This window comes from Panthera onca, chromosome B1 (assembly GCF_046562875.1).
Source record: "Panthera onca isolate mPanOnc1 chromosome B1, mPanOnc1 haplotype 2, whole genome shotgun sequence".
In the NCBI taxonomy this organism is placed as follows: Eukaryota; Metazoa; Chordata; class Mammalia; order Carnivora; family Felidae; genus Panthera; species Panthera onca.
This window is the reverse complement of record NC_138342.1, coordinates 129,585,803-129,657,891: the sequence shown is the minus strand read 5'-3', so window position 1 is coordinate 129,657,891 and position 72,089 is coordinate 129,585,803. Positions and strand designations below refer to the sequence as shown.

Below are 72,089 nucleotides of genomic sequence, written 5' to 3'. Positions count from 1 at the left end.
AACAGTAACAAATTTTCACGTCAACATGGATTCTTACAGTTATCATTTACCTCCCCCTTTCCGGATAACGTAACCGATACAAAGTTACCGCTCTCTGTTCCTGGGGTTTTATTTGGGAAGGTAAGTTATGTAAACAACAGCAAGACACTCTACTTTGGGTCCTTTGATTAGCTGTGGTGGCAGCTATTTTCAGAGCTTGGCACTGTTTATGCGTCTGTCACTTAGGCTTACGGCTGGCCTTGAGGTTTCACGTTGTCAATAGAGGGAATATGGCCAAAAAAGGCTACTTGTTTTTCTTCTTGCCTAAGAGGGGATGAATTTAGAAACCAATGAAGAATACCAACTATTCTGCACGTCTTGATCGTTAAATGGTTTCCCATGTACCTGGAAGGCCAGAGGCCCTGGGCAAAGTTAAAGCGACAGTACAATTTCTTCGAAAAAAATCACTTCATTCTTTAGAGTAGTTTGATTCTCACAACTCCTTGTGAGGAAGTGAAGAACGGAGGCTCAGAGAGACACCAGGGCACGGCCGGGTCCTATAGCTGGGGACGGCTGCTCCTGCTTCTCCAGGGTTATTGCCATCCTCATGGAGCCATGTGACATGTACTCCCACGCTCCCTAGCCTACTAAGACCCCAAACCCAGAGATGCTTCTATTCTTTAGAGTTGAGAGGAGGAGATTCGGGATTAAAGTTTGCGAATCTTCCAAAGCTGCGTTATCCAAATATGGTAATCACTAGCCTTGTGTGCCCCCTTTAAATTTACATTTCAGGTCATTAAAAGGAAATGAGGTTAAAAACCCAGTTCCTCAGTCTCCTGAGCCGCATTTCAGAAGCTCAGTGGCCACACGTGGCTAGGGCTACCCATCCTGGGCGGCTCAGGTGTAGATCATTTCCATCGTCACAGACAGAGCTATTCAACGGTGCTGTTCCATTTTCTACCTACAGGGGGCTGGTGCAAAAGAGAGGCATAGTTGCACATGAACCATTTCTTACAGTTCTGAAGTAAGTGTTCTTTTCAGAGGAGGGGCTTTGCGACAGGGGTTCTCAGTGGTGACCCAACCCCGGTCTCCCTTTATTGATGCCCGCATGTTTTGCACCCCGAGACTCTCTTGGCAATTACGGAGAGCCACCCAGGCAACAACGAGTCTGGGCAGCACGTGAGTGTACATTCAGGGGTGTGACCCAGTCAGTGACCAAGGGGCAGTCTCAAGAACCTCAAAAACATGTTGCCCTGAAAGCATTCTCTGTCTCAGGCAGGGTTCCCCTTCCAGCATGGCCAGTGGCAAGAAGTCCTGGTATCTACCCCAAAGAGAAAGGGCGAGGGATCATTTGGCTTCTGAAAGGCCAAACTTGCTTTACATTTGCTCCTTTTATATTGATTTTAGAGAAATAAAGTGTCAAAGTATGGTATTAGATGCTAATGCAGTTTCCAATTTCCCGGTGAAGTTTCTATTTAATATATTTCAGCACATAAAAATATACACACTGAATGCTATCACTATTGTCTCTCTGTGTCCCTGAATCCAGCTGACCTTGACTTTTCTTAATTCTCTGCTTCTCTGGAGGCTTTGGCATGGGGACAGATCCCTCACTGTAGTACCCGCATGGTGCCTTTGAAGCTTAGAACAATCTTTTTTCCTGGTCCCAAAATAGTGCTTCTGTGATTACCCCTGATGCCCCGGCTGTCATTATCCCAGGTTTCTGGCTCTGCCTTCTCCTTATCCAGATAACGTCTGGCACATGGAACGTTGTGTCTTTTTTGCCCCTAATTTCACACTTTTCCTCACACACTTTGTTAGTAATAAAAACCACATGGCCATCTACTGAGCTCTTACTGTGTGCCAGAAACAGTGGTGGGTGCTTTACAGGTATCATCTAAATTTAATCTCACCCCCTCAGCAGCTACCACCTTGTTCCGAGCCACCATTCTCACTCACTTGGACCATTACAAATGCTCCCTAACACGTGTCCTTTCCTCTGTCCTTGTCCCCTTTGGTCTATGCTCAATAGAGCAGTCAGAAAGAGCCTGTTAAAATGTGAGTTAGATCACATTATTCCCCACTGCTCCGGCATCATCCTTTCTGACTCAGGGCCAAAGTCAAGTGGCCTATAATACCCTAAGTGATCTGTGCTCTGCACCCTGTCACTGCCTTGACTGCATCTCCTACCACTTGCCCCTCTTTATTCTGATCCAGCCACACTGGCCTCAGGGCCTTTGCACCTGGTTTTCTCTCTACCAGATGCCATGTGGCTTGCTCCCTTGCCTTGGTCAAGTCTTTCTTTATTCAAGTACTGCTTTCCCAGTGAGGGCTGCCCTGACCACCCTGTTTAAAATCATACACACACATATACACACACACTTCATCTCTATAGCACTTACCACCATTAACAGGTCATATGTTGAACTTAGTTGTTTATTGTCAGTCTCCCTGAACAATGAATCCAAGCTCCATGAGAATAGGGGCTTTTGTCTGTTTCATTTCCTGGCATATTCTCAGCACCTGGCACATTATAAGGTACTCAGTTTTTTGAATAAGTGAATGAATTTTCATTTATCCTGAGATTGTAGTCAATTCAGATTTTGTAGGTGGGAAAACCGAAGCTTACGGTTAAGGTCTGGTCCCTCAGACCCCAGAGCTCACGTGCTTCAGCCCAGTACATGCTTTCACCCATGACAATGACTGACATTCCAGTAGCCTCTGGAGGGACCCCTCCAGCCAGCACCTTGCCCCTGCTGCCCTGCCCACTCGTGTGTTCAGGCAGAGGACTTCTGCAGTGCACCAGCCTCCACAAAAGCAAATTCAGCAAATTCCTCAGATGCCCACAGCTATCGTCAGGCAGGACTTCCAGAAATGGCAGCATCTCCTTCCCATCTGAGCCAGAAAAGCTCAAAAATTGCAAATTCTCCACAAAGACTCAGGGGCGAGCTCGCTGTCCTCTCGGGTAGCCAGATAGTAGGCAAGCCACCTGTCGGCCAGACAAAGCCGGGAATAATGAGGGACACCTTTTATTTTGACCTGGAACAGAAGGTGAAGGGTTCAGCAAATAAAGCTTGGACTGTTAGCAGATTTCTCATTGTTATGGTGAAGAGGTTAGGTTTTAAATTTAATTTTGATAAGCCATGGAGAAGAGAAAGTGTTTTACCTATTAGCTAGTGAACAGATATAAAAAAACAAACTTGTTTTCAAAGAATGGGTTTGAACTACTGGTGCACTTTTTTTTTTTTTAGTTCTGTTTTTTAATTGTGGTAAAATACAGATAACATAAAATTGACCACGTTAGTCATGTTTAAGTGTATAGTTCTGTAGTATTAAATATATACACACTGTTGTGCAACCAATTTCCAGAACTTTCTCATCTTGTGGAGCCACTGAACAGCTCTCCATTCTCCCTTCCCCCAGCCCCTGGTAACCATCATTCCACTCTTAGTTTCTATGAACTGTACTACTCTAGACACCTCATACTGTGGAATAATGCAGTCTGAGTCTTTTTGTGCCTTGCTGATTTCACTTAACGTAATGTCCTCAAGGTTCACCCATGTTGTATCATGGGTGCACTTTTTTAAACCAATTTTTGTGCCTGCCTCCTTTGACTGGGCTGGATGTAAAGTCCAGAGACTATTTTTAGAGATGCTTATTTTGTCATGAGCATTTTGTCTGCATTTATGATGTGTAAAAAATAACGCCTTGTTTACAACCACCCTGTTCAAACAGTTGAGGCTTGCCACAGAGCAGTACATTTCCATTTAATTTTACTTTTTCCAATAAAATGAAATCATTTATTAAAACAATCATCAATAAATAGAGAACACTATTTAAATAAGATATACAGTTTAATGCATCATTTAGAGCAGAGGTGGTCAGACTGTCCCCAAGAACCCTGGGTCCTCTGACATGTGTCAGGGCCACTGAGGAGGGGTCTGGGAGGACTGAACTCTGACCTCAGCCCTCTAGTTTTGTTCAGAGCAGCTCTAATTGCATATCTCATGTTGTGGGGTTCTGCATAATATTTTGTTTGAAAAAAAAAGGTTTGTGTGGTAACATTATTATTGTCCACCAAATATTTTGGTTCTCCCCCCACCCCCGCCTTCTAGGCATTTGGTAGAGTTGTAGTTCTTGACTTTCTGATGACTGGGTAAGGTCATAGGACTAGTTTTGGCCAATGAGGGTATCATTCTGGTCTGGAGCATTTAATTCCCCATGGGAGACCCTCCAGACCACCCCCACTTCTGCCTTTTGCCTCTCCCATGGTGTTATGGATTGCATGTTTGTGTCCTCCCAAAATTCAGATATTGAATCCCCAATCGTCAAGATGATGCTGTTTGGTGATGGGGCCTATGGACAATAACTGGATCATAAGGGTGGAGCCTTCTGGGTGGATCGATGCTCTTATAAAAGGAGACAAGAGAGAGCTTGCTTCTCTCTGCTCTAGACCATGTGAGGGTGCAGCAAGAAGACATCATCTATGAACCAGGGAGAGAGCTCTCATTAGACATTGCATCTTCTAGCACCATGATCTTGAACTCCTTGTCTTCCAGAACTGTGAGAAATAAAAATCTGTTGTTTAAGCCACTCAGTTTATGATACAGCAGCCTGGGCAGCAGCCTGGGCAGACTGAGACAAATGGCTACTGACAATGTGGTGGCTACTCTATCAGCATGGGTTCAAGGGTGAGGATGACAAGGATAACATAGAGAAGAGCATTCAGCCAACTCAAAATATTCAGCGTGAGCTAGAAATAATTATTTGTTGACTTAAGCCACTAATATTTCAGGGTTGATTTGTTACTGCAGCATAACCCAGTCTATCCTGACTGATACACATAGTTTTTGGAAATGTAATACCACCATGTTGGAGATATCTAAATGCTGATGTCGATTTGGATACCTCTTCAACTAACATAAATTTTTTAAAACATTGCTTAATCCAGTCACATTTGTGGTTTTAGGTTGGACTAAGGTTTATTTATGTTTTCTACCTCTTAGATGTTCACCCTCTACATCTGACTGGGACTCTAGGAACTTTAGGAGTTTCACCAAATAGTTAAATTTTGTAACTTTTCTGCTGCTGCAGATTTTAGCTTTTTCCAAGAAAGGAATTTTTTGATTACCCCAGGTTTTCTCATTCAGCAGTGCTGCTAATACTTCTTCCTAATGCTCTACTCCCACCTCAGCTGTTTACATGAGGGAAGCAATTACATATCCATTTCTTCTCCTGCCTCATGACTGAGTCATATTGAGAGAGAGACAGAGACAGACAGAAAGAGGAGGAAGATGGAGAGAAGAAAGGAGGTAAATGAGAAGAAGGAGGCAAGAAATGTTTTTTGGCATTTGGTTTATGTTGCTGATCTCTTTTTCTAATCATGAACTTCTGAGCTAGTGTTTATCAAAGTGGTTCTCCCACCTCAGAATCACGTGGTGACCTTGTCAAAAATGCAAGTTGCCGTTCAGCACCCACTGGGAATATCAGGGTAATTCCCATGTACACTAAACTTTGACAAACATTGTTAAAAATCATTCTGATATCCCCTGTTGGCCATATATATAGCATCCAAAGCAGTCTTTTCTTTGTAATAATAGATGATCTACCTTTTTTTCAGCCCAGGCTTGGTATCGAAATTAGTTTCTGTTACAAGAGAGATGTTGTAGTCATAAGTTCTTAGCCCACTCCAGAACTCGCCTTTTCAAATATATAGTTAAACAGAGTACGGCAATATTTTAAAATGGAGAAATAAAGTGATATGTTCATATTTTGTGTACTTATCTTTTATATACTTTAAACCACTGCATTATTAATTTAAGGGCAATGCACACACACACACACACACACACGCACGCACACACACACAAGACAACCTCAACAATTGATTATGATGAAGCCAAGTGAGCTTGAGGTAACCAGGTCCTAGACCCAGAATTACCATAGAAGCAAGACATTGGTACTTGACATTGATCATCAATTTCATATCCAAAACTTGACATGTATTATTTCATGTAATCCTTACAGCCACCCTTTGAAGGAGGAATTATTTTGTTTAACTTACATGGAGGAGAGCTAGACTCAGAGAGGTAAAGTAAGTTGCCCAAGGTCACACAGCTGGTATATGGCAGAGCCTGACTAATATAACTCATAGCCCAAAGCCACTGGCCTTCAAAAATTCATATCGTCTGCACCAAGCCATTCTCCCTCGTAAGGAATGGAGGCAGCTAAGGAAGAGCACTGAACAGTGGAGGGAGACTTCAGGCAGAATGGGGAAGAATGTCCCACAAGGTATGTCCATCGAAACCAAATCATCTTTAATTTACAAGAATGACCACAGGCTATAGCAGTAAAATATGGAAGGACTATGGTGCAGATTAGCATCATCTGTGAAGAGAATTTGCCTGGTCAGGGGAAATAAAAAACACTTCAAATATGGATGCTATTTCATTTGGTCAAAGTAGGTCAGAGAGTTGGGCAGAATGATAGGTGGTTCTTTATCAGCAGCTGTGTTTGAAGGAATTAAAGTAAGATGGAAAGAATGCAACGATGCCACAGTGTTTCTGTTCACCTGGGTAATATCCAGAGTCTCTACCGAAACGGGGGCCTTTGCAGTTTCTATATGAAATGTCACCAAGACAGGTTGGCCGACAGAGACCATCCTAGAAATAACTGCCTATGTGGAAAAAAATTCTATATGCAGTTGCATTTCTAATTCTATTTCTGCAGGACTAGGATGTGAAGAAAATAAGCTAGGAGGGTAATGTCCTCTTGTCACTGTCATTATGAACCCAAGGTACACATTCTAGTTCATTCTCCCTTTACCCACCAGAAAGCCCACTGCATTTTCATAACCAGAGCTTGCTCTGTATACCCATACAACCAGCCTCGTGCATAATTTTTGTTAATATTCCTTTATTTAGATTTTAATTTAGTTGGGTGTAGAGTCCCTCACTATGTCTATATCCTCTTCGGCAAGTCGCATGCTGTGGGGATGTAATAAATGCTCATTAATAATAATGATATTTCTCTGTTGTGAGTTTTCTATCCATATAATGAATTGTCACTGGAGGAGAAGCGCTCTGCAATAATATGTGTCAACTTTTTAATGAAAACTACTATATTGAGTGCCTGCAAAGAGCTATTCCAATGTAAGTTATTAGAATACCATAGCGTTAATTTTTAGGAATTGATATATACTTGTGTGGAGTGGCTTGAAAGTACCTGAGCTCTTGGCACAGGTGGAATTGCAACTTAGATATTTTGCTACTTGACATGCAGGGGGGCTTCTCCATTAGCTTCAAAAGCTTCTCATGGTGTGGTTGCTTTGCTGATTGAGTCATGTAGATCGCTCAAATTCGTTGTGATGGTTTACACTTTAATCATTCTCTCACGGTAATATAATGGTAATTGGTGTCGTTTAATCTACTGTGCTGTTTAATGCCCTGAGACTTCTGGGGATTCCACACGACCCGTCAAACATTAACCTACACTATTTATTTACCACGCGCAAGAAAAAGCTCCCTTCTCCTCAGGCACCTCAGCTTTTAAAGAAGCTGCCTGAGGAAAACTGGGTGTGTCCCCAAACTGGAGAGAGGTTTTCCCTGTCTAAATCCTTCTGAGCTGGGTGGCTTATGCACTTTTCCCCCAGAAATTCTGCACGTCACTGACCTGATTCACTTATGGGCCTTCCTGTGTGAATTTTCTCTCATTTCAGACGCTAATGTTGAAGGGCTAGGTGAACCAAGCACAGAAGTGAGGCAAGTTCCTCTCTAAATTAGGCACTCCTGGGAGGCGGGGGCGGTGCTGAGTGACTCAATCAGTTGAGCATCCATCCAACTCTTGATTTTGGCTCAGGTCATGATCTCACAGTTCCTGGGATCAAGCTCCCTGTCGGGCTCTGCACTGACAGCATGGAGCCGACTTTGGATTCTCTCTCCCTCTCTCTCTGCCCCTCCCCTGCCCACACATGCATGCTCTCTCTCTCTCTTGCAAAATAAATAAATGAAAAATAAATAGATAAATAAATTAATAAATAAATAAGGCACTCCTGGGACCCCAGTCCGGAAACGAACAATTAAAAAAACAAAATAACAGGCACCTGGGTGGCTGGATGGCTCAGTCAGTAAGCACCCGGCTTCAACTCACATCATGATCTCATGGTTCCAGAGTTTGAGCCCCTCATCAGTCGGTCTGCTGTAAGCACAGAGCCCACTCTGGATCCTCTGTCCCCCTCTTTCTGCCCCTCCCCTGCTCATGCGTGGTCTCCTCTATCTCTCTCTCTCAAATATAAACAAAACATTTTAAAAAATGATGAAAACAATGCTTAGAATTTTCCAGAATGACCACGGCAACAACAACAAAAACACACCAACTTGAGGAGAGGGCGTGGCTGAAAGGAAGAGAAGAAAGTTCAGACTGCTCAGCTCTGATGCATTTCTAAGCTGGATACCCTTGAACTTGGCCTCCCCAAGCCCCCATCGCTCCTGCAGTGCAAACATGTCAGTGCAGCACTTCGTGGAAGCCAATATTGTACTATCACCCTCCCGTGGAAATAAACGACCCCAGGAGAATGGGGGACATAAACTCACCAAGCACATAAATAACCATTATGGGCAGCCCTGCATGACTGCAAGGTATTGGATCCAGAACCTGACAAAACATTAGAAAGATTTGTAAATGGTTGTGGCTGTAGAAGTGGGAACCAACACACCACATATCTCCAGCATTTTCAAATTTATTTTATGTTTGTCAAAATGGGGTACTTAACCTTGATCTTTGCTTTTTGAATGGAAAAGAAATAAGATTTTAGTGGGCATCCGTACCATCGTAGCTACAGATAGGATCCTCGCATGGATCCGGGTCCTGGTAGGATTGTTGACTTTGAAGGTGCTCCCTTTGGATGGGGACATGGAAGGAAAGGGGGTGGGAGAGCAAATACTTCAGTCAGACCTGCTTCTCGGCTTTCAGTGTATGGGGAAAGCAACTTGGAAGAACAGCAGCATTGGGGTGGGGGTGGGAACAGGACAAAGGCTGGCTCTCTCTTAGGCAAAGGTGGATTATTTCTCACCCAGGTTAAGCAGATTTTTTGCTGTTTTTCTTTTGCTCCTTCCCTGTTTGTTCTTTTGTTTTGCTTTTTGTTTTGGTTTTGTTTTGTTTTGTTTTGTTTCCATGATCTGAACACCAACTGGGAGCAGTCAATCTTCAGTGCATTTGCTGCCATTTTTCCTACCTACAGCCATAGCAGATCCTAATAGTTGATCATGGCACTCTTTCTCCTGAGCACATACGTAGTCGCAGAACGTTTCTTCCACATGTTCTGCAGTAACCTTTGACCAGCAGAGGAAGCTGGTTTTCAGGATGGAACTTATTATCTACCCTGAGGACACCCCAGAAAGACTGCGTGTTTCCTAGCCACAGTTTCTCTCTAGTTCACCCCACATAGTAAATACTCGAACAATATTTGTTGCGAGAATGAGGGCCATGACTAGTAATGGAAGCATGGTAAATTTGACCGGAAACTTACAAATAATCTTGGAGGATGGGGGGCAGGATTTTACAAAATTTCTGATTTCTTAATGTGCCTTATTTTACCTGTTTCATTATTTTCCCCATTTATTAGCAAAACCCAAATCAGCTATAGTTAGAGAATAAACTGACGATCCATATCTACGTTATTATAAGAAACCAACACATAAGGTTTTTAGAAATTGTATAAGAGATTAGTTAATGTCAACTAAAATAGCATTTTTAGTAACATTAAAGAAATACTTGTTCATTATAGAAAATCTGAAAAGTACAGTAAAAGAAATTAAAAATCACAAACAAATCTGCCCTCAAAAAATACTATAGTGACTGTTACTGTTTAAAATGTCTAGTTCTTTTTGGAAACGGATAAATATATCTTTAAAATTTTTTCTTCCTCTTCCTTCCATCCTCCCTTCCCTCCCTCCCTCCCTTCCTCCCTCTTTTCTTCTTTCTTTCTTTCTTTCTTTCTTTCTTTCTTTCTTTCTTCTATTTAGGCAAAATTAATATCATCCTATGCACAATTTTGTAACCCACATTTTTCACTTAAAAATACATGCTGAGCATCTTTCCAGATAAATGTCTACAATATAGTGCTCGGAAATGAATTTCTAGTTTTCCATCAGGATGCAATTTTCTCTTGGGGTCTGATGCTGGGTAGTAACAAACGAACATATTTCAGAAAATGCTTTTATGTAAAGCATTTAAAAAAGAACCATCAAATTTTCTACTCATCTTTTCCCACCCCCTGCCTTCAAATAACTAAGAAGTTAAAAATTTCTGCTACCATTGAGATGACATTTAAATCTTGATAGATCCATTGGAAGTTTGTGGTTGTGTAAAAAAGGGGGGCTTTCAGCTGTTCCACAAAGGAAACGAATGCTTATTTTTCTCAGAGGCCTTTTCTAAATTGGAGAGGAAAAGAGCAAAGAACAGTGTCCTTTCCTCACAGGAGCAGCAGACTTGGGATCCACCAGCCTCTCACAATGCGGATTGGCACTGAATTTTAGAAAGTCCATCCCTAGTTAAACTAGTGCTACCCGGAGCATCAAAACAGACCCAGAGCCCTCAGAGTCTGTGTGTACTGTAGCAGAGCTGACAAAGCTTTACCCAGGCTCAATCTCCCCTGCAAGTGACAAGAGTCAGACCTCAAAATCTTATGCAACTTCTTCAATAAGGCAGAAAAGAGGAATCCTGCAATTGGAGGATTTTGTGGAGAAGATGTTTCCAAAAAACCAGAACTAATAAATGCCAATGGGCCGACTCCATTCTACGTCGTTAAGCAGAGCACTGAATGAAGCCCGTGGACGTAGAATACTAACAGAAGGACCACACCCAGTGCTCCCTTCAGCTTGATGATTTCTCCTTTGAAGCCTCACCAGAGTGCAGAGAGCCAAGAGATGTCTTTAACTCGTTGCTTGACCCAGCTGTTTGATTTCACAAAGGCACTGCATCTCACACATGAAAGGTCAGGGCTTTGATGCCCTTGCCTACAGGGAGGGCCATACCTAACTAACCCAGCCCCTAAAGGCAGCTGCCTTATCTTGCTCAAATGATTTCCAAGAAAGGAGGTTGTTCAAAGACCCCTGGCAACCTTTCCAGTGGCTCATGACCTAAGCCGTTCATAGTCTTAAACTCTTGAGCTCCTGAAAAATGGTCTCTGGCCTTGTCATCAGTGAAAGAGAACACTGTCTTTGCAAATTTTTCCCTTTGTATCCTTAGTTCAAGCATCCTTGTCTTGGCAAGGGGTTGCTTAATTTCTGGCAGCAGAAATTTATACCAGCTAGGTGAAGACAAATTTAAAAATTTAAGATACACGGGTATCTCACAGAATCCAAGGGCAGAAACGTAGCTGGGTCTCATGAGGGCCAGGTATCACGCAGTAACCTAGTCCAAGCATCTTTCCATGGGGATTGACTTCCAAGGGGATTGAAATAGAAACCGCAAGGCCTCTGAGGGCTTGTTCTGGAAGTCATATAGCATCGCTCTCAACACACGCTACTTGTCAAAGCAAGTCAGAAGGCCAGCTAGACTTCGAGGGGAGAACAGAAAGACCCCCACCTCCTGACGGGGAAAGCAGCGTGTACACACAAGATGGGAGGAATTGTTGACACCACCGTTGCTGAGAATCTTCCTAGCTGGCCACAGCCACTGAGGCTACCCTCTCTTCTTCCCTGTCCATCTGGCACTTGACTCTGGTTTTCTCTGTAGATATGCTCATTCTTCCTCAGCACCCAGTTCAAGGACAGTTGCCCTAGAATGACATCATCAGCCTGGGAGCCCCCTTACCTCTATGAGTTCTGACTCTATAGCCAAGTAAGTGGAGTTGCTAAATCCCTGTTCCTCTACAAACTAGAAAACACTGGGCAGCCCTTTTCTCTAGACCAGATATTCCAGCACCTTTAGGTATTTCATGAATGTTTTTCTATAGCTCACTTGGGAACTAAACTTCAAGAAAAAGGCACAAACCTTTGGAGGTATTTGACAGTGTGGGTGGATGTGGATGATGCTGACTAATGGTATAAAACCTTCTGAGGAGCTTTGAAGAAGGAGTTTGTGAAAATACAGTTTATATTTTTATTTTTAAAGCCCACATCAAAAGAAAAACCAATTTCCATCGGATTTCATTGTTATCTGGCAGGTGAGAGGAGTGGGTTTTTTTATCCCAATGTCTCCCTACACACACACATATTCTATGATCTGGATCCATTCACTTATAGGTGAGGCTTCTATTACCAGTAAAAGCACTGTTTCCACAAAGAGCAAAGAGACGAGCATCAAAGAGGTCATTCACCCTGCCCAAGCCGAGAGTGTTGAGTGTGTAGGTAATCACTGCCTTTACCAAAATGCTGCACAATATCCTCCTGGTCCAAGGACAAGTGACAGAGATATAGGTACCTCCCTAAGTTTGAAAATAACTCAAGTTAGAGTTCTTAATCTGAAGTTCAAGAATGCGTGAATCCCCTGAAATTATATACAAATTTTAGCCTGTGTGTTCATTTTTCTGAAGCTGGAATCTTTAGCTTTCATCAGATTCCCAGAAGGGTCTATGAACAATGCCCCTGCCCAACAGATGCCCCACCACCAAAAGCCAAGACCTACTGAGTGAGCTGTGATGACTGAACAATGACATGGGATTTCCTGGGGACCCCTTTTTCCATAAAGGTCTGCTTGGGCTGGGGTGTTAATTTCTGGTGTGCAAGGGACCCAGGTAAAACTGGCCACCATCAAAAGGGTAGTTGTGAAGGGATCTAGAGTCCAGTGAGATCATGAGGCCAGGACTGATGGCTCAACATTCTTTTGCTGCTGAAACAGAGGATAGTACAGCCTTTTAAGCCTGGGAATCGCAGAGAAGCATGTCTGCTTCACTGCTTCCCTGAGGAGAAACTGAGGGGTCTCAACCAGGAGCCCTCAAGCCCTGCCTTATCCTAGACGTGTGTGGACTCAGCCAGTCAGTCTCCAAGAGGGACCCCATAGTCTTGCTGAGTTGTTGGGTCCTCCTATAACGAGGATGGGGCTGTGAGAAGCAGGGGGTTGCTGGACCATTCCAAGGGCTTTCCTCCAACCCTAGTGATTTCACTTCCTTCTCTGCCAAGTGTGGCTGGGAAAATGCCCTGATATAAGCAGCGGGGATCTGTCCTGCCAACAGTCATCACTAAGCTCTTCTGCTCAAGGTACATTCATGCTGTTCTCAGATTTCAGTTTCTCAGGAGATATCTGGGTCTCTGCTGGGTGTCCCTTGCCCTCCTTTGTTAATTCTTCTGTTATTTTAGGCTCTGCATTGGTGGTTAGAGCAGCTTTACTAAGGTAACCAGCACAGACCCAGGAAGCCAACTCTCGGAAGGGATGTACCAGGGGGGATACAAATGACAAAGGGGAAAACTCCTTCAGTGGACCTCATTTTCTCCCTTCACCCACCTGCCCCTCCACCCCTTTGGCTAAGGCTGATCTTCAAGAACTAATTTCTGCTAGGTAAACAGCAATGGGGACATCAATTTCCTGTCAGCCACAGCAGCTTCGACAGCTACTGTCCTTCATTCAAACACGTGAATGCTTTGCCTAAATTGCACATTTCTCATTTAGCGCACCTTGAAAGCCTGCTCTGTCACTTGCTCCTAATCTCGGAGCTGACTGCACAAACCGTGGATGGCATCAAAGCAGCGAACGGGGGACTTTGGAGCATGCCCAGCTTGCTTCAGACAGAGGAGTCAGCTTCAGAAATTAGGCTTTTAAAATCTGAGGAAGAAAGTTAGACACTTAACCTGAATATATGTTAAAAAGTTATTGTTTTAAGATACACAAAAGGAGTTTGTGCCATTTTCTAAAGGAAAGGACCAAAAGATGGCCACATCCTATATGGTGAGCGCTTCGGCTCTGGGCCGCTCTGAAGTTTTCCCCTGACTTCTGGCGTTACTTCTTTTTTTTTTTCAACTTTTTTTTTTTTTTTTTTTTTTGGGACAGAGAGAGACAGAGCATGAACGGGGGAGGGGCAGAGAGAGAGGGAGACACAGAATCAGAAACAGGCTCCAGGCTCCGAGCCATCAGCCCAGAGCCTGACGCGGGGCTCGAACTCACGGACTGCGAGATCGTGACCTGGCTGAAGTCAGACGCTTAACCGACTGCGCCACCCAGGCGCCCCTGACTTCTGGCGTTACTTCTTAACTGTACCCAGGGACCCTGAAGGAAGCCTCAGCAAGTCCCTGGCCTCTTTGGGGCCCATGTGACTCAACAGGTACAAAGATTTCTACAGCACTTTCACATAACTTCCTACAGATAATTCTTCCAGCAACTCTATACAAAAGGTATTAAAAGCTCCATTCTTTAGATGTAGACACTGAGGCACAAAGAATTTAGGATACTTGCCCAAAGTCACACAGCTCTGAAGAGGCAGAACCTGGCTTGTTTTCAGGCCTTCTGAATTGAGTCCGGGATACAGCCCGCTCCACGCAAGGCAGCCCTGCTCTCAGATGCCTACAAAATCTGGACTCCAGTCTTTTCTGAGAAGACTGGAGGTGCTGAGTCCTAGGGCTGGAGGAGTTTCTTTCCCCACTGTCTTGTCCTTTGGCCTTGGCTGGATGTACCTATTCTTTGGTCTCTTGGCCTGGAGAGGAAATAGACAGTGATGAGAGTGTTCAGAGACTTAATTAACTAATCTCTTTAACATTTGGCTGCCTTGGGCAAAAGGGTCTACGCTACAATATTCTCAGAAAATTCTATGGACAGAGAATCTGGCGTGTCAATTGCAAAGATCCTTTAGTAAAAAGGAGGATGGGGGAGGGGTCTTCCCCTAGGCAGCCCGGCAGGAGGAAAGATGGGCATCAGGGAGCAGAAAGCCTGGCCCCATGCGAGGGAAGCAAGCTCGCTGGGATGTGGGCCCCCGGAGCCTGGAAGGAGTGACCCGAGGAAGGAGGAAGCCTTCCGCAGCCCCCAGAAGCCGGCTGTGGTGGTGCCACGTGACTGAAGGGTGACCTTGGTCAGGACGGCTTGTTTCCTCATTGTGCACAACACGGCGGTGGGGGGAGTACCGCCCCCCGAGATTCGACGTCTCAGCCTCTGTGATAAACAAGGCTAAACGAATTAGCCAGGGGAAAAAAATTAATTGAATTTTATAGAGGGAATGTTTTGCTTATCTTGTCTTTGCTAACAAAACCGAGATAATCCTGGGGTTGTCGTGGCTCTTCCTTCTCTTTTACAAGTGGCCCTCGGTGCGCGTGACGGGCGATGTGGGCGGGCAGGAGCGTGTCCTCAGGGTCACATCCGGAGCCTCGCCGCTGCACGGCCTCCTCATGGACCAATTTTTATTTGCCATCGAAGCCTGGGGACTACTTGGACACGTTGGCCAAGCGGCTTCACAGCGTTTCTCACTGGAATCATAATTCGGTTTCCTGATGAAGAAGAGGGGGATGGTGAGGGGGGGCAGGGATCTGGGGGTCACCAAGGTCAGGTCCAGTATGAGTGTTCAGGTGAGAGGGCTACCCCTTGAGCACCCAAAGTGCCACCTGTAATCTCAGGCCTAGAACAAGCACCACTTTCAAAGTGGGGGAGAACAGGAGGCAGCAGCCTCAGGAGTTTGGGGCTGTTTCTGTGAGGCTGAAATTTCCTATGAGGAAGGTGAAGTGAGCCAAGGTTGAAGACAGCAAGGTGTGTGTTTCCAGTGGGACAGGGGCCCTGACATGTGCTGGCTGCTGTTACCATCAGTGTCTGTGATGACTGACCACACTGACCACACAGGCCACGGATGCCTCTGCTAGACACTGAGAAGTGTGGTCCAGAGCTCTGTCTCCTCAGCCTGTGGATCGGCGCCCACTGAGGTGGGACTGCAGGCCTTGGGGGGAGGATAAGACCATTCTCAGCTAGCCACAGAAAGAAGCAGCCTAGATCCCATTGCAGGAGCTGAAGCTGAGAGAGGTGGGGAGTTGAGGGAGGGACCTGGAACAGCAGAATTGCTTGAAATTAGGCGGCTCTGGTGATGAGGTCTGTGGCTTCCCCTTTAGAAAAACCCAGCTCAGTGGCCACTTGAGACCTCTTTTATGATTTGGGCAAGTAGGCTAAGCCCACCCAACCTGCCTTGGCAAGTATCGAGTTCAGGTCCCAGGAGAAGCTAACTGACCCAGCTTACCTCTAATGCCTTTCCTCTTCTCATTATCGAATAAGGTTTAAGAGCGTTTGTGGAAACGTTTTTCCCTTTCCTCCATATACCCTTTTCCCCCCTTGTTCTTTGCAGTGAGGGAGGATTCTGGGCTGATAGGGAGTTCTGTGGACTCCACTGCAGTTTTTTGACTGAAGTATATTTTATCTGTGACAAGTCAAAACAAGGTGAGGTCCTGGGGAGTCCAGCTTGGAATTCTAGATCCAAGCTCATCACGATGTGCAGGGTTGAAAGTGTGAGGGGAGACCTGTGTGTGTGGAGTGGGGCTCACAGAAACAGCTCCTAGGTCCCACGCAGGGCCCGGGGCTATTTTTGTCACTCAGCACACAAGGGGAAAGACCCAGGGTTCACTCTCTTTGGGTCTCCATTTTATTGTCCATCAGAAATGCCTGCTACTCCTGGCCTGTCATCCTCATGAAGTCGTTTTAGATTGATTTCATAAAGCTGGCCGGCAGGATTAGGTTGTGCCACTCAGCGGAGTTGCTAGGGAAAGGTTGCTAGAAATGCTAAAGATTGTTTGGGTTATGGGTCAGACACGGCCCATGCAACATAACATGTTAGCAGAGCTGTAGTCTAGGAAGTGCTGAGTTTCTCATGTTCTGAATGTGAAGGCAGACTTAGCCTGTCTGTCACGTGCTTGGGTTGCTAAGCACACTTTACACTTACTGGGGGCTTTCTATGTACCAGAGACTGTTCCAGGCCATCCTCTTCAAAACTGCGTGAGGTGCAGGCTATCGTTCTCCCCACTTTGCAGACAAGGACACGTTGGGGCATGTTGAGGCTAAGGATCCTTCCTGTGACTATACCGTTACTAATAGGCAAAGACAGTATTTGAATCCAGGAAGTTCACTTTCAGAACCGGAGGGTTGTAGGGAAAGCCCTATGGAAGGGCTGGGCGGCAGGAAGAATATTGGAGTAGAAGCCTCAGTTCCATGGCTGACCTCATCAAATCACTGAGGCACCCCCTTTCACCTCTCTGGGCCACAGGTCCCTCACTTGTACAGTGAGGGGGTTCACAAAGGTCCTTCTAACTTTAAACATCTAGAAAGTTGTATTTCAGCTATAGTTGAGGACAAGGTCTTCCTGTAGAGCAGCTGGACAGCCACCAAAAACAGAAGCAGAGAAAATCCAGATGTTATCATCACAAGCATGATTACCACCACAACTAACATTTATTGACGCTTGCTGGGTGCCAGGCGCTAAGCCCTTTCCAGTCCTTGTCTCTTTTAATCCTTACAACAGACTTACCAGCTAAATACTAATGCCATCCCTATTTTTCAGATATAACAACTAAGGCCCAGAGAGATTAATTAACACACTCAAGGTCACAGAGCTCACAAGTGATAGCCGTCTGGGGCATTTCTCCCTGCCCTCTCTGCCCACCAAGAACATTCCCTTCCACCTTATGCCTGATGCTGCAGCCTACCTGAGACCTCCAGTGAAGGTACTGTTTGGGGTTAACACACAAGAATAACCTTCCCAAGTGCAATTTCTGCCACCAGTTGGGCCTAGATATTTGGCCCGTAGAGACTGGGGACTAACGATGGGTTCAGGGAAGGACAGGACAACCCTGGGACGCTGTTATAAACAGGTCAGCTTCAATGGGCAGACTTTCATCTGGCTTCTTCCTTTAGACACCTGGGGGAACCAGATCTTGAAAACTCATGTTGGAGGGATTTGTCCCCACTTTCTTCCCTTTTGATTAAATACTGAGTTTAAATGTCAGTGGAGAGGTGAAAAATAAATAGGCTTTGCACTGATGGTTAATTGCGGTCAACATTTTCCAGGCAAAATTTAACTGCAGACTATAAAACTAGGGAGGGGCAGGGGAAGGACCTGGTTTCTAAGTGCTGAGAGGGATGGCGCAGAGAGTGAGCAGAAAACAGTACATATGTATTCTTTAGGTCACGAGACTGCCCCCGGGAAGCTGGGAAGAGGGAGGAGGATGAAACCCTGGAGGGTCTATCCATGCTGGTCAGGGCGGCAGTCTGCTGTGACAAACACCGGAAGCTCGGTGGTGACTTAGCCCCACATTTTTTTTCTCTAACATCACTGACCTCACAGCCCAATGTGAGTTGGAGGCTGGGGGTTGAGAGGAAGGTGGTAGGATCTGCCCCCGGTAGTCATTAGGGACCCAGACTCTTTCACTTTGTGTCTCTGGTGTTCTCCTCCAGCCTGGGGGCTCTTCACTGGGTCCTCTGCCTCCAGCATGAAGAAAGAGAGATCTCGTGAATAAGACAGCCTTGCTCTCACCACTTGGACAGTTTACCACATGCCCTCTCGTATTTCAGAGTGGGAACTAGTCCCATGGACCCATCTACATGCAAGGAGACTGGGAGTCAGCCTACTGGTGCTGCCAGGGAGAGGAGAAATGGGCTTGGCGAGCCTGTGGCATTGTTCTGCCACATTAAACTTCTGGGTTCCCCAAAAGCCGATCCCCGAGACCTTCCTCAAATGCAAATAAAACCTACAAGGCAAAGGGCTTAAGAAAGTCCTAGGGGATTTCATCCTTTTTTTTCCCCTTGGCCTGTATCCAAGGGCAGACAGAAATCTACTTATTGGTTTTGTGGTGGCAAACAGTCCCGTAATAAAAGCCCTTTTGGTCCTTCTGATTACCAGACTCTTGTAGACAAAGACCCAGATTCAATCTGTGCATTCCAAATGCAATGGTACATTTAATATGATCTATAGCTGATGGCTGCACGTTGCATTCTGAGTCTGGCTACTGTGTTATCAAAGCTGATCACGGTCATGTGTGCTCATCTGAAGACAGGCTGGTTCAACCAGTGGGTCTCGAACGTTGGTATCCTTTAGGATTAGCTGAAAACCCTGTTAAAATGCAGATGTTTTCCCCTCCCGCCACCTCCAAAGATTCAGATTTGACCCGTCTGTGGGGAGACCCAGAACCTGCATTTTTAAAAAGCCTCCGAGATAAATCTGATGAATACCAAAGAATGAAACCATTGAATAAGGCCATAGTTCAGTTCATCTGCAAGGAGACCATTTTGGAATATACTTGAATTCAGAGAACTTGATACAGCTGATGTCACCTTAAAAAATAAACAAGTGACATGTAACTTGACATAGTCCACTCCGGTGGAGAGCACAGTTGGTTTTGGCCACAAGTCTGACAACATGCAGCCAAATCCTAACTGCCACTAAGTCTGTAAACTCAGTCCAGCAAAACACTTTCAAAACATACTTCCTGTTTCTTCTTCTGAGAGTGACAGTAAAACCAGCCCCGCACTTATCCTACAGTCTTTTGGGTGATCAAGTATATTTAAGTGTGGTAGTGCTTTGAAAAACATAAGTTTCTATAATAGCAGCAGGTAATATCAATATTAGATAAACTGAGGGAGTTATTTACACTACAAAGGAGTCATTTGCTTTACAAAGAGATTCCATAACATTCTTTAACATTTAAATGCTTGCTTACAGAAATTTAATTGGGGAATAAGGCCAGAGGAATGCAGTACCAATGCATTGTTAAAATATTAGGGTAATAAATTAGAACTCAAGTTTTCTGAAATGATCATCCAAGCCAATAGGTTGATTTTAAAAATTCAGCTCACATCTATTCATTGCTAAAAGCAAGGTACAACTTTAAATACATTGTCTTCAAAATTGTTACAAACGAAAACAGACGTTTCCCTGTTATTTTTGTATATAGTTATCTTATTCTTCCTTTCTCCCCAAATCTGTTCAATGCCTGCTTCTCAAGAACAATTATTCAGAAAATAGCAGATGGGCTCATCCCCCGACACTTGCCTTTGTTCCCACTAATCCTCATCCTGGGTCCTAAATCCAAATCTCTGAGAAGCAAGCCTGTTCCCTGGGGAAGAAGTTGGAGAAACAACATTAAAGGTTTCCAGTCTTTCCACTCTGCCTTCTTACACCAAGGCCAGTGATGCAAAGAGTAGAATTGTGCGTTTCTAGCTCTGTTATTGCAGGTAAAGAGGGTGTGAGAAACAGGCATTTTTAGGGGAAATGGTAAAATAGGTATAAATTAATAGAACGGAGTACAGATACAAATGACTGCTGAGTTCCATCCAGTCTGTTGATATGGCTATTTGAACAGTTGTGCTAAGAATTCTGAAACTTTGCCTGGGCACATCAGGAAAGAATGCCTTCATTGACTAGTGACTTCTGCCGCGGGCAAGGAGTGAGAAGGAAGAACATAGTGCCATCCTTGACTAAAAGGATGGCCAAAGAGTAGGAAGGGCTGGAAGAAACGATGGATAAATAGATTTCTAGGAGTTCCTGGGAGAAATATAACTGGCAGAATATGCTATTTTTATACTGATATTTCCCAGACTTTCATCCTCCAAACCCCACTTCCCATATTCCTCGTCAAAACAACAACACATCATACATGTTTATAACTTGTTTCCGTGTCCTTCTCCGTGAGCTCCTATCTCCCTCCCACTATTACTTTTATCTTATGAACCCTTGAAAAATTCCCTCTGGCCCTTGGAAGTATCTTCTTTTCTTTTCTTTTCTTTTTTCAAATCTCACAGTATGTGATAGTATGTAAGATATTTGTTAACTGGCTTAATTTTTATTTCATTTGTATGCATGGACTACTGGTGATTTTCCACTTTTCCCAGGCCAGATTTTGTTGTCCTTGGGTAGTGAGGCCCAAGAGGGAAGGAATCTTGATGAGTGGTGTTCTTTGGGCAGCCCTTCACTATGGCTCTCTGTCCAGCTCCTGGTTCAGTACTGAGGCACTCATTTTCCCAGATGTTTCCCAGTGTTGGCAGCTGACAGGTCTTAGCTCCCTGACGAAGGGTGCCAGCTTCTCAACACACCCACTGGCTAAGATGGCGGCTTGGATAGAGAGACTGACATGGATTCCAGCCCATCCTCTTGGGCTCCAGCTCAGCCTCGTAGGTTCCAGTTTGTCCCACTTCCCCCACCTCACTTCCATCTTTTTTCTGACCACCTGTCCTGCAGACTTCAGGCTCCAGCACCGGACACAGAAAGAACAGTCTCACGGAAACATCATAACCAGCTCCCATGATAGCATAAAGCCAGACCCCTTTAATAAATGAAGAAACACCGTATCATATTTTATCTCTGTTTTTATCATAATTAAATCAGCTACAAATGCTATCTATCATCTATCCGTCCATCCTGCCATCCACCTATTTCTCCTGGTGGTAGTTCTCCTTCTTGATCAAACTCCAGTTGATGTAGTTATCTTCCAGGAATTGCCCTCAGCTGAAGGGAGTTGCTGGGCCCAGGGTAGCCCCTCACCCAGGTCCAATGACTAGTTAATATGGGGATATAAAGGCCCAGCCCTCTTGCTTCAAGGTGAGACAACTCTAAAGGGTCTTTTCAGTTCTTGCACTCACTGTGGGGTTGGCTGAGGTCTATTATGACTGTGACAGTTCAACGCCTCCCTCTACCCAACCTTGCTTTCTTCACTCCCCCCAGTCACCCCCTTGCTCCCTTGCACAGACTGATCCCCAAGGCACTTCTAATAAACTGCCTGCATGCAAACACTGCCTCAGAGTCTGATTCCTGGAGAATCCAACTAAAGACATGCTTAGTTCAGCCCCATTCCTTTCAGTTTAACAAATTTTTATTTAGCATGTATTTAGGGCCAGGTACTGTGCTAGGCACTGAAAATACAAAAGTGAATTTGTTGCTGCTCCAAGAGAACACGTATCTAATGGCATAGGTGGAAATATGAGCATATAATTTCAAGATCTAGGCATGCCTGGGAAAGCTGCAATGGTAGCGATAGCCCCTAAGGCTCAAGAAGGGCTTCCGGGTACACCCGAACTGAGTCTAGAAGGACGAGTAGAAGTTAGCCAGGCGAGGAGGAAAGTGCATACTGGACAGAGGGCACGGTGGGGACAAAGGCATGGTGTCCTACAAGAGCACAGAGAATGCACTCTGGTACTCTTAGAGAGTCAGTGTGAATGGCTGATGGGTATGATGGAAGAGAAGTCAGGTCAAGGAATTTGGACTTTATGAGCAGTGAAGAACCATTGAAAGGATTTCAGCAGAAGGGCGATGTGGTCAGATTTTTGTTTCAGATATATCACTCTGGTGGGCCATAGGGGCAATATGGTAGATGTAGTGGGCTTGCACCTTTATTCTAATCTTCTCCTGGAGGGCCTTCCTACACTGCAGCTGTACAGTGGCTAGAAAGCTCGAAGCACACTTGTAGGACTCCATTGCAGCTAGGATTCTGGGTATGACTTAGGTTTTATCAAGTATTTGCCCAAGTTCTGGACGGTGGAAATGAGGCAGAGGCTGAGCCTCCGCTGATTGTACTGGCCAGCTCACTCATGGAGGTGTTGGGGTTTTCGGCAGTGGTTTCCTGATCATGGTTGCTTCTAATCATGGCTGTTTCCTAATTGTCATGGCTTCCTGATTATGCTGGAATCCTGATTCTGGCAGGGGAGACCCTGGTTTTAGAGCTGGCAGCGGAAGCACGGGCTTCTGTGTTTGGCGAACCACTTTCTGATTGTAAAAGAGCGGCAGTAGTTCCCTTGGTATCCGGGTTTTACGATGTGGCAGTCAAAGCCTTTTTAAAAGCTCAACCTGTTTCTTCAGCTTTCCAACAGTTCTGCAAGGTATTTAATGCCCTCTAACCAACCATCCTCCGACCAGACTGGATGGAGTGGATGCTCTCCTCTGTACCTGGATTCTGATCAATATCGGGGCCAGACTAAACTTGTCGCAGCATTGTTAGAAGTGTCCAGGCTGATGAGAAGGAGGGTTGTGAGGACAGAGAGGAAGGGACACATTAGAAAAACATTTGGGGGGGTAAAAGTAACAGTAGTTGGTGATTAATTGGGTGTCAGGGGTGGGAAGTGAGAAAGAAGCAATTGCTAAGATGACTATTTCCTGACTTGGGGAACTGGTTGGATAGAAATCCAGATAATAAGATGAGGACTTCTGGGGAGAAGCCAAGCTTGGGCGTAGGAGGCAAAGATTGATGAGTTCAGGTGCCCATGGGGTATTCACATAATTCCTGTCTTTTTTCATAATTAAATCAGCTATAAATGCATACATAATTGCATAATTATTTATTAATACCCATTTCTTCCCTGAATCCGTGAACTTTGTGACAATAGGAACTACATCTTCTTGTTCACATCTGGCACCGTCTGGTACAGAGTAGGTTCTTGATAGACATTTGTTGAATGTTGAATAAGTGCTCTGGATAATAAAAATTGTAATGATCGTACCCAGCACTATCAAGATAAGCAGTCTCAGGCACTACTGCTATGAATAGTAATCAGACATGAAGCAAAGTTGTTGATGATGATGAGGACGATATGCTTGACCAGGAACATCTCTATGGTTAGAAAATCAAGCCAGCGGTGGAGACTCTCATCAATGTTCCTCCCAAACCCAGAAAAATAGGCCAGAATCTCCTACTTCAATCAAATTGTACTTCTGTTACATATTCATCAAGTGCCAATCGTGTCGTAGGCCTATTAGGAGGTTTTCCCAGGTGCTTTGCAAATGGAAAGACTTCTGTTGATCTGTCATATACTTAGTGCGATTGCCAGCTCTTGTGAATCAAAGCCAAGTTGACTCCAGCAACCCAGGGTAAAGCATGCCTTCAGCCAGACTGATTTCCTGCAGCTGCTCACAGGGTATGGCAGCAACCTGATCATTATCTGCAACGTGGTAATTAAGCCGGGCTGTGATTGGGGCAGGCTTTGTCCCTGTTTAGCTCCTTCACTACAGTGCCGTGGGTTCGCTGTGCATGCCCCGCCTCCTTCCACGTGGGTGCTTGAGAGGCGATTCTCTGATCCATCAGTCCTGATGATGCTTTTTAAAACAACCACTTATTATGCCCCTTATCTTCCTGAAGTGAAATCCATAGATAATAGAGCCTATGTGCATGCATAATTTCAAATAAATCAGTATCCTGTGTAATGGTAATATCCAGGCACTCAGAAAAATTGATGATGATGATGATGATGATGATGATGATGATGTGTTCAACCAGGAATATCTTTGTGGTTGGAAAGTCAAGTCAGAACATCCCCAAAGGCAAGGGAATTAAAAGCAAAAGTGAATTACTGGGACCTTATGAAGATAAAAAGCTTCTGCACAGCAAAGGAAACAACCAACAAAACTAAAAGGCAACCAACGGAATGGGAAAAGATATTTGCAAATGACACATCGGACAAAGGGCTAGTATCCAAAATCTATAAAGAGCTCATCAAACTCCACACCCGAAAAACAAATAACCCAGTGAAGAAATGGGCAGAAAACATGAATAGACACTTCTCTAAAGAAGACATCCGGATGGCCAACAGGCACATGAAAAGATGTTCAACGTCGCTCCTTATCAGGGAAATACAAATCAAAACCACACTCAGATACCACCTCACGCCAGTCAGAGTGGCCAAAATGAAGAAATCAGGAGACTATAGATGCTGGAGAGGATGTGGAGAAACAGGAACCCTCTTGCACTGTTGGTGGGAATGCAAATTGGTGCAGCCGCTCTGGAAAGCAGTGTGGAGGTTCCTCAGAAAATTAAAAATAGACCTACCCTATGACCCAGCAATAGCACTGCTAGGAATTTATCCAAGGGATACAGGAGTACTGATGCATAGGGGCACCTGTACCCCAATGTTTATAGCGGCACTCTCAACAATAGCCAAATTATGGAAAGAGCCTAAATGTCCATCAACTGATGAATGGATAAAGAAATTGTGGTTTATATACACAATGGAATACTACGTGGCAATGAGAAAAAATGAAATATGGCCTTTTGTAGCAACATGGATGGAACTGGAGAGTGTGATGCTAAGTGAAATAAGCCATACAGAGAAAGACAGATACCATATGGTTTCACTCTTATGTGGATCCTGAGAAACATAACAGAAACCCATGGGGGAGGGGAAGGAAAAAAAAAAAAAAAAAAAAAAAAAAGAGGTTAGAGTGGGAGACAGCCAAAGCATTAGAGACTGTTAAAAACTGAGAACAAACTGAGGGTTGATGGGGGGTGGGAGGGAGGGCAGGGTGGGAGGGAGGGCAGGGTGGGTGATGGGTATTGAGGAGGGCACCTTTTGGGATGAGCACTGGGTGTTGTATGGAAACCAATTTGACAGTAAATTTCATATATTAAAAAATAAAAAAATAATAAATAAATAAATAAAAAAAAAAAAAAAAAAAAAGAAAGTCAAGCCAGAGATGTAGAATTTCATCAACATTCTCCCAAAACCCACAAAATGGGCCAGACTACCTAAGGAAGGTAACTGACAATAAAATGATGTGTATCTCAACATGCAAATGATCTACTACTAGTTCTGAGGAAGGGCTCTATGCCTGTACCATGTGAAATCCTCACGAATGTGCTTGCATTTGTCTCCAAATACGGACTGGGGATACATTACATTGATGACCGGAAACTATGGTATCCCAGTCAGTGATGTGTTTGCGGGAATATTCAATAGTTTTCTGGTAAAGTTCCAAATGAAATGAAGGACAGCCTTTCCTTGATTGGCTTAGTGGTTGCATTCTTTGGAAATTAAGTGTACATTATACTATAAACAAAATAAAACCTCCCTAAACCTCAAAACTTCAAAACTTTGTGGTAAGTTTCTAGGTTCAGATGATTAAAAAACAGGTTTTTCACCTATATAATTGTCCAGGAGGACAAAGTTATGTGGGACGCAGACAATTCTTCACTGTGACAGCAGTCGCAGGCTGTGGTCCGCTAAGTGCCAGTAGAGTCACCCAATCATCGTGACCACCCAGAAAACTGCCACCCCATTGGAAACCATAATATTCCAGTCAGATCTCTCCGCTCAGTAAGCTGCCCACTTGCGAGCTCATGACCTGAGCCAAAATCAAGACTCAATACTTAACCGACTAAACCACCCAGATGCCCCTAACCCCCATTTTTTAAAAAAGTTTATTTATTTGGGGGGGGGGGGTGCAGAGAGAGAGAATCCCAAACAGGTTCTGCACTGTCAGCATGGAGCCTGATGTGGGGCTTAAATTCATGAACCATGAGATTATGACCTGAGCAGGAGTCAAGAGTCAGATGCTTCACTGACTGAGCCACCCAGTGCTCCCCTAACATCCATTTTCTTAAACTTAGCTTTTATTTAGAGTTGGGCAGGACAAATTTTGGTCCTTTTAAAGTAATGAAGTGGTAGAAATTTCAGGACACTAAGAGATTTAGATCAGTGAAGAGTTATTCTTTTTCCTTTTATTCTCTATTCACAAGCAATATTTTTTAAAAATTCAGATGTTACCTACACAGTTTGGGGCTTCTACTGGTGAGATTTGTTCTTCTCTATTGGCAGGAGTTTGAGTAATTCTAGATGTCCCACTTTTTGAGGGAGTCATTCACAGAGAGTTTTGCCCACAGAGAGGAGGCTGTATGGACTCCTTTGCTATAACTTCTCTAGTGGCAGAAATAAGGGGCCATGGCAAAAAGTCAATTCCATGTTCTTTACCAGCAACATTCGGTTGTCACTTTACATAATTTGGAGGCAGAGTTTCTCATCTCTCATACTCCCTTATAAGTCCCTTAAAGTCAGAACACACATGTATGCATACGCACACACACTTATGAATGCATTCATCTCTCATGTCAGTGAGGGTCCATGAATGAGGACCTCCCAAGTACCCAGAGTGCAGGATGCACTTGAGGCCAGGGGACAGGTTTCTGCTCTGCCTCGGTCTCTAGGCCTCTTCTGACCACTTCCCCTCTCCTTCCCAAGCCCTGGGTGGCCCAGGCTGGTCCCCCCGAGGAGCTCAGTGGGACCCGTCTCTCCTCCAGATGGCTACTGCACTCATCAAAATGGCTTGTGACACCTCCATTGCTGTGCCAATTACTGTATCATTGATCTGTCACCCTTTTTATTATTTGTATTACCTCAGTGATTCAAAAATTTTTTGTAAGAATGGGACATTTTCATCGTCTTTGAAAACATACGTACCATTGACCCTTGAACTGTACACAGGGGTTAAGGGGCCTGACCCCCCACCAAGCAATAGAAAATCTATGTATAACTTTTGACCCCCCAAAACCTAACTACTAATAGCCTACTGTTGACTGGAAGCCTTACTGATAATATACAATAATGACACCAAGAACAGTTCATTAATACATATTTTGTATGTTATATATGTATTATACACTGTATTCTTACAGTACAGTAAGCTGGAGAAAAGAAAACATTACTTAGAAAATCACACAAAAGAGAAACTACATTGATGATACTGTACTGTAGTTCAAAAACTTCATGTATAAGTGGACCTACAAAATTCAACCTGTGTTGTCAAAGGGTCAGCTGTACTTAGCTATTTTCCATGCACATATGTAGTACTATGTATACCAGGAACTATTCTATGCACTCTACAAACATGAACTCACGGAGTTCTCATAACAGCCCTATGTGTATTCAAAAAAACATAACAAGAGCACTATTGCTATCACTGAGGCACAGAGACATTGCCTAACTCATCCTTTACATATTCTAGGGTGCACAGAGGAGTGGGAAGAACGCGTGGCTGGCAGTCAGCCAACTGTAGAAAAATCTGGCTCTGCTGTAATAATTGTGTGACCTCGGTCAAGTCACTAAACCTTTCTGGGATTCATTTCATTTATCTGCAAAATGAGAGGATTGGAACAAGCAGACCCCTAGGTCCTGAACAATTTGAATAGTCTGCGATTCTGTAAGCGTGAAACGTACAATCAAGTTAGTTCAATAAATGTGTTTGCATGTCTACAAATTCTACTGGGGCCTATAGTCCTTTAGACATTGGCTATATTTTATGAAATTATAATTTTTTTTAAACCTTCACACTGGTTTATTTTTAATTATATTTTCCTTTTTCCCCCCAGTGAACATTTCAGTTGCATGAATCAAAAACAAAACCAAGAAGCCTCACTTATCATGATGAGCACTGAGTAATGTGTAGAGGTACTGAATCACTATATTGTACACTTGAAACTAATATTAACAGTATATGTTAATTCTACTGGAATTTTAAAAAGTCTCGCTTCTATCCCTGTTTCTCTCCATTCAATTAGGTAACTATTTTTATTGGTGTCTTATCCATCCTTACAATTGTTCTTTATGCTACCAATTAATATCTTGAATTCTCTCTTTTTCTTACATAAAAGATAACATTATATATATGTGTCCATTCCTTGTTTGCTTTTCTCACCTCAGAAAACATGCTGGGAATCTTCCCATATTAAAACACAGAGGGCTTCCTCATTTTTTATTGCTGCATATTATTCCATTGTATTATGGACTATAATTTATTTAAACAACTCCCCAACAATAAATATTTGGAGTGTTTCCAATATTTTATATTTATATTTCATTTCTGTAATATATATATGTATATATACGTATATATATGCATAAAGCATGTAGAAGAGATTTCTAGAAGTAGGATTGCTGGGTGGATGCATAAATGCTGCTATGTTGCAGTAGCTATGGACAGATCCCCTGTCATAGAGTATCTCCATGCTGCATTCGCACCAAATGTAGGACACGTCTGCTCCCCCACGGCCTCACCAACAGAGGATGGGCCCATACTTGGACTTTTGCTAATCTGATGGGTGAGAAATGGTATTTTTTGAGTAGTTTTTCATGTATATTATCTTGTCAGTGAAGTTGAGCACCTTTTCGTATATTTCAGGGCACTTTGCAATTTGTCTTTAGTGTCGTATCCTAGGCTCATTTTTCTGTTGAGTTTTTGGCCTTCTGTTTTTTTAGAAGCTCTTTAATTCATTAGAAAGATTAATGAACTAAAAACATTTTCACACTTCTTCTTTTGTCTTTTTATGGTTTTGAAATTATTTTAAAGAACTAATAACTGTTGAATAAATTATTTGATAAATAAAAATCATGAATTCTACTGGAGGTCTCACCAGACACTGAATTTGTTGGCATCTTGATCTTGGACTCCCCAGCCTCTAGAACTATGAGAAATAAATGCTTGTTGTTTAAGCTACCCAGTCTGTGGTATGACTAAGAGTATCACCCTACACCTGAAATATCTGAATAGGTATAGCATATGTAAATGAAACAGGATGCTAAGAAAAAGAACAATCAGAAACCAAGATAGAATTCTCAGAAATTAAAACATTTGATTGTAAAACATTAAAGTTTAATAGCAATGATAGAATTTAAAGTTGAGAAAATCTAGAACATAGAGGAAAAAGAGAATAATGTGGAAAATATGAAGGGAAAAGGCACGGAATATCAATTCCAAAGTTCTGACATCTGCTTTTATTTAAGAGTTCAAAACCGAGAACAATGAAAAAACAAAGGAAAAATAATAAAGGAAATAATAGAAGAAATGGTTCAGAATTTTCCAAACTAAAGGGCTACCAAATGCCTAGGTGGATGAAGAAGAAAAAGATGGGGGAAGAAGGAGAAGGCGGAGGAGGAGGAGGAGGAGGAGGAGGAGGAGGAAGAAGAGGAGAAGGAGGAGGAGAAGAAAGAAATAATGTTTCTAGAACACCAAGGATCAGGAGACTCTAAGAGATACCAAAGAAAAAAAAATAAGTCCCTTGTTTTTCCAATCCAACTGTCATCAGGTTTTGAATCCAAACCCACAGATGCCAAAATGCCTTAGAATAAAATTGTTTAAAGTTCTCAGAGCCAAATTATTTTAAAACTAGAATTCTATATCAAACCAAATATTTAAATGTGAATGTCTAATGAACTCTGTTTCAGATATTCAAGAATGAAAGAAGTTACTCCCACATATGCTTACTGAGGGAGTTACTTAGTGTGTCAACTCCAGCAAAACTAGAGCAAAACTCCCAGAAAATGGGACATTTTCAAATAGAAGAAATAATACAGTTTTCTAAAAAAAATTCCTGAATACCAATTGTCAGTGACCTAGCAAGCAATTAGTCTAAATTCAAAGAGTATCAATAGACCCTAAAGAAAAATGTTTTCAAGAAGAATGGAATGGGTTAAAATTAAAAAGTAAAGTGAGTAAAGGCTGGATATGATAAAGAAGGCATATGTTTCTTCTACCAAAAAAGATTACCAAAAAAAAAAAAAAACAAAAACAAAAAAACCCCACTCAGAAACTCCAGGAAAAACAAAAAAACAATGTACAAATAGAAACTAAAGGTGTAGTATTATTTTGAGCAATTGGATGAGTGTGAGAAAGAAAACTCTATTTGTTCTTGACACATTTTTCTCTGAGTGGTAGCGGGGTCACGACACTGGAACCATAGAAAAGAAATGTAATCATGGCGCACTATTTAGCTAGGTAACAATATTTACACAGCCGTACTATAAGCAGTGTTTTCTGGTTTTCAGTTTTTAGAATTGACTATAAACAAAGCAGGGGAAACTTAATAATTGTGGTTACAGAATAGACAGAATTGGGGAGGGAGAAGAGGGTAGGGAGGTGGAAGAAAGAGACGTTTGCCTTCCATCTTCATTTTACTGAACGAGCAGTCAAAGGTATCATTGACTGTCGATGGAGCAAGAATTAGAGGTTTGTCTATAGTTACAAGAGTAACAGGGAAACCAAAATAGCTAAGACTTTCAAAACTTAGGAGGGAGTGGAGCGACATAAATTAAAACCTTATCTACCCTAAAAGGAAGTGGATAGATAATGCCTACTAAGGCTGTTGATCAAGGCACAGCAGTGTAAACATATTATTTGAAGATTCAGAAGAAACCACAAGCAGAACTAAAAATGGAAACCGGTTAAAGTCTGTCATCTATGGGATGTGAATGAGGGTGAAGAGAGGTGGGTCAGGGTACCGTTTCTTCACATTTACAAAATCTTTTGGACCACGTGATGTTTGAATCGTGTGCATGAATCATTCTGATAAAATTTGAATGTGAGTCCTGGAGACCTGTTTCCCTGCCACATCATTAAAATACTAAAACGGATTATGAAATAAATGAAATATTCACAATAAAGTGAGAGAAAGCAGAGAAACTCAGACAGGTTAAGTGATTTTTCCAACTCACACTGGCCCGTGGCTGATAAGTCGGAGAGCTGGAATTTGAAAAGTGACTGTATGCCCACTGGGCAAGCCACCACTGAGCCTGGATGAGAAAGATGCCGTCTCTGCCATCCAAGAATATAGAGTCTAAGTGAGGTATTACCAGCCCTTCGAGGACCTTCCTTTTCTACACATCTGGTCCAGCTAAGCCCCCAGGCTCAGTCCTGAGCCTTGCACAGATTGAACCTCTTGTCTCCTTCCTCCTCCTGGACAAGATAGGCAGTCGCCAGTAGAAGTTGATCCTTCCTCCATCCTTTGGTGGTTTTGCCTATTAAAAGGGATCGTTCTCATCCTGGACCCAGCCTCTCATCTGCGTTTATTGCTTCCTTGTTAAGCAAGAAGAATTAGAATATTGAGAATTTTTACTTCCAATGGGGAGCTTGACAGAACGCCTTAAAGACTATAATCTAGAAACATAAATTAAATATGTATTTACTAGCTAGGAGGCCATTAGAGAAGAAATCCAAGTTCTTAGGAGGTAACATACAACCACCTAGTTGAGCCCTAAGAAAGAAAATATAGACTGACAACGTCAGAGTTTGGAGGGAGGGAGCCTCTTTCCTGAATGTTGGAAAGACTTGATGAAGTTTTTGAATGTTGGGTTTAATGGAGATCAGAGACGGGCCTGGAGGTAAATAAGCTTTGCCAGGTGGCAGGAACGTGGTCGCGCTTCTGGGCGGGAGACTCATGTAGGGTCATTAGCTGATGGGTGTTTTGGGCTCTGGGCAGGAGGGAGGTGACCTGGCCTTCCCTGAGTGTTGATGCGAAGCCTGATTGGAAAACCATCTGTTTTTCTTTAAGATCTCTCCTGAGGAGCCCTGCACATTGCCAGTAGATCCAATGGGAGACGAGGGGTACTCTGGTAAAGTGGTCCTCAGTCTCTTGCGAGGTTGCAGAATTTGTAGGATGCCAGGTGTCTGTGTACACATTCATGTGCAAAGCAGGCATGGATTCTGTCTTAGACAAACTACCTTTTCCCACATGTATATACATGCTCTTGTGATTAGTAAGATACAATAGTTTTATTTATTTATTTTTAAACACAAATATTTTTTTACTGTTTATTTTTGAGAGAGAGAGACAGAGACAGAGACAGAGAGTGAGTGGGGGCGGGAGGGGGGGGGCAGAGAGAGGGAGACACAGAATCCAAAGCAGGCTCCAGGCTCTGAGCTGTCAGCACAGAGCCCTGACACAGGGCTAGAACTCATGAGCCACGAGATCATGACCTGAGCTGAAGTTGGGTGCTTAATTGACTGAGCCACCCAGGGGTCCTTAAATACAAATAATTTTAAAGAATTATTCAATGGACAGCAATGTTTTACATTATGTGGTTTCACAAAGGACATTAAAAATACAACCATAGGTCTTTTCTCTGCTTCCCCTGCCCCTCATTAGTTTTCCATGTCACGCTCAGATGGCTATGCTTTCTTTTAAAGCACTTAACACAATTTCTAATTGTATTTTTATTTTCATGGCCATTTATTTTATGTCAGTCTCCTACTAAACTATAAGCTTCATGAGGGCAAAGAATGCATCCGTTTTTCTCACAAATTGTATTCCTAATTCCGAGTAAAATGCCCGGCACGTAGTAAGTGCTCAGTAAATATTTGTTAAGCAAATGAATGAGGTGACAGGGCTGGGGAAGGGTGTTCAAAAATTTTTTTGTTTGATTATTAAAAAGTTTGGAGAGCAACAATCTGGTTATTTTATAAATATAACCAAGACCCAGAGGAGCCAAGAGACTCACCAAAGAGACATGTTGTTTCGTTACAAATATGGAGGCAAGCCCAGCATAGTGATCTGTCCAACATCATTGCCAATTTCTGATAACATTTATTTTTGAGCTTATTTGCAAGTAATGTGATGCTGGACATGATTCAAAGCACATCAGGCAGAGGCTCAGCCTCTTTAGTGATTATAATCAAAAAAGTGTCCGGTGGATATTTTGGGTTGACAGTTTCTCAGAAGGTTTACCATAAACTGTATACTTAGTCTCCCTGACCCCAGGATGTATAATGGTGTCAGTTACAAACAATCGTTTGCTAAAAGAGGGGACTCCATTTTTTGCGGCCCCCTCCCCACTCCATTTACCCCTGAGTCCTTTCTTGACCCCGAAATTAGACTGTGCTATTTATGGAATAACTAACACTAGAGAGAATTATTCTAGGTGCTGTGGGGAAATACACAGGACTTACTAGGCATGGTACCTGCTTTAGAGGTGAAAACAAGCAAGTCTGCATTTATTTTCCTTTGTAGCTGGCGTTCTTTCCAAAGATCTATTCTGGGTACTCAGCAGCTGCAGAATTGACCTGCAAATAAATTCAACCACACTCACAGTTCCTAAAAATGACTGTGACCAGTTCACTCACAGAGGTGAGATGAGAAGAAAATATTTTCAGAGAGAGCAGAGGTACATAAGAAAAAGGTGCATAAAATAGGTAAAAAAAAGAAAAAAAAAAAAGTCTCGAGACTGCATTGCCTAAACCCAACACAAATTCTTGGAGAAAAATCTCAATAGGCATCCTACATGGGGCCCTGGCAGCAGCCTGCAGGGTGTATCATTCCCCTTCTCCATTTATGGCCATCTGCTGCCATTGCTTGACAAGGAAAGTAGGTGGGAATACTTAAAGACTCAACACTCTGGTCCCCATGAACTGGGACTCCCAGCTCTGGAGTCAAGGCTGAGAAATAGGGTGACCAAAACAAATTTTTTAAAGGCAAAATTTCCTTCCACTTTGATAATTGATAGCAGTATCTGAATTGCCCTTTTTTTAATGTTTATTGATTTTGAGAGACAGAGAGAGAGCATGCAAATGAGTGGGGAAGGGACAGAAAGGGACTGAGAGAGAGAATCCCAAGGAGACTACACATTGTCAGCGCAGAGCCCGACACAGGGCTTGAACCCATGAACCGTGAGATCGTGACCTGAGCCGAAATCAAGAGTCGGATGCTTAACTGACTGAGCCAGGCAGGGCCCCCCTGGGTTTCTACAATACCTTTCCTCAGGTCATTTAGGTTGGCGTACTCAGAGAAGACGTCAGGGCAGAGAGTGGTATAAATAGCTAGGTGACTGGTGATGGCAAGGGGCCTGCAGCTTGCTTGGGTATGGGCTGCAAGACCGTGCATTTTGGCTACCTTTCATGTCCCCTCACCCTCAGGACCCTGGCAGAGGACATTGTAGAGGAGGAAGAATAATTTCAAAAGGAATTTTTCCTCTACCATTCTAAATTCTTAGGGGAGACTCCCTATCATAAAAAGGCCGATTAACAAATATAATTACATACATATATACATACGTACATATGCCCCACAAAGATATGAGATTCAAAGGCAGCCTGGCAATTGAGGCTTATATACCATCCTGAGATGAGGAAAGGCATAGGGGGTCAACCTCTCTCTTTCTGTCTTCTGGGCTATTTGGGAGGGAAACAAGGTTCGTGGGAGATCAGCCATGTGCCAGGAGCTGTCCTGGGCATTTTACGTATAATAAGCCACTTAATCTACGCAACCACTCAGCGAGGGGTTTAACATTCTCTTCATCTCACAGATATTAAGAATAAACAAGTTCAGAAACATTAAGTTCCTTGCCCAAGGTCACACAGCTAATACATGGTGGAGGCAAGATTGGAAGCCATAATTTTTTTTATCACAAAGCTAAGATTTACTTACAGGCAGGAACTGTGTTTACATCTACAAAGAAGCCCTCCAGACACCGTGGACACAGTAGCATTGTGACAGACTTTAGGGAGAACTGGGACCTTCGTGGACCCCCGTCTTTTGCACTTGAGGATTTGCTGCTTCCTGCCTTGCAGGGTAAGAGGGCAGAGCCCTGCTTTGGTTCCTCTGCAGAAACAAGCAGGTGCATGACAGATACAGCAAGTTCACTCTTCAGACCTTTCTGTGAAACTGCAGAATGTTCTGTTTCATGTTTCCTAAATTATTTGCAACAGGCAGCTGTGCTTGGTCAAAATCCCAGAGGTGCTGTGGGATTCCAGACAGGGTGGGGGCTGCTGCCCTGCTCCCTCTGGCTGGGAATAATACAATTCACAAATGTGGAGCATCTGGGGAATTTAGGGGCTAAAAAGAGAAGCTCCCGGCTGGAAGTGGCTAAGATTCCTGGACCTTCGTGGTGTCGGGGAATCGTTTCAGGGATGTTTTGCTTCTGCTGTGGAGCTAATAACAAACCAGCCACGTATTGACAGTCACTGTGCACAGGCACTGTACGAAAGGACCTTTTACAGGTACTATCTGCACCCCTTCCATCCATCCTGATTGCATTCAGCCTCTCAACTACCTTGAGAGGTAGACGTTAGCAAGGACACATTGCGGATAAGTAAATGGAGGCTTGGAGATCATCAAGAACTCGTTCAAGTTTTCACAGCTTTAAGGCCAAGTTGGGATTCAAACCCAGGCTGCTTGACCTGAATGTTCGTATATTTTTTTAATTTTTTAATGTTGATTTATTTTGAGAGAGAGATGGTGGAGGAGCAGAGAGAGAGAGAGAGAGAGAGAGAGAGAAAGGGAGAGAGAGAATCCCAAGCAGGCTCTGTGCTGTCAGCACAGAGTTCCCCTGCACTCCCCCCCATGGGGCTTGATCCCAGGAACCGGGAGATCATGACCTGAGCCAAAACCAAGAGTTGGATACTTAACCAACTGAACCACCCAGGCACCCCCTGAATGTTCGCATTTTTAACAACAGTAAATTGCTGCCAATGAATTTATTGTGAAGTTAACAAATACATCAGACAGGCTTTTCTCTATTTCATACTCTACCCAGCGAATGTTTGGGCAATTAAGATAGTTTGAGTTCACTTATGAGGGGAATGGAAAAACAACACTTGGGCTTGTCCCAGTTACATGAATTAATTCTGTCTTGGGGTTCTGATGGCAGCGTAAACCAAAGAGCCCAGAATCCCATGATGAAATTATATCGTTAAAGTCCTTGGCAGCCTAGCTATTATTTTATGTAAAATATATGCATGGCTTCTGAGAATTCCTCTCCACCAGCAGACAGGATGAAAAAAATATTAGCAATGATAGGATTCTTTGCTATCGTGCCGGTATTTATGTGCCATTATTGATAGGAATGTTGCTTGTTTGGAATCTGGAAGGTAAACAGAGTTTCAAATTCCAACCCTCTATTGTGGAAAGTAATAACCCTGCAGCATGGCCATGCAAATTAAGGAACTCTGAAACCCCAAACCTCCAATCATAGCACCGGCACACCAACATTCCAAACACGCCTCTCTCCCCAAAGAGAGCCTGGCTCATGCCACGGAATCTTTTCAGAGCCAGCATCAAAGGCTGTGTGAGGCTCAGTATTTGGGACATCTCGTTGCAGCAGCAGTCCCAACGTGGGGTGAGGTCAGTGAGGGCAAATAACTAAATAGTTTTCTCCAAAACGCCATAGTTGGAATTCCCTCTCCTGGCCTGGGTTCCCTTGCCCCCCCCCACCCCCCCCCGCCGCCACCCCCCTCCCCTCCCCGCCCTTGCTCTCACACATCTCTGAGCTTTACAAAGTCCTTCGGGCACAGTGCCTGGCTGGTCCCCCACCCCACCCACCTGCCACACAGGGCATTGCCCAGCCCAGGCATAAAAGCACTTTCCTCCTGCAGCGAGGGACCAAGCTCAGTGCTCAAGACACGCCCAGGCTATCTATAGAAAATCCCTCTGGGGGTTCTGCTGACAAGTCACTCGAGATCCCTCCTTGGGCTTTATTATGTCACAGGAACCCTGAATGGAATGCAGAGGATTAAATTCCAAGCCCTTCCCAGTCGGCTGGGTCTCCAAGGAGGGGAGCCAGCAGCTTTTAGTCTGGTTTAGTGGCCATCTGGGCTCTCAGGTGCCCCCTACTGAGTGTTTTCATACCTCTGGTCGTGACGACTGCAGAGGCTCAGTGCAATAGTCCAGGGCTCCTGAAGGAAAGCCTGGGGTCTGCCGGCAGCTAGACCCTCTGCTCTCTTACAGCCTCCCACATACATGGGCAGTAGGATAAGAATGTAGTTTTGACCCTCAGAGCTCACTGAGTGGGTTTGAGCAAGTTGCTACTCTCCCCCGAGCTTTGTTTTCCAAAAGAACCCCTGGCCCATGAAACTGTCAACATCACGACCTTGTGGAAGTTGGGGGGTGTGTGCAGGCAAAGGGGAGATCTCAGCAAGTGCGGAGAGGGAGTTTGGAGACCCCAGTGGCAGGTACAGGTCCACACGCATTGAAAGATGACAAGAGGGGCGCCTGGGTGGCTCAGTCAGTTAAGCGTCCGACTTCGGCTCAGGTCACGATCTCACGGTCCACGAGTTCGAGCCCCGCGTCGGGCTCTGGGCTGATGGCTCGGAGCCTGGAGCCTGCTTCCGATGCTGTGTCTCCTCTCTCTGCCCCTCCCCCATTCATGCTCTCTCTCTCTCTGTCTCAAAAATAAATAAACGTTAAAAAAAAAAATTAAAAAAAAAAAGAAAGATGACAAGAAAGATGCCAGAGCAAGGAAACACTTCAAGCTTGGGCTAATTCTTTTAAAAGGCAAGGGTATTGGTAGGTTACTTAAATCTAACAGCCCTGTGTATTTCTCATCTGTAATATGGGAGTACTAATGTTACCTGCTAGGTAGGTCTGTGGTGATGAATATATGAGTTAATTCATCAAAAGTGCTTCAAATGGGTGCCTGGCATGTACTAAGACACCTGTTCTTATTATTATTCTATAAGTGATTTATTATTGTTGTTGTTATTATTACAAGATCCCAGAGCTTTTATAGACTACAATACTTTGGAAAGTTCGCTAGTTTTGGTAACATTTATTGCACAATTATGGCATGTCAGTCATTCTGCTGAGCATTTAAAATAATCTACCATTTCAGAACAGCCCCATCCAGTAAATACTATCATTTCCATTTTTTAACTGTGAAGAACCTGAGGTGTTAGTGACTTGCCCTAGGTCAGAGAGCTGGGAAGTGACTGGGCAAATGCGGTCATTCCTGTCCCATCAGAGCTTGCCCAGGATGGATTCCTCTCTGGCTGTTTCAACTTGAACACTCCCTTGACCTTGCTGGGTCTCCTATGCAGATAACAGGTCAGACATTAATACCTGCTTTCTTTCCTTCACACGGTTGTCTCCAGGAAAGTGCTGCACAAACACACGTTCTGCCCAAGAGTGGGAGGAATTTAATCTTCATACAGGAAGGTAAGTCAAAGGAGGAAAGAGAGAGCTTGAACAGTTACAGGGGGCCTGTATTTTCATAGGATTGTCCTGTTTCTTCTCAGAGAACAAAAAAAGAAACTAAGGGGACATAGTGCACATTTGATTGAAGCCAGAAGCCCAGGGAGTCTCCTGTAGTCCTGGGAAGGCCACTTGTGCTATGAAAAGTAGATGGTTCATCACTTTCAGAATCTGTCAGATCTTGAATCTTTCAATGTGTGCGCACGCACACAGGCACACACACACGCTGACGTTCTCGGTAATAATGCATCACTGGCTTCCACCTTTAGCAGAGTATATGAAACATGTAAACAAATAATAAATTATGCCTGTGCCAACGGGGCATAGAAGCAGTAACTATAAAATACTACCCAGGGGAGAGAAAGTTTATTGAGACTGTGATAGAACACCCCAATCTCATTGCCAATGGCATTATTTCACACCCAGAGTAAGCTGGCAGGGTTGTTACTTCTTGAAGGAGAGCTTTGTCTTTTTCTTTTTTCTTAAACATCAGATTTTTTTTCCCCCTTTAAACAATGCAAATCTTTCCTTCTGCAGGGATCTTGAAGAGCAGATTCCTTCCATTGTTATAAAAGGGATGCAGGTTGCAAAGAATGGAGAAATTCCTGAGAGGAAGTTTTTAAGTACTGCTAATTTGGCAAGGTGGGTGTTATGGTGTCTTTCTTTTACATTAAAGGCAGACCTTGCTTGGTTCTTAGGGGGAAAGGAAAAGATCATGTCCCTGTTGGACCCTGGGTTGAGAGATGATGCCACATAGACTAGAGCAATGGATTCCATGGTGGGATGTCATACCCAGAGGTGTGCTATCCCCAAATAATCCATTTGAAGTAAAGAAAGTATTGAATTTTTTAGATTTATTTGTATGCTATCAATACAAAACCATTTGGGGGGGAGCTGTTTGGGTTTAAATATATATAAAGCATAGGGCACCTGGGTGGTTCAGTTGGTTAAGCGTCTGACTTCAGCTCAGTTCATGATCTCACAATTTGTGAGTTCAAGCCCCGCGTCGGGCTCCATGCTGACAGCTCGGGGCCTGGAGCCAGCTTCTAATTCTGCATCCCCCTCTCTCTCTCTGCCCTTCCACAGCTCACGCTCTGTCTCTCTTTCTCAAAAATAAATAAACATTAAAAAAATTTTTTAATAATAAATAAATAAATACATACATATAAAGCATGATGAACTTCCCATGTACCCATATAACCATCATCCAATTTCAAAAATTATCAATTCGTGGCTAGTTTGTTTTCCTCTATTCATCCACCTACCTGTTCCACCCCCTTCTCCACCCACATTATTTGAAGCAAATGCCACCCGATAGGTTGGGAAAGGCAGTCTTGCACATGCAGTCATTGGGCACCCCTCACCACCTCCCAGAACACTTCTTTATCAAGAGATAAAGTGCCCACCCAGCCTATGCTGGGGTTATTGCCTTGTGTGGGAGTATCTTCCCCTATTTTAGGCTCAGTGAATGTTCCTTTGTTCTAAGCATACACATCAATGGCCCTCAGGCCTCCAGTCTTCAGTATTTCAGACCTCATGGGGGAGAAGTTAGGGTCCTTCCACAGGATCTATGTGATTTATGATCACAGCTCAGAGCCTGGAGACTGCTTTGGATTCTTTGTCTCCCTCTCTCTCTCTGCCCCTCCCCACCTTAAGCTCTGTCTCTCTCTCAAAAATGAATAAACATTAAAAAAATAAAAAAAAAAAATCTTCCCTCTTTAAAAATGTAACCACAATACCAAATTTATATTCTAGAAGGATCAATGATAATTTCTCCATATAATTTAATATCTAGTCAGTGTTTAAATTTCTTCAGTCGTCCTATATATATTTTTTACAGTTTGAATTGGGATCCAAACCAAGACTGTATGTTGTGATGGAGAAAATATGTTCCTTATATCCCTTTTAATCCCAATCCCTACTGGTTCTTCGCTCAACCTCTTATTCTCTAATTTTGCAAACTTTTGTTGAAAAACTTGGATTATTTTTCCTGGTTAACCTTCCAGAGGCTGGATTCTGCTGATTATACTTCCATGGTATCACTTACCATGTGCTTTTATCCCTTGTATTTCCTATAAATGAAAACTCAAGAGACTCCCTCAGTTTCAAATTAAATATTTCTGGCAAGAACACTTTGTTGAGGGTGCTATGGACAACTGTTGGGAGAACATAATATTTGCTTGTCGTGTGTGTGTGTGTGTGTGTGTTTGTGTGTGTGTGATATCAGCAATCTGTGATGATCATTGCCAAATCCTGTAATTCACTAGGGATTACAAAATGTGGTATTCTAATTCTATCTAGCTGTCCTCATTTATTAGCTGGAATACTTCGTAAGGAGAATCTTCTCATTAGCCTTTTGTTAACCCTGAGGCACAGTTCTGATAGGAAAGGCAGGACAAATGATTCTTTTGCTTTACCGGTTTTCAAAATAATTAGTTCCTTACCTAGTATTTTCTAAAAGTGATTACCACGGTATTTTTTAAGTATTGCTATAAACGTATGAATTTACATATATATAATGTGGTCTAAGCCATTGTGGTCCCTGCAAGTGTCCTAATTTTTGGCCAGTGGAAACCTATTCACGTTGGCTCCTGAGTCCTTTTGGCATGACCCCAATAATAATTGACATCTTCCTTGCTTTCTGGTATGACAAGATGCTCCAGGAGCACTTCCCAGACTTCTCCAAGGAGCAGATTCCTTTTAATGGGAGATGGTATTTAGAAACCACAGTCTGTACTTAGAGTTAGATTGTCCTTTTATTTTAAATTCGAATGTACATAATATATTAATACTATGGTAGATACATATAATTTATACATGACAAAGAAACACATATACCCAGTAGAGAGAGTTTAGAGACTACTTGTTTCATGTATATATCTGGTAAAAGTGCTTGAATTCTGATACTGAGCTCTCTTCCTTTCTAGCTGTTTAGGCTTAGTCAAGTTCTTTGTTCTTTCTGAATCAATTTCTTCAAGTGTAAAATGAACAACATAGTCATAGCCACTTCAGAGGATATTGTGATGACCAAATAAGATAGATAGTAGACAAAGATAGAGAGATAAGCAGATGACAGGTTAATAGATAGATGATAGATAGATAGATAGATAGATAGATAGATAGAGATACATACATACATACATACATGCCCTGACCTCACTCAACAAATGAAAGCTATTCATAATGTATCAACTAAGACCAATATTGATAGAGCCCCTCTATTACAGAAGATACTCTGTGTGCTCTCAAGGAGCTTGCGAACCAGAGGACTAGAGAAGCACTACACACAAGGAAACTCATGCAGCATCCATTCTCCCAAAGACATATTGAGTAATATGAAGATTAAGTCTTTTGGAAGGTCAGAGGAGAAACCCCTGGCACCTGGAGAGGTCTGGAAGTCTTTGTGAGAAACATAGGGTTTTAGCTGTGCCCTGAAGGCTCACCTGAAAAAGCGGGAGTGGGATGAGGTTGCAGGGAGGGCATGCTGGGGTGGGGGAGATGGTCAGGTGCAGAAAGAAGGGAAGGCAACAAAACAGTAGTAGGTAGAGAAGCTGTGGGAAGAAATAGTCCCAGGAAGGAATGAGTGCTCCAAGGTCCCAACCCTCCACAGAGGTGAGCCAGGGGAGGACAGGAAACAGGACCCTGTTGGCTGTAAGAGCACGTTTTATCTCTCAGCAATGGAGGGAAGCCAGGCTGCATCTAAGAGGTAGAAAGGGGACATGGTGTACACAGAAGGGCTCCTGGTGGTCGGTCTGTAGAAGGACAAAGCAGCCCATGCACAAGACAGCCACAGTGCCATCTAGAATCACATACACTGCCCTGGTATGTGGCAGGCATCCCCCGCCAGAAAGGAGATGCTGCAGGAAAATAGAGACTTTCAAAGTGGCTTTGATGACCCTAGCCCCAGGAACACCAAAGACTAGGCTCTCATCAGCAAAACCAACACCAGGAACAACTGAAACACAGCGCCCGCCTTTAAAAACCCTGGTAGGAATCTGGCTCCCATCTGCTGGGCCATGTCAGGAGCTCACATTCTCAGGATTTCCTGCCAGGCACTGTATTAAGCACTTAACATACGTTCTCCCATTTAGTCCTCATCGTCAGCCTCCAAGATAGATAAAGTGTTCCTATCTAACAGATGAAAACACTGAGGGTACCAGAAGTGCAGCAATTTATTGCAAGTTAAGTACAAACTGAAGGTTGGATTCAAAATCAAGTCTGCCTCCAAAACCCTTTCCCCTACACTTTCCACTTTCCACTATTACTGACTGGCCCTTAAAATGATGATCCAATTCATTCAGTACAGAATCTATGGTCCCTCATGTTATAAGCTGCTGTTTATTGAACATGTGCCCAGCCCAATCCACATATCTTGCATATCTTAACTCTTTCGGTTCTCTCACGCCTTATGAGAGACTCCTCTAGTAGTCATGTTGGGAATTGAGGCCCAGAGAGGTTAAATAACCTATCCCAGGTCACATAGTGTGTGCGGACAGTGCAAGGATTCAAACCCATCTGGATCCAGAGCCTGCATACTTGACCTTGTGCTGTACTCTGCCACACAGTGGGCGCCCATGTGGGCCAGGTGTCTTCTCCATCCCATGTTTCCTTTCTAATGCAATCACGTGCCCACCCAGGAAGCACCGTGGGTGAGCAAGCAGGAAGGCTGGCTTCACTGAAATAGCCTGGGAACAAGATGTCAGAGGTGGCAGGTGGCGGTTCTATGCTAACGACATCTGTTTCCTTGCAGTGTCAGCTCCGATGCTAACGTGAGGTTAGTTCCATTCCTTTTGGCACTTGGTTTTGGGAATCTGAAAAGTCTGAGTTTTCGGGGTAACGGTGCACATACCAGGGAGAGGGCCCATCCAACTACTCTGGCCTCAGGATTTTCTTTTTTTAATTAAAAATTCTTCTTGGGAAATTTCACAGGGAGAGTACGAGCAGGTGGTGTTAAGAGTGGGGGGAGAAAAATCTTCTTTGTCCCTTGGGGACTAAGAGCAACGCCTGTTCTACTGAGATTTGCGGTCCAATTTATCTTCCTTAAATGACCACATAGGAAAATGGTGACAGCAGCGAAGCGACATTAGAAATGTGAAATGGATAAATAAAACGTGGGTGAGCACTCTGGCTGTTGAACCCACTTGAAAAATGGAGATATAAAGAGCACACAAACCAAACTAGAAGAGGCCTTTAGAAGGAAGGCACCGGAACAAATGTCAAATGTTTATCGGAACAAAAAGAGAAACTGATGTGCACAAGCCCTCAGGCCCCTTGCAGGGTCCTTTCTTCTTGAGCAAGGCTGAACATTTCCACAGCTCATTTCCCCGCAGTAGTTCCAGCTGCTTCTAGTAATGACGGAGCAGCGCGTAGCGATCGGAGCGGAAGGGGCCTTCGAGGTCACACTTTCTAGTCCGACCACTTCACGCTGCAAATGAGAAGCCAGGCCCAGAGAGATGAAGTGACATGGCCTGATATTTGATGTGTGTTTTCTTGGGGGATGTTTACAGAAATCAAATCATCTCTCAGATCGGCGTGCAGGCTGAAGCAGCGGCAACCACCGACATCCGTGAACCCTACGACGGTCGGGACACCGGAGAGGGGCCAACATGATGTCATCCAGTCTTCACAGCAGCCGGTGAGACTGGTACTGCACAGCCCGCACTTTCAGAGGGCACCGAGGCCTGGAGGGAGATTAAGGGTCTTGCCCACGGTCACAAATGCTAGAAAGTGTCAAAGCCGCATCTCAACCTGGCCCTGGCGCCCAATCCCCTGCTCCTTCTGAGAATAGGCAAATAGTAGAATAAGCCAGGACATACCTCCTGGAATATTATTTTACAATTAAAAGTTATTATGAACTTTATGTTGTAACATGGTAAATGCTCATTATATGCTGTTTAGTGAAAATTGTAATACTCAGTGTAAAAACATGCAGAAGAAAAGTGGAAGTAGAATGTTTAAATGCTAACAGTGGCTGAGAGGTACGATAGGCTTCTTCTTTTCCCTGCTTTTTACCCATTCTAATTTTTTGTGATGTGGTAGAGATCCTTTGTAACGAAAGAAAGAATATAACGTTTTTTTCTCAAAGAACTAGTATTATACTCTTAGAGTCGATAAGGAAAAGGCTAAAATGAATAGTAATATATTTTTCTTTCCTTGGCAATAAAAGTTAATAAGTAATTGATTTGCAGTGTTAGAAGACCATTGTACAAAGTCCATACATAACACAATTCTCTTTGCACATTTCATCGGATGCAACAAAAACTAGAACTCGAAGAACTTAAAATGTGGAGCTACCTTATTTTTATGGCGTGCATAGCCTAGTCTATTAATAAAACGAGATGATAACCTTCTTATGTTTACCGGGGTGGTGACTAACCATTCTGTCCTCTGTCTGTAATTGTGTTCCGGCCAACAGTGAGACTCATGGACACGCTGGGGGAGAAGATTCCTTCCCGTCCACTCCTTCCTTCCACATGTGGAAGCTCAGGCAGAGAGAAGTCAAGTCGCTTGCCCAAGGTCTGTGAGTCTTAATATTTAAATGCTGAAGATAAACTCCAAGCCCTTCGAAGCACGGCCCTTTTGATTTTGCGCCAACCCCTGGTGCAGCCAGTGAAGAACTTGTCCTTCACTCGATGAGTTAGAGCTTCACTGAGGGCACAGGTTGAAAAGTCCAGTTTAGTAAACATGGGCATTAGCAGTAACCCAATTCCCTGCGTGCTTCCTAGGTACCAAGCACTATGCTGAATGCTTTACAGGGGCGATTTAGCCTCTACGGTAAGCCTGCGGTACAGGTAATAGCATCAATCTTATTTCTGTTCTAAGGAATAGGAGCTCCAGAGGACTGAGCCTCGTGCCCCTAAATGCACAGCCAGCTGGCAAGCGGCTGAGTCTTAGCACTGGAAAGGACTCACAGCGCCAACTCACCCACAGGCAGAATTTTATTCACCGAGAGTCAAGAAACTTGCCTGAGGTAAGAAGGGAGAGCCAAAAACCATAACAGACTCTTAAAAACTGAGAACAAACGGAGGGTTGATGGGGGGTGGGAGGGGGGGGTGGGTTGATGGGCATTGAGAAGGGCACCTGTTGGGATGAGCACTGGGTGTTGTATGGAAACCAATTTGACAATAAATTTCATATTAAAAAAAAAAGAAGAAGAAGAAGGGGAACTCAAATGAAAGCCAAAAGTCTGTAGTCCTGAAACATGGCCAAAGCCATTTTGTAGCAATCCGGTAAAAGCCTTGAAATGACCATCTCATAAAGCAACCAGCCAGACCCTCCTTCCTCCCACCCGAGGGTGCCTCCTGGTCACCTGGCCCTGACTTACTCAGCATGCACCCCCATTTTTAATAGAAACCATCATCAAATGCAAACTTGGCAACTCATTCAGCATTCATTCAACAAACACATGTCAGGTCTCAGGCCTCTGCAAGGCTCGAGGTGAGGATGGAGGTGCAAAGATCCGTAGCGTGGAACGTGCCCTCCGGGTCCCTCAAGTGCACCAGCACTCTTACTTCACCAGACAGACATGGAGGAGCCTGAGAGGTGATGGCTTTTGCTGTTCCTCTTTAACAGTAAGCAGTGCGAGCTCATGTTTGCCAGAAGAACTATGCAAACATTTATATATCCTAATACCCATCAAGGCCGTCCCGAAGCAACCTGCCCTGAATGGCTTGAGTTCTATTTCCTCTGTTAAAATTAAGTGTCCCTGGCTGCATTCAGGGTACACTGTGTTAACCAGTCAATGAGCAGAGCCAGGAAACTCAGTTTCGAAGGAAAGGAGAAAAAAGGAATGAGCAGACATTTAAGGTGAGCAACTGGAAAGCACATACTTGGAAAGCAAATGCATCAAGAATGGCCTTTGGAGCCAGTTATGTCTGATTTAGATCTTGGCTCCAACCAATCACAGGCTGTGTGATGTTGATTAGTCCTGTAGTTGTTCTCAGGTTCTGCTCAAAATCACTAAACGATGTACTAACACCCACCTTGCAGGGTTATTAGATTCATGATAATGTGTGCAAAATGCCTAGCACGGTGTCTGCTATCTTGCATTGTCCAATGCATGGCAACTGCCATTATTATTCACAATCACTGGAGATTTCCACTAACACTTGATTTGTCCCAGTTGTCAATTAAGTTGAAGACTTCCAAAAGTGAGGAAAAATAATTTCTTAAGGCAAAATGTAATAATCAGCTGAGTAAGTATCTGCTCTGGACTTCAGTGGGGGGTGAGGAAAGCAGGGAGCACTGATTTTTCAATGACCCTGAGAAAATAAAAACACAAATCACAATGAAAACCGAGCTAAGAAAACTTATTTTCAAAACACTAGGATAAGCCTCTGTGTAGACAGCGAATGAACTCAACAATTTGTTTCAGATCAAAAGGCAAACTATAAATGAACATGGATATCCCTTTGTCACCAGGGTTGACCATCTAAGTCTGTGCCAGAACCAGGTGAAGTGGATCAGGTAATAGTAGCTGCAATAACAGATAAACCCCAAAAGAAAATCTTGCTTTCTCATTTACACAAAGTCCAACAAAGTGGGGATAGGAGAGATGTGAAAGGGGTCCTTCAGGCTAATCTTCAACATGAGGCTCCCAAGTCTGCCCTGGCACCAACATCCAACCTACAGACGGGAAAACAGGAAGGCACCTATCACCTCTGCATACACCCCCCATTGGCTAGAATTTAGTCACATGGTCATACCTAACTGCAAAAGAGGCTGGGAAAACTTAGCCTGTTGGCTGTTTGCTCAGCAGGAACTGGGAATGGGTTTTCAGAATAGCAATCAGTTTCTGCTATATGGCACCTGCAAACACCAGGGATTCCATGTTTGGGAAATCTAAGACCCATTCTTTCTTGTTTTAATTCTTGCAACCCAACCCAAGTATTTAGTCCCCACGTTCATAGTACTACAGGCAAATTTCACACAACACAGTGACAAAATAGGAGAATAAAAGGGAGGGTGGTAGATAATAAGGGCTCTAAAAGGGGAAAGTCAAATGAAATTTACATTCAGAGGCAAAATTCAACATTTACCCTCTCTGCTTATACAAGACCCTGAAGGTGAAGGCCCTAAGAAACTATAGCAACATTCACAGAGCTGCATCAGCAGATTCTGCTGTGTTTTGACAGAGCTAAATTTAAGCTAGAACTTGAGTCTTTCTCAAAATGAGAGCCTTTGATTGATTGTTTGAGTGTTATGACTCCTGGATATTGTGACTCAAATCTACATCCCCAAATAATACCATCTGTAATGATCACACCTTGTTCTGGAGAGTTCACCTCTTAGAGCTTCCAGACTTTGGAGAAATGGCTTCCTTTATTGGCATGTCCAAACCAAGTACTCACAACTTGGGCGGGTCTATCTCTGGATCACTGCCCATTTTCCCAGACTCCATGTGGCTCTGGCCCAGGCCACAAGACGCTCAGGCTGAAGCTTCCTGTCTCTTCTTCCACACCCTTTCACCTTCCTGCAAAAACTGTGTTTTGGAGCTTGTATCATCTCAGCTTTAATTTTTGTATCATGACCCACAACAATAAATAAATTTTATATTTTGACCCAGTATACATACACACACACACACACACAATTAAAACAAAAATTTCTTGAAACATTCATATTTTATTAAGAATGATGCACTCTGATACTTTTTGTTCACTTCTGTTTCAATCCATTAAAAAATGCTTCTTGGGACTCTCTAAATGGTTTAGACAAACCATCTTCTGTAGATTGTCATGTCTGTAATCTAGTAGCCTACAGTCACTGGCCTACATTAGCAGAACTATTTTTTCTCTCCTTGAGGCCAGTGAACTTCATCTCTGCTGCACTTTTCCCATATTCTCCTAGAACCACACTCTCAGCTTTTCCCCTCATCACCTTTAAAATCTTTACCTCCAGTATCTCCTTGGACTTCCACCCTTGGACTTCCTGTTACACCCACTTTACCTTCATTTCAAGCTTAATCAGGAGCTTTAGACCCTTACTCTTTCATTGACTCTTCTTTATCAGAATCTTCCTGGTTTTATATTTTCTGCAATCTACACAGACTCCATGATTACAACCTCCTGATTTGTCCACCAGTCTACTACTTGGCATGAGATATTTTGGTTCTGTCCTCCTGATAACCAAGCCTACAGCTTGGCCATCAGCCCAATGCACATGGCCAAGAAAATGTAGGCATTAAAGTATCTGAGCCAGGCCCATCAATTGGGGTTGATGTCTACATGGAGTCACCACTGCTTATTTATTTATTCCTTAGCCCACTATAATTTTTCCACTTCCAATCCTTCTGTACTATTATATAGACTGAGGAATGCAAAGCATACTCTTTGGGCCTTATTTTATTCTCTCTGCAGCATCTGAGACTATCAACCTTCAAAATCTCTCCCCATCACTTTGAGAGCTCCCTCTTCCCGAATTTTTTACATTCTCTTCTGCCACTCCTTTTCAAGCTTCTTTATAAATTCTTTCTCCTCTCTCTACCCCTTAACTGCTGGTGTTCTCAAGTTCCTCCCCTTTCAGCACACTCTACAACATTCCAAGGCAAAGCCATCCACACCCATGATTTCCACTTCCATCTGTATAATGATGATTCTCACAAATATTCTAAATCTTCAACCCTCTGTGGCTTCATATCAATGTCTACCGCATCCCTTCACCTGGATGTCTCACAGAGCCTTTCAAATTCAACATGTCCCAAACTGAAGTTGGACGTTTCTTCCTACTTAGTATTTTCCAATGGTTTTCCATTGCACTTAGAAGAAAAATCCATGAGGACCGCATGGGTGGCTCAATCGGTTAAGCATCCAACTTCAGCTCTGGTCATGATCTCACAGTTTGTGAGTTCAAGCCCCACGTTGGGCTCTGTGCTGACAGCTCAGAGCCTGGAGCCTGCTTTGGATTCTGTGTCTTCCTCTCTCTCTCTGTTCTTCCCCCACTCATGCTCTGTCTCTCTTTCCTTCAAAAATAAACATTAAAAAATTTTTTTTTAAGAAAGAAAGAAAAAAAAATCCATGATTATTGCCATGATCTTTCAAGTCCAGGGGTCTAAATGGTCTAACTTCTAGCTCCCTTGTCTACCTCATTATTTAGACTTTTTTCATGACTTACTCTGCTGAAGTCAAACGGGCTTCATTGCTGTTCCTCCAATAAGCCAAGGATACACTTATCATAGGGCATTTGTCCTGTTACTCTTTCTGCCTGAAATGCTATTGCCCCAGAGCAGATAGCCACGAAACTCTCTTCCTCATCTCACTCAAGCTTCTGCTGAAATACCAGCTGCTCATAGAATCCTCTCTGACTAATCTATCAAAATAGCATCCTCATCACTCTTGATGCCCTTACCCAGCTTTATTTCTCTTCAGAGAAGCTACCATCATATTACATGAATGTGTTTATTGTCTGTTTACCCAGTTCACTAGAATATAAGTTTCTTTATTTAGCTGAATCCTCACCACCTAGAACAGGACTTGAGACAATGTAAGAACTCAATAAATAATTGATGAGTAAATGATTAATTTATTTCCTTCTCCTCTCTTGCTTCATGCCCCCAAACTGTGTTTTCTCTGGGATTCTAGGTAAAAGGTACACGATTTTCCCAATCCTAGCCTAACACAGAAGCTTGATCTTTAGCCTCAACCTCTTCCTCTTCTTTCCACCCACATCCCATTTGTCATGCATCTTAGTGTATCTTTCTAAGTGTCTCTCCTATCACATCTGATTTCTCTATCTTTGCTGCTGTGGCCTTGTTTTCAGTGTAATGGATCCCTTTGTAAATTTGATAAAACCTAGGGGTCTTCTCAGGAAAATATTCATGGAAACATCATATTCTTCATAAAAGGGTTTCTAGATTTTCCAAAGCCCAGTGTGGACTTCCCTCCTCAGGTGCCACAATGTCCAAGGGTAAAAATCTCTGCCTTAAAGATTCCTTATTTCTTATCTGAATAACTGTGATGTCTGCTATGCTCTGAATGTTTGTACCCCACCACACCACACCAGAAAATGCGTATGTTCAAATTCTAATGTGTTTCCATTATGAGGTAGTCTTTGGGGGGTGATTAGATCATGAGAGGAGAGCCCATATGAATGGGATTAGTGACATAGATAGACTCTGGAAAACTAGCTCACCTCTTTATCCATGCGAGGTTACGTGGAGAAGGCAGTGGTCAGCGAAGGAGCAAGCTGTCGTCAGACACTAAATCTGCTGGCACCTTGGTCTTGGACATCCAGCCTCCAGACCTGTAAGAAATAAATGTTTGTTATTTGTAAACCATCCTGTTTGCGGTATTCTGTTATAGTAGCCCAAATGGACTAAAACAATGTCCTCTGACAGGTGTCCCTGCCACCAATCCTACCCTTCCTTTCATCCACTTTCCACTTGAGCTGCCTAAGTTATCTTTTAACAGTGTAGCTCTGTCCATGGCCTCCTATGTGTCCCCTGTAACACCTGTTAATGGTCCTCCATCACCTTAAGAGCAATCTCCTCCATGTGGGTGCATGCTGCTGCTTATTCCTCCAGCCTCAGCCCTTTAGTGTTCCACACCCACCCTCAGCTGGAACTATCCTGAAAAACTCCTCTCTCATACCCCTGTGCCTTTGCATGTGAAGGTTCTTTGCCCTACCTGGCCCCTCACTTCCATCTGCTTGGTTACCTGCTACTCATCTTCTCCCAAACAGTTCAAGGATTATCATGAAGGCACTCTCTCATCTCCTGGGGCTTAACTAGAGGCTCCTTCCTCATATCAGACTGTTGTGTGATCATCATCTTGTCCATTTCCCCTGTCAGATGGTGCAACATTGAGAGCAGGGGCCGTTTTGTTAATCTCTGTGCGCATAGTGGGTGCTCGATGAAGGTGTATTGAATGACCAGATGGAATAATCAGGTAAAAGAAGGGAGAGGAGGAAGCAGCACATTTTAGATTCATATAAATGGGGCAGGTGTAGCCAACACGGCTTCCAAAATAGGAAAATCCATATTTACAGAGGAGATAAAGCTGATAGTTCTTCCATTTACAAAAAGGATTCACCACAAGGGGCCTCTAAATAGCGGGTACTTTAACCACCCTATGTAAGTGTTTGTTTACAGATCATTAATCATTTCACAAAGAAGCCAAAAGCTCAAGTGCAGCCAATCAGAGCCTTTAGAACTGGATCACAAGGCTTCTGAAATTACAAGTTAATGATTCAATGTTAAGCTATACAATTAACACATAACTTTTCAGGAACAAGCCAGAGAGAGAGACAGAGAGAGAAGGAAAGGAAGGGAGGGAGGGATAAAGAAGAACCATAGCAACAGGAGAAATAATTTTGAGAAGTCTGAAAGACCCAAGAATTGTCTTAAAGCAGGACATCTCCCCTCTTGTGTGGCAGGTGGATGGTTGAGGGTAGGTGGGGGGGGGGGGGGGGGGTTCCAAAATGATTAGACACCTACAAGTAGGCCTTCATAGTAGTCAGTAAAGACAAATTTCTCAACTTCTAGTGAAGACTAGGATACAGAGAGATATTGTCTTGGCCGTCAGTGGGCACTTAACAAGTCAAATAGATTTACTCTGGCGCAAACCCTAAAGTTCACTCATCTATTCACCAAATATCAGTTGAACATCAGTTGAGCACTTGTCACATGTCAGGCCGTGTGAGATAAAATGCTGACCAAGATCTAGGCAATCCCTTGCTCTCAAGGAACTTGCATTTTAGAGGGAGGAGCAAGTGATCAATTAACACACGAGGTAATTTACTGCAGTGAAAGTAGTAGCAAAGGAGTAAGAAAGTGATGTGACACTGAGGGTGGGGATACCATGAGATTCTCTAGACAAGGAAGGCTCTCTGGGAGCACATTATCAGGGCTGAGCCTGATGGACAAGAAGGAGGCAGCCACAGAAAGATCTGGAGAAAGGCACTTCTGGAAAAGGGATCATCAAGGTCCAAAGCCTCAGATGGGAAAGATCTAAGGGTCAAAAAGCCCTTAAACCAAAAGAGACCACTGTAACTGCAGTTCAGTGAAGGAACAAGGCTTGGATGAGGTTGGGAGGCAGACTTTGCAGAGCTTTGTAAAATCAATAAGGACTATGGAATTATTCTAAATGCAATGGGAGACCATTATTTCATCAGGAGATGATGTACTTAGAAATAATCACTCTGGTGGCTATGTGGAGAATAGGGAAGAAGGAATAAACTAGAACACTAGTTAGGGGCTGTTGCAGCAGTACAGATAGAAGATGACAGTGGCATGGAGCAGGGTAGTGGTAGAAGCAGACAGATGTGGACAGATTGCAGATCTAGCTCATATGGGGCACAGAAATATTGTGAGCGATGACAGGTGGGGCCTCTCTAAGTTCCTTTGCCACTCATTCTGTGACTATTACTTGGCTACCATGGCCATCAAAATGGAGCTCCTTGTTGAGGAAATCTGCCTGTCATGAAAGCTGGGCAGAGCCATAGTTGGGTCACACTGTGATCATCACAGGCCCATGACTTTGGGGTAAGAATTCCTATAAACCCATCACTTGAGAAACCCAGAAGAAATCCATTCTTTGCATTCTAGAAGTTCTTTGTCCTGGAGCTAGCACTGCTGCATCTTCCTTCTTGCCCTGAGCCACTTACACTCTCTTGGGAGTTCTCTATTTCAGGGAATGGTGTCACCCATCCAACCAGAAGACAGCAAACCATTTTTGACAATTCTGTTGCAAACTGACCAAAGTCAGGGTGGTTGGCCACAATTACTCTGCATTGGGTAGCTAATGGCATCTCTCAAATATTAGAATATAGGGGCTATAGGTCTCTTCCCCAACAACCTCACAATCAGAGCATGCCTCAGACCAGATTCTGCCTCACGGACAGACATTTATTAGCAGACAAGCACAAAAATGAGCACACAGCTAGGTTTGTGATCTCAAGCTAACCCAGCTTCCTATCATCTAAGCACTCAAAAGCACTTTGCATTAAAAGTTCACCTTGAGACAAATGCGACCATACCCCATTGCAGGATTCAGTTAACTGGGACTAGTTAACTGGACATCTGGGTTCTCAACCAGAGCAGATTTTGTCCCTCAGTTTTTTCTTCCAGGAAATTTATGGAGATACTTTTGTCTTTAACAACTGGGGAAATGCTCCTAGCATCTAATGAGTAGAGGACAGGGATGCGGCTAACCATCCTATAATGCATTCCATCTATCCCCAGGGTCTATATGTATACCTTTCTAAATAGGTATAGAATCCATCTCTCGCCTCTGCCTTCTACTGCCCTAGTTTGGATCTTCAGCATTTCAGACAAAGACTTCCTCCCACCTGCTTCCCAGCCCCCCTGTTTCTTCTGGCCCAATCTCCCACCCTGCTGTCAGACTGATCTTCCCAAACTAGGACTGGTATCCTCCTTTTTTTTAATTTTCCAGTGTCTCTTCCATGTACAATAAACTAACTCTTTGCTTTCTTTCCTGCCTCTTCTCCCCTGGGCATTTTATTTCAACCTGCTACAGTTGCTTTAGTATACCAAATTCTTCCAAATCTCTGTGCCTTTGTACATGCTATTCCTCTGCCTGGAAGGCCGTCCTGTCTCTCTTACTCCCTTCCACCTTTCTATGTACCCAGAGCTTGAGCCTAAACTCAAATACTGCCTCATCCTTTGGCGACTCCAGGCCAACCCTGGGCCTCCTTACTGACCTTGCCTTATTCTGTACAAATCTCTACTGAAGCCAATGTCCTAGTTGTCTTTCTGTACTGCAACTATTTGCCTGTCTACTATCCTCCTAACTCTGAACTCCTATATGATTAATTCATTGGGCCCAGCATGCCTACACAGTAGGCAGCAGCTAAATATTTGTTCAATAAATGATCACTTTCTATGCCCTGGGTAGTCTGGTTTTTGCTTTTTGTTTTGTTCTTTAACAGATTTTAAATTCTTCAAATTTTCAGAAGATGAAGTGATACAAATGAGGTACTGTGGTTTTCAAATCTCAGTGTGCCTAAGAATCCTCCTAAAGACTTGTTTCAAAAGCAGATTCAGGGGCCCCAAATACCCAGGTAGTTTTTAAAATTCATAAATTTTTAAAAAGTGAGATTTAATTTACATGTCATGAAATTCATCCTTTAAAACTATACAATTCAGTGATTTTGTAGTATATTCACAAAGTTGTGCAATTGTCACCACTATCAAATTCTAAAACATTTTTATCTTTCTAGAGAGAAAACCGTATTTATTAGCTGTCACCCTTTGTTTACCCCTCCCCCCAACCCCAACCCCTGGCAATCACTAAATTCCTTTCTGGTCTCTGTGGATTTGCCTAGTCTGAATATTTCCTATATTCCTATTTCCTATATTGGGTTGTTTTGGTATATTTGTTGTTGTTGAGTGGTAGGGGTTCTTAATATGTTTTCGGTATTAACTCCTTAATAGATATATGATTTGCAAAAAATTTCTCTCATTCTGTGTGTTATGTTTTCATCTCTTGATAGTGTTTTGATGTAAGTGTTTTTTAATTTGAAGAAGTCCAATGTATCTATTTTTCTTTTATTTCTTGAGCATGTGATATCATATCTAAGAAACCATAGCCTCATCCAAGGTCACAAAAATTTATGCCTATGTTTTCCTCTAAGAGTTTTATTAGCTCTTATATTTAAATCATTGACCCATTTGAATTAACTTTCATATGGGGTGTGAAGTAAGGGTCCAACCTCATTCTTTTGTATGTAGATATCCAGTTGTCCCAGCACCATTCATTAAAAAAGACTAATCTTTTCCCCCTTTAAAGGGTAGAAAGTCAACTGATGAGAAATGTAAAAGGTTTTTTTTTTTTATTCTCAACCATATCCCTTTGATATACATGTACTTATTTCTATGCCTGTACCACACACTCAAATAGCCAAGGAGCTACATTTGGAAGAACCTTTGTCTAACTTACAGTTGTTATAAATAAGAGCTAATCCAAAACAATGGTTCCCAACCAGACTGAACATGACAATCATTACAAGGGTTTCAAAAAGAAAAAACTCCTGATCTCCAGGTGTTCCTCTGTCCCATCTCCCTCTCATCCCCTAGGGTTTGGATTCAGCAGATGGCTCTGAGGCTCAGGAACTGCTGTTTTTAAAATGCCACTCTCGTGATCATCCAAAATCGGGAATCGCTGGTCCAGGTGATCATTTAAAGTCCTTTCCAACACAGGGGACCTATAACGTTAGGAAAAGAGAAAATTTAAGGTAGAAGTTTGACCCCAAAACACGTTAAATGATCATCCTATGTGTATTTGGCCTACAGAAGGCATCTCTCTGATGAAATAAATTTGGATATGATTTTATGAAAAACAATTGAAGTCAAAGGACCAGTATTACTCAAGATGTCTAGATTAGGAGGAGCTATTTCATAATATTAATGCAGATGTGGGAACTTGCCCTAAGGCCAGGCACAGTGCCTTCCTTGGGCTCCCACGGCCCCATGCTCTGTCGATGAAGTGTTGTCTCCCTCACTCATCTCTGGAACTTCTTGAGCAGAAGCAGGATTTTTTCCATTTTGGATTTCCAAGGCCCATCGCTGTGCCTAGAAAATTGCAGGTACTCAACAAAATGTCAAATTAAACTAAACATAGTTTCTATATTTAATCAAATGCACAGATAAGGTCAAATAGCAGGCTTTATGTAAAAATGCTAGGTATGTGATGCTTTGAAAACAGAACTGGAAAGGAATTAAGCAATGGGATTAAAAAGATTATTTTTTTAAAAAACCAAGCAATTATTTTTGCATCATGTTTATCATCTCAGTCCTTACCCGCCTGCTTACTGACTGTATTTATTCCTCTGGGTCCCAGCAGGAAACAGATGGCTCACCAGAGTTGAATGGAGAAACTATTTCCAGGGGAGTGGGCAGAATTAAGGGGACAACAAGAAATGAAGCCCGTGGGACTAGCGACAGTGAGATGTCCTAACCTTCTCTAGGCCTGAAGGGACCAGGGAACAGACCAGAGTGGCCAGAACCTAGTGAGAGCTGGAACCCAGACAGAGGGCCGCACAGCAGGACCTGCAGCCATTGGCACGAAATGGGCAGAAAAGAGCACAACATTCCTCAGGAAGAGCGACTGGAGAATCGCCAGCATACTCACCCATGAGGAACAGAAAGCCATGGACATCAACAATAATCCATTGGAAAAAAACAGAAATGTAAGGAGCTGAGGTGCAGAAATCAGTTAATCTTCTTAGTCTTCAGCTATTCTGACCTTTCTGGAATGTTACGCTTTCATTAATTCATTTATCAAATACTTGAGTCTTTTTATGTTGTCAGCACTGTTTTTGGCCCTGGGGATACAAAGAAGAATAAGACACATTTCCTGCCCTCACAAAGTTTTCATTGGGGACTGAGGGACACAGGCAAACAATGACAATACAATATGATAGTACAATGGTGGGTGTATTTGTTGCCTAGGGCCGTCATGACTTGCCCAGTAACAAAGTACCACAAACTGGGTGGCTTACACAATGGGAATTTACCGTCTCACTGTTCCGGAGGCTGGAAGTGTGCGATCAGGGTGTCAGCAGGGTTGATTCCTGCTGAGGTCTGTGAAGGAGAATCTGTTCCAGGCCTCTCCCTTAGTTTCTGATGGTCTGCTGGCAATCTTTGGCATCCCTTGGCTTGTAGAAGCATCTTCCCAATCTCTGCCTTCATCTCTACATAGCATTCCCCCTGTGTGTGTGTCTATATCCAAATTTCCCCTTTTTATAAGGATACACTAGTTATATTGGATTAGTGGCCTACCTTACTCTAGTATAACCTCATCTTAACTAAATACACCTGTAACGACCCTATTTCCAAATAAGATCCCTTCTGAGCAACTGGGGTTTAGGACTTCAACTTTCAATTTTGGGCACAGAATTCAACCTGTACAGTGGGGATAGGCTCAGGGTATTGCGAGAACACATACAAAATGGTTATGGAGGAGGAAAGAAGAGAAGGCAACTTTGTTGGTCTTAAGGGGATGGGTAAGAGTCAGCCAAGTGAAGAGATGAGCAGAGGAGGAAGAAGAAGGGGACAAGGTACATGGGGAAAGAAGAGACCGCCCTGGTGATTTGGTGCTGGAGCAGAGAGCTCAAGGCTGCAGAGAAGGAGCAGCCCCTCTGGTCACACAGGACCTTTATGACCCACAGAGTGTCCAGACTGGGGAGAAACAATGGAAGGCTTTTAAGCAGGGACTTGACAGGTGCAGTTTTGCCTTTCAAAGGGGCCGCTCTGGCAGATAGGTGGAAGATGGTAAGGATTGCAAATGGGGCAAACATCTGGGAGGCTGTGGTGTTGGACCAGGGGAGAGAGTGGTAGCAGGGAGAGCAGGAAGAGAAGGGATAGGTTTGATGAATACTGGGAGGGACTTGGTGATTACAATGCCTGAGCATAGGGGAGTAAGGGAGCAACATCCCCACCCCTGCAATGAGGCCACAGTGTCATCAGCAAAGTGCAGAAGAGGTCGTTTTTTTACAGGAAAATTGTCCCTGATTGTGGCTCTGGTAATACTGGATTAGTGGTGCCTATGGGAGAAGATAAGGGTAAAGATCTTGATTAGAAAGAGGGACTTAGCAGTCAGAGAAAGACAAATATCACATGACTTCACTCAAATGAGGACTTTAAGACACAGAACAGATGAACACAAGGGAAGGGAAGCAAAAATAATATAAAAACAGGGAGGGGGACAAAACAGAAGAGACTCATAAATATGGAGAACAAACTGAGGGTTACAGGAGGGGTTGTGGGATGGGGGGATGGGCTAAATGGGTAAGGGGCACTAAGGAATCTACTCCTGAAATCATTGTTACACAGTATGCTAACTAATTTGGATATAAATTTTTAAAAAATTTAAAGAAAAAAAAAAAAGAGGGACTTAGGAGTTCTTTGCAGGTCCCACAAAAGAGAATGAGCTTCACCAGGGTGTGTGTGTGGCAGAGGAAGACATGCTCTGAGTCAGAACAGAATCCTGGAGAATACCCCATGTGCCAACCCCACATGCCTGTGATAGGCAGAAGAGAGGAGGAGGCCTTTCTGAGGGATGGTGAAGAATAGAGAATGTAACATGGAAGTTAAAGAATTGGGACACTTCAGGGGCACCTGGGTGGCTCAGTCGGTTAAGCGGCCGACTTCAGCTCAGGTCATGATCTCGCGGTCCGTGAGTTCAAGCCCCGCGTCGGGCTCTGTGCTGACAGCTCAGAGCCTGGAGCCTGTTTCAGATTCTGTGTCTCCCTCTCTCTGACCCTCCCCTGTTCATGCTCTGTCTCTCTCTGTCTCAAAAATAAATAAACGTTAAAAAAAATTTTTTTTTAAATAAAAAAAAAAAAAAAAAGAATTGGGACACTTCAAAGAAAGGTAATCCATATTCTTTTTTCTTAAATTTATTTATTTTGAGAGAGTGCCAGCAAGTGGGGGAGGGGCAGAGAGTGAGGGGAGAGAGAGAATCCCAAGCAGGCTCCTTGCTGCCAGAATAGAACCTGGCATAGAGCTCGAACTCATGAACCGTGAGATCATGACTTAAGCCAAAATCAGAAGTCAGATGCTTAACCAACTGAGCCACCCAGGCACCCTGGGGTCATCCATATTCTTAAATGCTTCAGGAAGTTCTAGTAAGAAAAGGACTGCAACTAATCTATTAATTTGCTGCCAGGGAAGTCATGGGCCACCTCGGCAACAGCAATGTTAGTATTGTGGCGGGTTGGAGCGGAAACCAGAGGACAAAGAGCTGAGGATGAATGGATGTGTAGACAGCAAGACATCTGGAAGAGAGTGGAAGACAGGAAGTTTTGAAGTGACTAGAGGAAGACGTGGGGCGTGAAACTTGAGTATAATTAGAGGCTTAAAGGGAGATGGAAGAGATTTCATCAAAATGAAATAGGATAACCATCAAAGTGTGTCAGTAGGCATCAAGGGGGAGGCTAAAGGGCACAGAAAGAGGAGCACGCCTTTGAGCCTGAAGGTGCAGAGGGGTATGCATGTGTAAGTGTTTGTAGAAAGTGGGCGAGACGTTGTGGGAGAATGAGCCTGATGACCTTGAACTTGGGGACAAGTGTGTCTGCAGAGTATGAGAGAATCAAGGTCGAGCAGGAGCCTTGGTGAGAGTGTTGGAAGACGTGAAGTGGTCACCCAGGGGCACAGAGAAGCGAACTCTCCGAGGACAGGGGAAGGCAACATGGGCAGCATGAGGACCTGCGGAGGCTGGGGACCATGAACTTGTGGTGGCCTAGCCGATGCAGGAGTGTCCATTTCCCCAGGAGTGTTCAGTCTCTAAGACAGAGGAAAGACAATGGGATGAGGGCTTCTGTGCATCCATGTCTGGATTTTGCTTGGTGACAGTTGTGGGCACCTCAGGGATCTGGTGAGATCTGTGAGCCACTGGGTGCAGGTAGGGGATGAAGGAAGAAAGGGCAGGAGAAGCCTGATGAATGGGGAGAAGATGGAGGCGTCAGCGGAAGTACGGATGCAAGAAAGCTGGAAGGACACACAGATGTGATCCGAAGGGACATACTTATCCTGCTTATGGTTTTACTGAGCGTGGTGTACGAGTGAACAGCAAATCTTCACACGAACGAATCCATGATCCCTTTGCAAATTGCTCATGTAAAACCGTTGAAGCTGGATTAAAGGGGAAACTACATGAGATGCATCTCAGCTACTTTGGTCAGGGCCCTTTAGGCTAGGTCCCGCCACGATGTCATGAATTATTGTTCTTGGGGTGGGGATTGTTTAGAAAATGAAAGAAGGGGCCATCTGGTTGTTTTTTTTTTTTTTTCTCTCTTTATCAGAATCTGGTGAAGTAGTTTAGCCCTCTTTCAAGACAGTGTCTTTCAACAGATACTGGTGTCTTTTCACGGTAATGAGTCCCCACTTTACAGGAAGAATGTGGATGAAGGGTAATAAGTTGAGGGCTCTAGCGTAGTCTCCAGCTGCATTTTGTGAGCTGGGCGAGTGACATCAATGGCAGAGAACGCTGCAGTTGACCAGATGCAGTCATCCCATGCTGGGCGCATGGAGACCCGAGTTCTGATATGCAAAGAGAGTCTGGGACTCTTGTCAAATCACCAAACAGGATGTTGGCCATGCAGCCAACAGGCCTGCAAGCTGTTGACAGCCGAATGTCAGGCTGCCAGAGCCGAGCCCCCCTGCGTGGTGGGCATTGCCCCAAAGGCTGGGCAGCAATCTGTATTCCGACACATACCCTCCGCCACGCTGCTGGCGCTCCAGCCCGACGCATCAAGCGATGCCCGTGCTCTGGGCCCAGAGACACTGTTGTTGCAGCATATACACAGGCCCCTTTGTTCAGAAACACCGCGGGCATGAATGGAGGCAGCTTCCTTTGGTTCTTTCCTCAAGGCCAAGAAAGAAAACCCTCGTAGTCCAGCTGCCTGACTCGTCAGCTTTGGGAGTGGAGGGGGCTCCCTGCTGAAGGCTAGTTGGTTTTAGCACATCCAAGCACAGAGGTTCAAGATGCTTGGCCAGAACTGTGGCAAAACCCCACTCAGGTGTCCCCAGGCCTACGTGGGACTGGCCGGGAGCCCTTGGCAGCCCCTGCTCGTTAAATGGGTTAAGAAAGTGTCTCTGGCAGAGGAGGCTCAGTCAACACCGATGCTCTGGTGCGATCTTTCCAAATGACAAAGCCCCTTGCTTTGTGTGTGGAAAAAGCTGGAGAGCAGGATAGATTCAATATGGGGCCCAGGAGCAGTAGAGTCATTACCATTTTCTCCTTCTGTGGCTGCTTCATCTCCCCTGAAGTGATCTTCTATCCGCTGAAGGACACTTGGTGATCCAGTGCAGGGCTGTTCTCTCTCTGCCTCCACTGTGCCACCGGACACATAGATGCGGGAAGCAGCCAGCGGGGAAGATGCGTTCTGAAGACCAGTTTTCTCTGACCCTAGAAAAGTACCTAGATCATCACCTCCCAGGTGTTGGCTAGTGCTGACAAATAGGCTCCATCCGGGGGGAAGGGAGACCTAGTTTCAGTTCACAATGAAAAACCATTCCCCTTTTAAAAAAGAAAAAAAATCTTTGGGCCCCTGAAGGAATGATTTCCTTATTTTTTGCCTCTGGAAAAGACCTGCTACAGAAAGCGTTCGAGTAATTCCAAAAGCTTTCTGCGTGGCCAACTTCCTGTTTGGTGATGTACAATTTCCCAGCAAGGAGGAAGGCCCAAGGGAGTCCCCGGAGTTCCCGGCACGAGGTACCTTGGCACCCACAGGCCAGCGGTGATACCAGAGCAGTGGAGAGAAAGGTGGCGGTATGAGTTTTGCCAGGTGGCAGGGGCTGCGTTCTTCCCCTGCCGGGGTCTGCGACATTGCGCCCTCCTCCGTGGGTTTTCCTGATGAGAGAGAAGTCATACTCCACCCCTGCTTGAGCTGGTGAGCTCAGGGTATGATTCATTTCCTGTCACTCCAACACCTAGTGCAGCACACAGCAGGGACTTCGCAGATATTCGACGGATGGACAGATGTTTTAGGGACTGAGAAGGCATGTTTCTTTGTATTTTAGCTCTAACAGCTTTGTTTGGAGACATGTATCTCTTGAAAGTCTCCCGCATCTTGAAAGCTGGGCATTCTTATACCACACTTCCCGGTACCTCAGCAGGGCCCCCCTCAAGGAGAGACCCATGCAGCTGAATCGAGCCTAGATAAAGAGCACCTCCTTCCCTCCCCAACCCCATCCCTGAAGCTGGCTCAGGTCCAGGAGAGTTCTAGGACTTGGGATAGGAGCCACAGGAGTTAGAAGGCATACCACAATTTGGCTCCTCTGCTTGTTCTCCCTGACTTCTAAGAAAATGTAAACTTCTCTAGGGAGCTAGCCCACTCCTCCACTATTGACCTTCATACCTTTCTCCTCCTTGCTTCCCACCTTACATTCATTCAACACACATTTATTCAAAGCCTACCGGGTGTTGAACATTGTGGGTGACTAGGAATGTAAGATGATTCAGACCCATCTGTGAGTTTACAAACCACTGGAATAGGGAGAGATGCAAATATGCAGCTTTAGTCTTAAAGTTGCTGACACATGTCTACATGGGGGCGCTACACTGGTGGGGGCACCTCACGACAAAAAAATCCCAGACCTTATTTTTGTATTTGGGAGATTTGGTTTAGTGGTTCCCCCAGATCGCCTTGAATCGATATTTGCACCTTATAATAATTTGCACATTACCTCCTCTATTCCTCACAATAATCCTGAGATCAGAGATTTAGTCTGGTTTACAAATGAAGAAACTGAGTCACAAACTAAGTGTTAGTTCGGCCTCAGGACTAACAGAGGCTTTGAACTCAGGATGCCTGAGGGCAGTGCTGGCTCCTCCTACTCCACAGAGCTGCCTTCCCAGTGGGCTAGCAGCCCAGCTCCTTCAGATGGGGAACCTGGTCAATCCTTTTATTTTTTATTTTTTTTAGATTTTTTTAAATTTTATTTTTTATGTTTTAAAATTTACATCAAAATTAGTTAGCATAGAGTGCTGGTCAATCCTTTTAAAGGGGATGAGAAGAGAGCTCCAAAGCCAGAGTATAGCCCCCACTTTTCTTTTTTTGGCCTCAGCTGCTTGTCTGTTTTTCAGTTTCCAAACTATGAAAAAGAAATAAAAATAGGGATAAGAGTGTTCTGTTGCTTCCTTAATGAACCCACCTGCTGGCTATTGCCAAAAATTCCTTTAAAGAAGCACAAATCCCTTCATTCTGCACGTATAAATAAAAAGCTTAAGATGCAAATGCCTGGAAGCCTTAACACACAGATATAAATAAGTTCCACTCAAGTCCAAATGATAATAGAATATTCTGTCCTTCTTGTTCTGAGCTAGAAAGCAGAAATAAAAAATCACCAGTGGTCCCAAGGCTTTGCAGTATTTCTAAAGGCAAAAAGTATATAGATATAATGTTTTTCAGCATCTACTCAGTGCCAGGCACTGTGCTGGGTGCTAAAGATTCAATGGTCACTCAAATAGACATGGTACCTTCTTCCATGGCACTGAGAGTTGAGAGAGAAATGCAAAACTTAGGCGAGTAAACAAGAGCAAGCTTATTGTGAAGGGGACTAGAGAGAGGTCTTCCCAGGCAGAGTGAACAACATTCAGAGGCTCCAGGCTCAGTGTGGAGCATGTAAAGGGACCCAGGAGTGGAGAGCCGGGATGGGCGGGTAAGGGTGGCAGCCAGGTATGAGAAAGGTCTTTGGCGAGGGACCTTGAGACTTGAACACAAACTTACAGGGCACTGAAGGAGAGCTCAAAGGGCAATGGGAAGACAGTCAAGGGCTTTATAGCAGGAAGGATAATAATATGATTTGCATTTTTTTTTTCAATTTAATTTGCTGCAGCATCAGGAATGGGTAGGACTATAGTAAGAACAATGCCATTTGTAGTCATTTGGGATGCTATGATGGAAAAGTGGAGATGGGGGCATAGATGCCCCAGAGATGTTAGCATTTTAGAGTCTTGGAAAAAGAAATCAATGAGATTTGGTGATGGGATGTGGGGATAATGAAGAGAGTCCAGGATGATCCAAGTTCCTGAGGTTAGGTTGAGATGGGCAGGGGACAAGGCTACAGGTTGACAGAAGGGCCACCACAGAAGAAGGAACAGGCCTTGGAGGGAAGATGATGAACTTAGTTTGTGGCATGTTGGGTTTAAGTCCACGTGAGCATGGAGACACGTGGTGTTCACGTGGCATTTTGGCCTTTTAGTGGCTAAAACTGCCTTCCCTGGGCCATGTGGCTGGATCACCTCAACACCCAGTCATTCTAGTCTGGTCCTTCCTTCTGTCTTCCCTGAATCCATAAAACACAGCATCTACAGACAGTGGAACAGAAACGAACGTTCCTCATGCGTTCTGTGTTCTCTGTGCGATCTTTGTTCCCCGGCAGAAGAGCAGAAGGAGAAGCCAGTTTCTGCAATTTGCACATTGGAGATGTTCTTCTTTACCAGATACCCGCTGCAGAGCAGATCACTGCCTCTCAGCAGCCTGTCACAGGCACTTGTGCCAAATGTAGGATTCCAGAGAGCCAAGGGCAGGAGGGGAAAGACTGCCTGCCTCCGTCGCCATGTACCTTTGTGAACTCTGCATGTGGGCCCTGCCGATGGAGTGACGGGCTGCTATTGACACGGCCCCATTTTTCAAAAGGCAAATAAAATTAAACCACCACGAGAGAAGCAATGCAGATAAAAAGTCCATCTCAAGACTCCTTATGCACTCTGCAGTTCATTTTTTTCTAAATCCTTTCATTGACTATAAGAGAGAGAGAACAGAAGTCCTTCACAGTGGCTAAACTGTGCCTGCTATGATGCCTCCTTTCTGAGCAAGTTTTTAGTCAATGGACAGAAAGGAGCCTTTTCCGATCTCCTCCCAGCCTGGAAAAAGCTTGCCAAACTGTTCTCTCTAAATCCTACCCCCATGAAGATTTCTGTGCTCCAGGCCTGTCTGTTTCTAAAAAGCTGGGAACATTGTATATAGACAAACAGCAGAATTCCCCCCCGGGAATGGGCTTTTAGGAGCAAGTGAGAGACCCTCTGTCTCTCCTCTTCCCCTGCCTCAGAGCTTCTCTTCCTCCCTCACACCCTTCTTGAGTGAACAACAAATGTAAAGGCCACAGTTAGAGATGTCTGAAATCCCTGTGAGGAGAAGTAGACAGGTGTGCCTGGATCTCACAGGTCTCACCCACAGATCTCACCCAAATGTTTGGGCCCTGGTCCTCTAGAAAGGCAGAGACCGGGGCATAAAAGTGAGAGGTACTAGTCAGGGGGTGAAGGTCAAAGGCGGGTAAGGTAAGTCAAGGTGAGAGTGGATTTCATACCATGTGCTTCTACTCTGGCCGGTGCTAGCTGAGAAAAAGAGCCAGGGGCTTAACAGAAGCTCTTTACTCGACACAAGGGACTTCTCTGGAAAAAGCACAAGGAGAAAGGCATCTCATACTCAGAATGGTGCACAGGAAAGAGAAAGGAGAGAGAACATCCCACCTATGTCTCACCTCCCATTTGTCAAGTTTCACCCCAGAAGAAGCTTCTCCCCCCTCCCCCCCACCCCCCAGACTTCCAGATTATGTCATTCAGATCCTTATCTTAGGAATGGAATGCCATACCTTCCAAGGTGGTGCTTCCATCAACTGCAAAAGTCGGCGGGGGGGGGGGGGGGGGGGGGGGAGTGCAAAGTGGGATATATGGGGCACTGAGAGGGAGAGAGAGAAGAAGGAGAGGAGAAGGAGAAGGAGGTCGAGGAGGAGGAGAAAGAAAAGAAGGAGGAGGAAGATGAGAAGGGAGAGGTGGGGAGAGGTGGGGAGGGGAGGGGAGGGGAGGGGAGGGGAGGAAAAGGAGGGAGTGGCAGCAGCTGTAGCTAAGGAAATCAGAGAAGGAGCCTAATGTGTCTGTCCCAGTACAATGGGTACAATGGGTGATACCCTTTTCTTTCCATGGAATAGGTTTTAGTAGAAATTGAAGGGAAAACACAAAGGAGGACCTGGGAGGGGTGTTTATAACAAAGGTCTGAAGGATATACTGAGTGTGCCTAGAAGGAAAGGATTGAAGGAATAAGGCTGGTTATGCCTGTGCATTTTGTATCAGGAACCCAGGGACAGAGAGCTGTGAGGGGGCCTGATGGAGGGAACCCCGGAGCCAGGATCTGCATTGTGGAGGATTAAGTACTCAAAGAGGCACATAGGTGCTTGCCCACAGAAGAGAGTGCTTATAAAACCAATCACAATGATTGGCGATGAGAAATGCTGCTCTACACCCCGAACTGCCTGCCCCAGAAAAGGCCCAAGGGGATCTAGAATGGTATAGAAGGACTCACTGTCTCTCCAGCTCGTCCTAAGGATAGATTGCACATTGATATTGGGGGAGGGGGGGGGTGAGGCAAATGGAAGAGGTCAAACTGAGTGCCCCTATTTCCTGGACAAGGGCAGGACTGGGCCCCTCTCCTTGGCAGAGAGGAAGGAACCAGGGCCCCCTTTAAAGATGTTCCATGGCCCATTCCACTTACCTGGCCAGAGGAACAAGAGCACACCCTGCCATGTCTTTTCCAGGCCCATGCCTGAGTGGGATTTGCTGACAAAGCACTCATGTCAGGGGCAAAGTTTTTGGGGTCCCTCTGTTGGCCACATGTTGCTCTCTTGGGAGTAAGTTTATTGGCTTTTTCCTGGCAGAGCCCCATCCAATCCTCCTAGAAGGTGTGCTGGATCCCTGCGAAGTCAGTGATGAGGGAGCCAGGGCTTGGGCAAGATCAATGGATACATTGAAACAGGCCCATAATGTTTTGGACGCCTCAAGGCTAAACCTCGGTGACAGTAAGTATTATTCGTCTAGCACCCCACAGAGTGCAAAATGCCTTCACCTTCGCTTTCTCCTGTCTTTTTATAATAACAAAACTGAAGTTGATGATAAACAATCTAGACTCATGAGGTTATTAAGAGTTCCCAAGGTCACACAGCTGATAAAGACTTGAGCCCAGGTCTTTTATTCCTAATTCTCCTCTGATTCTGTGTTGGAAACCTAAAGAGGAGCCTGAGACATGAGACTTGTGCACTTTGATTATTCTAATTCAGAAACATGGTTCTAAATTCCTGCATCTAAGGTGGCAAGGGAAAGTCTTGTAGGCCTAGGTCTTTAGACGGCACCTACCCCACACTATCATGGGCAACAGCCCTGAAATCCTCCCTATCAGGCATTTTCAGTCCTCACTCCCCCCTCCACCCCACCCCCCCCCCCACCCCCGGCCTGCCTGAACTATTTCAAGAGGAAATCAACAAGCATTTCCCAGGCTGCTTGTCTCTAGCTGGCTTGCTAGCAAGCTCTCTCTCTCTCTCTCTCTCTCTCTCTCTCTCTCTCTCTCTCACACACACACACACCCCTCCTGCTTCCCCCCCCAACACCCCCCTCCAAGTGCTGCCAGCAGAGAGGCTCCCTGGGAATTTTAATAGCATCAATCAGCCTCACAGCTGGGGGCAGAGATAAGGGTGCAGCAGTCCCTCCCTTAAAACCCTTCCCCTGGATTTGTGAGTCTAACTCTCACTTCTTCAATTTGGGAGCCCTTCACACAAAGACAAACACGTACAATTACCAGTCTCAATGTGGAGAGAGGGGAGGAGAAATCAGCCCTGCTCCCAGCCTGCCCGTTTATCTCCTTATCACAAGGATCCCTCCGTTTCCTCCAGGCAGCCTCCAGGTCCTGGTCTGGGGGAGCCAAGCTAGGGGAGAAGGTCTGGCGGGGGGGGGGGGGGGGGGTTGGTATTCCTGGAACCCAGGGAAGCCCTCTTTGAGGATCTGGGTCACTCCTGGACTTGAGGCTATGGTGAACCCAGAGCAGCAAACTGGGCCTGCTTCCTGACCTTCCTCTTCCCTTGGATGTCCTTCAGACCAAGCAAGCAGAGGTGCTAACCTTCTTCCTGAAAATACTTGTTTGGTCCTTTCTTGTCCCTTCTTTATACAATAGGCATTCCTGGACTTTCTTCCTCCATCTCCCAGATTTTACATGGCTTGAGGGAGAAGACACTGGCTTTTTCATTATTATATAGTCCAACCTTTCCAATGGGCTAAGTGGCCCCATGATGTAATATAAGGAGATGATCAAAAGAACTGTATTAAAATACGGGGGTTTATTTTCCCCTCACTGGTGTGTGTCTAGGGCCCACTGCTTAACCGCTTTCTGCCTCAGTTTCTCCATCAATAAAATGTGAATAATTACTATCCGGAAGAGTCATGGTAAGGACTCAATGAGATAGTGCTTGGGGAAGTCATTGGCCCCCTGAAGGAGTCAGTGAGGCATAGCTCCCTTCCCTGACACAGGGTTCTTGAGCAAATTCCCAGTGTCTTTATACTTAATTGAAAACCAAAGAAGAACACCACCTTTCACTCTGAAGATCACTTTGTCCTCATGGTTCTTCATTTCTTCTCTTAAAAACATACTGTCAGGGCACCTGGGTGGTTCAGTCGGTTAAGTGTCCAACTCTTGATTTCGGCTCAGGTCATGATTTCACGTTTTGTGGGATTGGGCCCCGGGTCAGGCTCTGTGCTGATAGCAAGGAGTCAGCTTGCGACTCTCTCTCTCTCTCTCTCTCTGCTCCTCCCCTGCTTGAGTTCTCTCTCTCTCTCTCAAAATAAATAAAAATAAACATTTATAAAAAACATACTGTCATAAACACTGAAGACTCTTAATTCTTTTTTACTGTTATTCATCTCATTTCACTTAAACTCCAGGTAAAAAAAAATCCACCTCTTTTCTAACTCCAAGTCACCAGGGAGGGCAATTCTGGTTTTCCCTTCTTCCCATACCTCCGTCCCCTACACACACGTGCACATACAACTGGGAGAGAAAGAGGTCAGGGAATGATCAGCTCATTCATTCATGTATTTGTAACCACTCTACCTCCAATAGGGTTTCAAGGAAATCAACGCTTGCCTCTACAATAAGATACATATTTAGCCTGAGTTAAAAGGAAGCGGGTGAGGACTCGGGGACAGGGGGAAGAGAGTGGTTGGAGGGGTAGGAGGAAGGGGCAGTGTGATGTCAGCTCACAAAAGCAACTCAGTTCCAGAAGCAGCTCTCAGAAGAACTGGAGAGTTGACAATAAGCCACAGGCTTCTACTCCCTGCCCAGACTGACGCTTTTGGGGGGAAACGATTGAAAAAGAAAGCCCCTGAAAGTGACGATCTTGGCAACATCCTCTCCATGGGGAGATTCTTCATGGGGAGGAAAGTGTGTCGGAACCACAGAGGTATCTGTGTGGAGTTAGGAGGAGGTAAAACCGTGGCTGCTTTCTGGATAATCTTCTGTCAGAGGTGGGTCACATGTTGGACATCTAGGGAGCAGATATTCCCAGTTTAAATCACCAAATCGAGATAACCTGGGGCTTCACTTGGAAAATGCAGTTCTACCCCAAATTCAAGCAGGCCCTGACTTTATGACATGGGACTATTGTAGAGTCATAGTAGCCCAATAAATTAAACAACAAACTGTTATCAAGTTGTCCTCAGAATTCAAAAACTATGGCGACTAAAGACAGGCACGCCTACGTACACACTCAGGCATCGCGCAGGTTCCACTTGGAGTCCAATGAACTGGGTCGGGGGAAGGCATCGAGAAGTATCTGTTGTAAGGGAGGATAAAGTTTTGTTCAACCCTGTGAGTCTGGGTCTGAAAATTAAACTGAGAAAGACAGATTCATAAGAGAAAAGCATCAATTTTATTGAGTTTGTCTACGAAAGTGGGAGCCGTCACAAGAGAATGAAGACCCAAAGAAATGGCCAGAGCAGAGAGGGCTTTTATACCTTTAAGTCCAAAAAAACAATATATTTGTGAAGAATTGGCAAGACAAAGGGGTTTGGGTGGGGGTGGGGGTAGTCCAGCTGGGTCTAGGTAGACTTTACCTTCCTTAATTAGGAAGATAAGGGTTAGTTTAACAAGGTTTGTTTGTAAATTCCTCTGGTGCTTTTTCTTGTCTATTGAGAGTCTCTCTCTCTCCAGCAAAAGGAGAATTTATTTCCTGCCTTTGGGAAGAAAAGGGGGAGATTTTACGCATTTCCTGCTTTTAGATTGCCTTCAGCTCAGGATGTCCTGGTGGCTCAGTCAGTTGAGCATCTGACTTCAGGTCATGATCTCATGGTTTGTGGGTTTGAGCCCTGGGTTGGGCTTTGTGCTGCTAGCCCGGAGCCTGCTTTGGATTCTGTGTGTATCTCTCTACCCCTCCCCTGTTTGCCCTCTGTCTCTCTCTCTCTATCCCTCAAAAATAAAAATAAACGTTAAAAACAATTTTAATTGCCTTCGGCTCAAAATAATTTTTGTGTGAAGAAGGCATCTTTGGGGGGTGACATATACTGGTTTCCTTCACTGCCCTCCTTGTAGGGATGAAGTCCCCAAGGTTACTGGTTTGAGCTGTCATGAAGACTAGGAAGCAGCGTGGAGACTGGCAGAGCTCATGATGCCCATTCCAATATGTGTCTCTCCCACATTTCTTTACCTTATTTCTTGACTCAGGCTTTTGGCTCTGCCCATCCCACCCTTGTCAAATTCTGATCCTCACCTTTCCATCTTCCCTCCTCTCCCCCACTGACCTGGCCCTGCAGCGAAGCCACTGCTGGTATTTTGGCTGCTCCTTTGTGGGAATGCGACAGTGGGGCCCTCAGAGGCCACAGCACCAGGAGTTTGATTCTCCCCTGTTTCTAAGGTGATACGTGGATTATTGGCAATACAGGTGTTTACACCACATACCCAGCATTCACGTTGCTTGTTTCTGTTAAACTATTGATTCTTTCTCTTGGCAGCAGACGGGAGGCTTTGATGTGGGGCTGTGTTGTAGTTTCTAAAAGGAGGGAGAAGCTGATGGGAGGATTTACAGCTGTTTGAAGCATTCCTCCGCCCTGGCAATTGTTCTGGAGGGAGGAGCTCCGTTGATTTTCCCTGCTGGGGGCAGCTTTCCTGAACCCTGTTTCTCTCTGAGAAGGAGAGAAGGGAAACTCAAGTGCTTCCAAATAAAGATCTGAGTAATGAGATTTGATCTGAAGGGATTTGTTCTTAAACTCGAAGAATTTCCAGATGTGATCTGTAGCACCAGCAGATTCTGTTCCTTCCAGACGGGGCAAAGGGCAGGCTGTGCTGGAGATGGGGCCAGAGGGGAGGGTATTTATCAACCCCTTCACCACCCCATTCCCCTTTTAAATTTTTCTGCCTAAGAGAAGTCCCCTGTCTTGTTGCAGCAACTCTCAGCAAGTGAACAGTGCTTTCTGGGGACCTCGTCTTTGTTAAGCAGGTCTGCAGTGATACAGTAGAGATTTTAATGTGCAGTGCTGTGTTTTAATAGACTATTAAACTACAGCATTACACATTAGCTGGCTACAGCACAATTGCAGAAATATCGAAGATGTGCTCTCAGGAAAGCACTCTTTACTTTAATGGCAAGATGCTGCAATAGACTGAAAATCTCTGCAAAGAGAGCAAAGGGGGAGGCAGAGGGAGGGAGGACTTGGGGCCTGTCACCTGGGCTGATACAAACCCTCTTCTTACTCTAGGACCCGAGTCTGGGAGGGCGATCCTCATCTATCCGTAACCAACCCAGGACCTTTCTTCTTATAACGGAAAGGTTGGCTTCTTGTAATGGAAAGGTTTTTGCCAAGTTGTGAGTTTCAAGGTCATTGGGTGCTCCGGGTCCCTTCTTACTGGTCTCAAGGTTGGAGGGACTTTGAGGCATGTGGTCATTTGTCTTCGTTCGTCGGGGGCTGGAGCTTTCATTTTTGTGGTTTGCTCTGTTCTCTGTGGCCTGAATGACAGGAGTATGAGGTGGATAATGTTCTTCTTTGGACAAGTCATATTGCTCCAGGATTTTCTTCTCCCAAGTGCTCCCCTCCTCCCTCACACATCCTCACAAGTACCTGCACCCACACCAACCTCCTGTCTCAGCAGTAAATAAGGAAGTCAGAAATACGAGTCGGTTCCCCCTCATCATTTCAGAGGAGGCTGGGCCAAGTCTGTCCCCAGGAGAAAACGAGCAGATTTCTCATCAGCCCTATTTTCAGAGATGGACTCAGTAGCTAGAGGACCCTCTCCAGCCATTATGCAAAGTAAAAGTCTAGGCAGGTTGCTCTCCACCTGTGTTATTGTGCAGCAGAAATAAACCTTGAGAGCAGAGCCATCCAAGCCTTACCAGATGAGAGCTATGAACAACATTTTCCAAAAAATCTATCTTATCTTATAAGCCTTTTCCTACTGTGCCTTCCTGCTGTACAGCAACATTTAAAAACCAAATTGCAAATTCCAAAAAGAGGCCGGTGCCTT

General features: G+C 44.3%; 1 long non-coding RNA gene across 2 annotated transcripts; it reads left to right on the top strand.

Annotated features, from left to right (window-relative positions):
• The first annotated feature begins 44,712 nt into the window (after nucleotides 1-44,712).
• Nucleotides 44,713-58,105, top strand: LOC132692022 (uncharacterized). 2 transcript variants are annotated; one of them, XR_009616135.3, is made up of 4 exons: nucleotides 44,713-44,870; nucleotides 45,177-45,324; nucleotides 55,387-55,480; nucleotides 56,150-58,105. It is a non-coding gene; the product is annotated as an uncharacterized LOC132692022 (long non-coding RNA). The 2 variants fall into 2 exon arrangements; XR_009616133.3 differs by having other exon boundaries at nucleotides 44,715-44,870; nucleotides 56,153-58,105.
• Nucleotides 58,106-72,089: the final 13,984 nt, after the last annotated feature.